This window comes from Dromaius novaehollandiae, chromosome 2 (assembly GCF_036370855.1).
Source record: "Dromaius novaehollandiae isolate bDroNov1 chromosome 2, bDroNov1.hap1, whole genome shotgun sequence".
Classification (NCBI taxonomy): domain Eukaryota; kingdom Metazoa; phylum Chordata; class Aves; order Casuariiformes; family Dromaiidae; genus Dromaius; species Dromaius novaehollandiae.
The window spans coordinates 150,250,507-150,311,454 of NC_088099.1; the positions used below are offsets into that span (position 1 = coordinate 150,250,507).

At 40.2% G+C, this 60,948-nt stretch overlaps 2 protein-coding genes across 2 annotated transcripts; one reads left to right on the forward strand and one right to left on the reverse strand.

The window, feature by feature from the left end:
* Positions 1–2,714: 2,714 nt before the first annotated feature.
* Positions 2,715–16,030, reverse strand: LOC112982941 (carbonic anhydrase 3-like). The gene is made up of 7 exons (XM_026099695.2): positions 15,956–16,030; positions 15,592–15,789; positions 10,599–10,717; positions 8,547–8,639; positions 6,543–6,608; positions 5,863–6,018; positions 2,715–4,877 (listed from the first exon to the last, which is right to left on the reverse strand). Exons 1-7 carry the CDS (start codon positions 15,990–15,992, stop codon positions 4,758–4,760), a joined length of 789 nt encoding a protein of 262 aa, XP_025955480.1. The 5' UTR covers positions 15,993–16,030; the 3' UTR covers positions 2,715–4,757.
* A 24,207-nt stretch (positions 16,031–40,237) lies between these two features.
* On the forward strand, positions 40,238–60,711 carry LOC112982963 (carbonic anhydrase 1-like). The gene is given in 8 exon segments (XM_026099731.1): positions 40,238–40,274; positions 40,501–40,672; positions 40,674–40,700; positions 41,874–41,991; positions 43,931–44,026; positions 44,923–44,985; positions 45,987–46,142; positions 60,631–60,711. Coding segments are annotated over 8 exon segments (750 nt in total).
* Positions 60,712–60,948: the final 237 nt, after the last annotated feature.

Sequence of the window (60,948 nt, forward strand, 5' to 3'; positions counted from 1 at the left end):
CATTCTCATATATACATTCCTATCATTCCTTCATCATTTACACCAATGTCTCCACCATCATCCTTATTGAAAGTGATGTGTTCATTTAGGCTGTGGACCACGCTTAAACTATCTCTAATCTTTGTCTCATTGCATAGAAGCTGCATTCCTCTTTTTCTATCTTTCTTTTTATGGTTGATTTTCCATCTGTTACGCACTTTCTGTTCAAAAGTAAAAATCAGTTTGATCTCTGACAAAGTTCACCTTACTTACATGATCTCTGACTTCAAAGATACACTTTTGCTTGCTAATAATTTGTCTTTTTATTCCTTGCCATCACTTATACCCAACAGCCTTTTAGGTCACAGTTCACCAGTAAGTGGAATGTTCCTTTTCTCTGGTTCCAAAGATTTTAGAATTTTATTTGTCTTTAAAGAATAGCAAGTCTTTTCCTCATTTAAGTCTGTGTACTCTTCAGTTTACTTAACTTGTGTAAATACTGAAAAACTTTTTTTGAAATTAAAAGCTTTAAAGATGCATTTTATTTGTTCTTTTTAATTTAAATGGAAGCAACACAGGATAATATATGCAAGGTTAATTTCTATGGCAAGCACACTATCCACTGAAATCAAAATGATAACTGCGTAGTACCTCATCTCCTGTTGGATGCAATACCAGCTGATAAAGAAATCAGGCATTTATTACATACAGGATTAGGTGAATTCTATACATTCTTACAATATTTTGCTGTCCAGTCTAGAAAGTTACAATTTTAGAAAGTTAAAATTTTCTATAATAACACCATTCCTCTTTGTGTTTATTTTTCCAGTAATATCACAAGGTCTCCCTCTGTATTCAAATCTGTTCCTGAGTTTCAGTGAACACAAAACTTTAAAGTCTTTCCGTCTCTCCCTGCCATGCCACACTAGCATACCTGACCTGGTTCATTCCTTTCTATGACACACATTTTTTGCAAATCATCATGGATAGCAGACCTAAACTAAAACAAAGGTACTTTTTAAAATATGTTCTTAAAAAAAAGGCGAGTGAGATTTGATCTATAATTAAACATTAGCTGTACAACCCTTTTTTGATGGGGCAAATGTTAAAATTCCTTCTATCAAATCTTTTTGGAAATAATTCCTGGATGCATGCTTTTTACCGTAATATTTATAAAGACAAATGCCAGAATTCATTTAGAAGAAAGACAGATAGATTAGGTGGAACACACACTATTTTTGTTTGCTGAGGCATGGGACAAAATGCCTCAGCAAGAGACAAAATGTTTTATTTTGCTAAAGTCATTGACAATATGAACATTTTTTAACTGATTACTCAGCGAATGAACATGAGCAAGCAGATCCAGGAAAGTACCTCTTTAAATGTGAGATAGAGTAAAAATCATACATAGAGTCATCTTTTCATTTTGCAGTAGAAATACATAACTATAGCCATTTGCTACACCTAGGGTCATACCAAAAATTCACAATTCAGTTACAAAATTACATCTGACTCAAAGATGACTACAGCAGGAAGGAAACTGTTTCAAATAATGCAGAAAAGCTTTAGAAAAGCTGTAGGAGTCAACTTTTAATTCTACAGTCCTTGCTATTGTTAGTTGTTGGCAGCACATGCAGGAGCAAGGGTTCCAATGTTTGTCAAAACCTAACAGCTGGTAATTCATTTGAATCATTTGCTGCCCTGCTGAGAATTAACATGTGCATTATATGCATTAAGGTAGTCAAGCATTTAGTATACCACACTGTCCAAATAATTAGGGTAATTTTTAGATTCTTGTTTTAATTGACCAGTGCTCAGAGGCTTTTTTCTCTAGAGTGCACCTAATATATTCTTACTTTGTTAGCAAGGTCATCAATACTAAACTACACTGGAATATCATTACAGAGGAACACACTCAAAGGGAAAAAGGGAAGGGGACAAAACTGTCTGCTTTGTACTCCAAGAGAAAAGTGAAAGTCTAAAGCATATTAGCAATGAGGTTAGTATTTTTGAGCAGTAATAGTAAATGCAGAGACAATGGAATGAGAGCAAATGTATGGTGGAATATAAATTTCAGGCAATACTTTCCTTTGCGTCAACATATAAACCATGTGTTTAGGGCTGGGACCACAACTGCTATGTCAGTAGTTAATTCACTTTTGCCTACTTTGCAAGGCAGAAGCAATAAAGGAAAGATGCAAAGAAAGCAAACTGCATTCAGAGTCTGATTTTGTGGGCAACAACAGCACAGTATCAGGGAAATTAAGGTATTACTTCACTTTAACAAGGTTGATTTGTGTGCTTAAGAAAGTATAAATGAATCAGGAAATTTCAGAATGATGTAACATTTCAACTAATTGTTCCATATGCTTCTTGCAAAATAACAGAATTCATATCCAGGTTAGTGATATTCAAGGAGATCATTTATGAATATATGAATTTTGGGAAGATGCAAGAGAATATGTGTGTCCAGACAAGAAATATATATTTCTTTTGTATCTGAAAACAGGTGCAACATGGCAAATGTATTTTAGGTGATGTCTCATGTTTTGGAGGAGCTGTTTTATTAGATACACAGAAACCATGATGGGATATCAAAATAAACTGCAACAGCTAAATGTGCCATTACTAGTGTGTCCATCTATCCATACATTACAAGGACATATAGCAAGTTTTTCTAGCAAGTTCTTGTTACTTTTTATCATCACTCAACACTAGAAAAAAAGCCAAAAAAATCAATTTTTTACATAAGTTAATTTATTGGTTCTCTGAAGACACAAAACCTGTTACTTCAATTGCAGGCAAACAATCCTGTTTTATTGTCCCAATAACAAGAAATTAAAACATCACAGTCAATGGCTTTTAGATAGAAAGATTCAAATTCTGGTCTCACATACTTGTGTAGAAATTTCCTTGACACCAAGATCAACTGCACATAGATATGAAAAGAAATTTGAAAAGTAAGACATAGCATAGTTAAAAAAATGTTGCTTATGAGCTTTCTGTAGAAACATTTTTATGTGTTGAGAAGATGTGGAGATTCGAGAGATTAAAGATCTAAGAGACTCTTAGTATTTTTGCAAGTGCTGCACTAGTAAAAATCAAAAGTTGATCTGATATGAATAAGCCAATGCTAAAACATTTTAAACTAGATTCAAACAGTACTTTATGCTAACAGGAACTTGTTTTTTAAAATGAAACTGCTCAATACCATTTCACTACTTCATTAGCGGAACACTTTTTTTTTTCTAGTAAAGGTGAAAAGTGAAATAGTGAAGGATAATTAGGAAATGCCTGCAATAGCCATTTGTAACCTTGCTTTTTTCATCCTTTGACACATTCCTTATGAATGCTGCTGTAAACATATCTGTGGCAAGGTCTCCAGAAGGAACTCTCTCTGCCACCCATTGAAGAGTTAGAGGAAGACAAAGAATCCAAGAAGCTTCATCTGCAGGAGCTTTAGCCACCATGACACCTTTGACCACCCAATCTCCTGTATTTAGGAGAGTAATTACCCTGATGGTGAATAAAAGGTAGCAGATCTTTACTCATACTCTGAATGGGGGGTCGATCTCAATGGTACTTGTGTTATACTGTTTAGGGAACTTGCTGAAGTGCTAAAGTTGACATGGTGAGGGACAGGGAAAGATGATTTAGATGTTCCTGTCTGCCAGTAATTCTTTGGTTGCATCCTGTATGTCAGCTGAACTGTCTCCCCAGAAAGTAACAGAGCTAAACAGACTTAAACAGATCTTAAAAGTCTCCAGCTACTCAAGAGTCACAGTAAACAAACACTCAGGTGACTTAATGTGGATTTGTTAGTAGCGGAGAAGACAAATGACAAATATGAGTCACCAGCAAAGCCCCTCTCCCTGTGCAACAGAATTCCTAACAGGCAAAATCACTATTATGTAGACTAAAGTGTGGAAAACCAAAATCCACACACACACGCACACATCACAGCATCAAAGCTGAAATGTGTCATCCTGAGAGGTAACACAGTCAAAGCAGCAAAAAAAAGGCGTGCTCCATAGCAATCCTACAGCTGTTATCCTGAATGCAAGGCAACATGACACGAGCAGCGCTCTATGGCTGGATGGGTGAAGCAACAGCAGCACTGAAACAAGACCAATGGGCAACAGGAAAAAATGGCAAAGACAGCAAATACAGAAATGACAACAAGGTATCTCTTTTCTTCTTCACACACAGAAGCTGAATATGCCTGACCATATCTCCAGAATACAAATCTTAGATAACAAGCTATGAGCAAGAGCAAGAAGGAGAAAGGTGGTTTGTTAAAAGGGAATTTATTCTTCAGATGTTCATGATGGGGTATCTGAGGAAGGTCACTAGTAAAGATGCTGTAGGGACAGGCGCTTAACCTTGTGCTCATGTACTGTTGATCCGCTGTTAATCTACTTTCCTAAACTACTGGTTCATTTTTCTGCCTTTACTACATTTCCTTTGAAATTTATTTGAAATATTGAAACTGAGCCCATTTTTCTTCTGAGATCATATGGCAGAGAAATAACATTATCACAAATGCTAGCGCATTTGTGATGAAGAATCACATATATCCCACATTTCCATGTTAAGGTTAGTACCGGTATACAATATTTTTTCTGCCTTAAAAATCAAATTCAGTTATATGCCAAGTTTCACCACTCAGATTTCAGGCTTGGAAACACAGATGTGGATCCAGAGGAAAAGCAGTAGAAGGCAAAAGCTAACTATGCTTCGGGACGCAGGGACTTTCTCACTCAGGTTCAGCAGGAGCTTTACTTGAATGAGGCTCTCACCATCCTGCCCTTCACAGGCTGAGGTGGGCGCCAGTTATCAACCAGTGGCATCACAGGTTCATTCTCAGGGTTCTTGGAAAGGCTACGGAGCTTTGCCATCTGCAAGGAAGCAAAATCAAAGTGTCAGCATGAATTAATCTGGAAGCAATGTGGACCCTGATGCCTAGGACAAACTAGAGAAGAAGAATTTTTTTACACAGTGACAAGCATGACTGGTAGAGGTCACTGCAGCCCAGTGTCTAGCCCAGTTTCTGTGGATCTTTACAGCCTTCATCCACAGAGCAGCAGATCATCTGACCCTTGCCTGGGCTTCTCAGGATTTTCTGCTGAGCCACACTCACAGTGTGAAACAAGGGTAGGTGCCTCTTTTGTGATCCAGCTGAACTTCAGTCAGATCAGTTGTGGAAAAATGGTCATCCATGAAGGGGGATGCAAGTCTAAGTGTGCACAAGTCAGTCTTATAGGAACAGCTGGTCTGTAGAAGTCCATCAACTGGAAACAAGGGTAGGTGCCTCTTTTGTGATCCAGCTGAACTTCAGTCAGATCAGTTGTGGAAAAATGGTCATCCATGAAGGGGGATGCAAGTCTAAGTGTGCACAAGTCAGTCTTATAGGAACAGCTGGTCTGTAGAAGTCCATCAACTGGATTAATATTCTAAAATTTCAGGTTCACTGCATATTGCATTCAGAACATAGTAGAGTATAGAGCATGTTACCTGTGTGGGAGGCAGTGAGAATATTTTAGAGGTTTTGTTACTTATACTTTCAATAAAGACTCTCACAGTAACTTCTAGGGTAATTGAGTCTTCCTACAACAGTATAGTGCCATACCAACTCCTGAGGCCAGTATGCCACCACATGGTTGCAAACAGGCTACAAACTGCAAAAAGGATGGGCACTCAGAACAACTTCTATCAGCAAGCCTGGAGCATTAGCAGGATTCTAAAATTATAAATCATCATAGGACCACCATCATCCTACGCACCTCTTCTGTATGGTAACATACAGCTGGCAAATCCTCACACCAACATGGTGAGAGACCACTGAGAACAGGAAAAGGAGCAGCAGAACTACCTGGAATTTACCTGGTCTGGGCTGACTTCAATGGGCTCCCTCAAGAGAATCCAAGTGATGCACTCTTCGCAAGGGGGTGTAGTGAATGAGCCATGGTAGGTCCAGTAGTCCCGAGATTTGGGAAAAAGAATTGATGGATCAAAGTGCTGAAAAGGAGCCTCTTTCCCCTTCAATAAAGATAAAATAAATATCTGCAGTAACTCTAGAGATAGCCATCTTAAAAGACATCAGTATCTATGTTATTACAGAGGAAGTAATTAAATATCAAGACCAAAAGATCAGCCCCTTTTCTTCCTGTCAGGCATCTGCCCTGTAGTAACTGACATTTTGATTCCATCAACATATAAAAAGAAAATATAAAACAAATTGTGCAGGACCAAGCAAATTCATTGTTACATTCTCCTATTCCCCATGCCTTCAAAAATTCATCTGGGATTATCAACATTTTGTTTCATTTTAGGGTCACCTGGGATAAAAGTTAAAGGCTGGTGCACTGCAGCTACAGGATACTTACAGAAGTGAGAAACTATATGCTTACTTAAACAAAAGAAACAATCCTGCTCCACAATTCAAAGTATCCTTTGGTGCTACTCTTCAGCACCAGAATGATATCAAGATGAGTGGTTTTGAACTTCTGTTTTCTGCTCCTGTTGCTTTCAACTATATTATATCATAAAAAGCATTCTGATACCTTGGTCTTAATTTTATCAATTTCTTCAAGAATTCTCTTCATCTCTGGTTTGGGAGTTGTTCCAACCTGCAACACAGAGCACAAGTACTGCGTTTTTTCACCATGTTCCACAATATGAAAAATGAATTCAGTACATCCCACCTGTCAAGGCAGGCAGCAGTATTCTCAGAACATCTTGTACAGACTGGCACAAAATGATGTCTGTTAAAAGGCCATGCTGAATAACAGACTTGAGTAACTGGTTTTGTAATTCAGAAATGTACTGAAAGGCTCTACAAGGTGTCTCCAACTGTCTGAGCAACAAACTGCACACCCAGACAATGTCATTTAGATCCCACAGGGCTTAGCCCTTGGCTCCTGGTTTGAAAGCAGGCCACAACCGCTGTGTGATGATGTATAGTTACTCAGCACAAGTGCTGTTAGTCTGAAGAGCTGGAGTCCCTGCAGATACTTAGAACATTCTGCAGCACATATGCAGTCAGACCAGACTCAGTATAAAACATATGATGAGATTCCTGTCATGGCCCCCTCAAGGTATGAGGTAACTTTATACTTGTGTTCACAACATTCAATGTCACCAAAAGCTTTGACATGGCTCTGCATCCAGGAAGAGTAAACAGAGTATGCATAAGACATGCTTTTGTTGCCGTGTCTTGTTCCAAAACAGATTAAATTCTTCAGTAGGGAATTCAAACTCTGTCCTAGCAATACAAAATCAGTCATGGAACACAACAAAACCAGAGCAAAATAACTGCTCCAACTCCAAAGAGCAAGAAGGAAATGCTAAAAGAAGGCCAGAGAAGATGTAGTGATGCCTCTTACTTTTGTAGACATTTTAGCTGGCCTTAGCATGGTTAATAGGAACATAATTTTATACTTTATAAGTTTTACAAGGTAAGGCTTTAGCCTGAAATAGACCAAAAGAGACAACAAAAGAAGAATAATCAAAGGACATAGTCATAGGTGAGAATCTGTGCAGGTGCTAAACTTTCGACTTCTATCATTTTAAAGTAACCACATGAAAAAAGGACAGGCTGGTTCAGTTAAGCACAGTATAACAGAATTAAAATAGCATTGGCTCTAATGTGTCCAGGGACAGTGTGGCAAAATTAATTACATCCACTTGCTATATGTGTACAAATGCAACTTACTATTAAACAATTATTAAACAAAAGGAGGGCTATTCCCTGACACTGATTCAAACATTGTGTTCAAGCTGAAGTTACCACCTGCAGGTACAATGAAACCTTTACTTCTCCACAGCTGCATAGCTGAAGTCTGGCTAATTTATCCCTATTAGGCTGTCTGTCTGTTAATGTTTTCTAGTGTCCTTGACAATTTTCAGATTTGATATTAGGATTGCTTTCTTTCTGTTGTATTAAAAAAATCAGTTATAAAATATCTGTATTTTATTATTTTTAATTAACCTGCTGTATTTCAAGGTTTTATTTTTTTCAGTGAACTCCTTTTACAACCAGTTGTTTGAGGCACTCGGTTTCTTTGGAGCAGTTCCTTGAACTTCTTTTCCTTCGCAGCTCATTTGGGGATCAGCAAGAAACCAAGCAAGTGAATCAGTCAAGGTAACCTTGCTGACAAGTAAATACAACAGCTGTTAGCAGACAAAAGGCAGGAAGAAACACTCTTCCTATGCAGACTCTCTGCTCCCACCCACCACGTGCAGTACCCGTCACAGCACAGAGCTGGTAAACGATGAGGGACAAAGTAAGCAGCCACCTCAGGCTTAACATTGTGCATCTCTGTTCAATACCACCCATGAAATGTGCCCCTGCTGTCATAAACGGCGTCAGAAGTCAGTTCTGAATGGGTTTGTGCATGGAATCGGGAGGGCCCAAAGGACATGTGTGACTTCTGTCTGTGCACCACTCTGCATGTTTTCCTGTCAAACGATACAGTGCTGGGAAGAACAATGGGAACATTTCCCGCAAAGCTGGAAAAAGATGAAAAGTATAGAAAATATACAAAGACCAAATATTTGCCACTTACTTTCAGAAAAATGCCCACAACAGCCACACCATCAGGTTGTTTCAAAGCTCCTGCAAAATTACCATGTTTTGGATTCCAGTGGACCATATGTAACTAAAAAGCAATAAAAACTCAGTTGTAAATGTAAGAAATTGCTAACAGCCCAATCTTACAAACTGTTACATTATACTGAGAAAAGTTTTCAGTACACAGTAAGTAAAGGAATGGATATGAACAAGGAAACTATACATAAATGTTTCTTATTCCTGTTCCCATGCTTCCATGTCCTCACATTTTCTATGAGCATCACTTTGTATTTAATTGAAGCATAAAAGACAGAAAATGGAATTTACCAAACAATTTTAAAAATTAATCAGACAATTCAACTGTAAACAGTGTAACTCATGCATGTGACATGCACACATGCAATACAGGAATACCTACTGACATGCACTTCATTGCAAGTACATTCTTAGATCATCAGGTTATGCAGATAAAAGCTCAAGGATTTACACTGGGTTGTATGTAGTGCATATGGTATTGTTTTGCATCTCTTACTACTTTTTGCACATTGCATTGGAAGGGAGTAGAGGTAGTAACCTGGCATTTCTTTCTCATTTCTACTTTCAACAATGATGTATTTTCAGGAAGTATTTCAAGTTTTTACATCTCCTTCCAGAAAATCTCTGGCTCCTGTATATAGCTGCAACCAGCCATGTGGACTCTCAGCATAAATAGTGTCTGGAATAAAATGCTGTATCATACGAGTCTAATGCATATTTTGAATGCAAATTTTTACCAGTTTTTTTTTTTTAAACACCATCACAATTATTTAAAATAACAACAAAATAATTTCCCCTGAATGTTAAGTAATATGTTGCTCTGTTTCTTGTCTCCTGCAAATAAAGGTATCATTTTCAAGGATGAAGTTGGGTAGCCATACATCTTTGGTTGTGTTCTAACAAAGTCTCATACATTCCAGGCATTCTTCTCTTGTCTATAAACACCGGAGTACTGCAAATAAAAGCAAAGTAAGTATTCTCTGCTTGAAGTAACTAAGGAATAGCTTGAGGAAGCAGAATTTGTCCATTCAGTCAGCAAAGAGAAGGCAGTATATTAATGCAGTTTGGCTGTGGCTAAGGCACAGAGGGAAAAAAAAAGCATCACCCACCACAGTCATCTCTGCAACATTTGTGCCCACTGACCCTGCAAAATATCTGCCAACATTTTTCCCTGTGATAGGTGGGCAGAGTCCCTGTAAGCTCTGCACCTTGACAGTATAGGTTATTTTATAATAGGAAAACACTGCTGCAGACTTTTCATGGATGGAAGTATGTATTTTGAGCCTATTTTCAGATAATATGGAGGAAGGAGGAAACATCTGTTAGTAATTCACTTTCATCACTAGTGAATTCACTCATATTTATTACCTAAAGAAGTCTTCAGGGCCCAAATCAGCCATTAATTTTAGTAACTTTGGACAACAGTCCAGTAGTTTGCATCAAAAAGCATAAAACATCTGTTTACCACAGTTCTTGAAAATAAATACAGAGATTTAAAAGCACAGATGTGCTAGCTTTAGAAGCTAGAAGATACTCCTTACCACTCTGAATTTTAAGGTAGATGAACATCAGCTTAGTGAAATGTGCTTTTCGCAAGTTTTTCTCTTTATCAGTAACGCTTCCAGAAACTAAGTTAGTAATTCAAGCTATACCAGAAACTGCTAGTAGCCAAAAAAAGTCAGCGAAAAACAGAGCTGCCTATTTGGAAATAACAAATCATCTATATTCACAAATATTTTTAAATATTTTAAATATTTTTTAAACATTCCAAAAAACAGCAAAAAATCTTGCTCAAAGAGGCAAATTCCATGTTAGTATATATTTGCAAAGACATGTTTGTTGGCAGATACAATTTATCCTACTGCACGTTGATGAATATTCACAAGTTTTATGACAGATTTTAGAGAAAAATGAATAAATACTTGCAAAGGGAGAATGGTTAATCTGTTCAGATGCACAATCAGTCAAATTCCAGTTAGTACCACATAGTACTATCAAAAATAAGTCCTACCTCTGCTGCATATTTCACCCCATCTATAACATGTTCTGAGCCATGGTCATCAGAGGAACCCCAATGCAAGTGAAGCTGACGCAGCCTGTAGGCTCCTGAGAGTGGCCCACCTCTCAGCACTGCAATTGATAATCTGCATCAACACTAGCCTACAAAACGGTGACACACACATTTACTGAACAGGGATCCATGGTTTAAAAGTGTGGAGCACCTCATGTACATCCAGCTGACTGCAGTGGGAGTCACGACACTCACCAGTTTAGCAGACTGGGCCTGAATTCCATTATTGCTCAGGACAGTACTATTTGATTTCAGAACTGCAAAACCTGCTGTGACTCAGGCACTGAATCAAACCCCAACTGCCAAACAAGCCCCTTCCCTCTAGCAAGACACATTATAGCTCCTGATAGGGGAGAGAAGGAAAGTATTAGCAGCTTTTGCTTTCAAGAAAACATTCTGTTGGGATTAGGGCTGTGAAATTAACCCCAGAGGGTCATGTAGTGCCTTGAAATGTGCCTATATCCCATGAGTAGCGTACCTTTTAAAGTTCAGACATGTTTACAGCCTAGTCTGCTCATTCTAAAAATAAAGATCTATTTCCTGAAGTGAGGGAAGAGAAGAAAGTTTAAAACAAATGAGTTAGAAAAATGTAGGCAAAAGCTATAGGCCACACTGAACACTGCCACCAACGAGATATAAATTAAGAGGCTATTACGTGATGTTCTCAGCCAAGTAGTGCTGAGCACACATAGGTCTGATGGTTTACCTCTACTGTGACTTTCAAAATATCACATCTGCTCTTTCAGTTTTGGGATTATTCTGAGCAAAGTCTGGACACAGGAAAGCTCTCAAATACATTTTTTCATTTATTACCTAAGACAGGAATGAGATGAGTTTCTTTATGCAGAAAGCTGATAACCCAGTTCACAACTGCAGCCCCAGGAGACCTTGTTAAGACAAAATTTGAATTTCAGCTTCTAACCATAGCTTGGAATTTCAAAGTTAACAATAAAACCGTACTTAAATGTTTTGTGCCCAGTGGTCTCAAATTAATTCTTGGTATTGTATGTGTTGGAATACCTACAGATAAATGATATGCTAAGCATGGAGCAAAAGGTTTAACTTTGCAGTTTCTCTTTTTAGTTTGTATGTGTTGTAGCCATTGGGGTCTGAAACAGAGTGATGAGTTTTGGGCAAGCAGTTTCTCTATTTTTTGAGTTTGTTAATGCATAAATAAACTAACACAACTAACTCGATATTATGGAAAGCCTTCTGTGGAAGATATGATGCATGTTACATCATTATTATCCTTCCTGCTTCACTTTGGAAGGAAGGAAAAATAAGGCATAGATGCTAAGGCCCAAATTTTCAGAAGTATTTGCTTGTCATTTCATACCGGAATCAATGGGAAGCAAGAACCTTCTTTCAAGAGCTGAATTTATATGATACACCTACATTTACAAGATAAATCAGTATCAGAGTCGGAAATTCTTTTAGCAATGATTTCTCATTGACGGCCCTTTCCAAAGCTCCAATACACAGTAGGCCTTAGAAAGAGCACTTCCAAATGATCTGCAGATCTCTCTAGCATAGAAAATAATTCAGTTTTTAACACTCAGAATTTTCCATGTGGTTAGATCAAAATAAAAGGCTATGTTTAAACTAGATTTCTTTTTCCAACTAAACTCTGACTAGTACTTAGCCTCAGCAGCTGCCATCACAGAAGCCAGTGAAGGGAGATGATAAAATGTTTGTGAAATGCTGTCTCATGGAGTTCTTCAGAAATGTTAAGCATTGTATTCAGGAGCTAATTCCAAAAGAGACACATTTCTATGTCTCAACTCTAAATTTCTGTCCAGCAGCCTGCTAGCAATAGGAGCAGATGGGGTGTCCAGAGGAACAACAGAGATGATTGGGATTGGAGGGAATGGAGGGAAGATGATTTACAGAAAGGGCAGCACCAAGCTTGGCAAAATCAGGGTATTTCTCCAACAGTATTCCCTGGGCAGGCATCTTCTTGAGCAGCCTTTGTCTAAAAGTTTCAGCCTTTAGGAAGCTGTAATGAAGACAGAGCAGAACTTCCATATGAGAAGGTTCATAAACAATTTCCTTCATCACATGTTTCTGAGGTTTGTATTGACCTGAAACGCATTTATCTCTTTCCTACCCTTACACACATTTAGGAATTTATATAAATAGACAGAGCTGTGAGATGGTTGTATAGGCTTGAAACACCAGCAGAATGGAAAAAAAAGCTACCGTTTGTGGCTTTGATTTCTCTGTAATGCAAATTTAGTACTATCTTGTGGGAAAAAAATCTTCGCTCATAACTGTTACTTGAAAATTATATATTATGATATATGTGGTATCCTTTTCTGAATATATGTTAAGGTATACCTTTTCTGAATATATGTTAAGGTCAATGCCTAGGATCAATCAGGAAAATTTAAACACTAAAAATAACAGATGTCTCTCATTGTTGATGTTACACAACAGTAACCACATCCAAACTTGTGCAAACATAGAAGTGTCAAGAGACAAACCATTTGCATTGATCTGAGAGCATCCAGGCTTTTTCAGGTATATGCTTTTTCTGACCAGAATTAAACACCTCGTGAGTGGCTAATCTGAAAGAATATTTTTTCTATACTTTCGAACAAAGTATATGGCATTGATTTCATGCAGTGCTTGTAGTGGAGCATTCCATGTTATAAAAAAAGTGTAATGTATTATTTGTCTGAGGCCACTGTGTAGACACTGCAGTCATGGATATCGAAGCACCATACAAATACGTAACAATGAGATGGTCCCACATAGTTTACATTCTATCTTCACAGTGTGGAACAAAGACAGGTAGCTGAAATGGTAAATGGAGGAGTCCAAGGAAACAATGAGCTCATCAAGATAAACAATAGTGATAGTGATCTTTGAATACACTGCGGATATGTCACTAATTATATAGCTTACTAAAAATAGAATTCCAATACAAGTGCCAGCAAAGCTGATGCAGAAAAATACAATGGAAAGTAACTCTGTTTTTCATGAATTAGATTGCTTTCCTTCCTGCTAAAGAACTGATCAGTAGTGTATGCTCTTGAGATGTGTTCACATTATATCGTATTGTGAATTTATTTTTCATTTTGGTGGCTGTTGCCCATCCGCACCCAGAATTATGCACTGATATACCTCTGGAATCAAGTTTTGAACAATTTGACTTGGACATGCAAGCCTGATCCTAAATAGTAAAACCATTTCATAGCTTTTCATAAGTGAGTTCTACAAAGTACAGGGGAAAGAATCATTACAGAATGTCAGAGTTTAAGTCAAAAGAATCTAAATTCTTCTAGCACTTGTTGAACAGTATTGGAATTGCCCTTTAAAATAGATGATTGCTACAATCATTAAGTTACGTAGTCTGCATGCAGCACACTGAACATAGATGCAATGCTTTTGTAGTATTTTGTAGGTGAGCAAATAAGACTGATGATTAACACTAAGGATTTTCATGTAATTGTTTTCAATTACTTCCTTTTGTACCTACAGGTCTAGGTCTGTGGTTTATACTCAGCTAAAAATTCCGCCTGTCTATGGCATTTTGCTTGGGCTCTGTGTAGCTGCTTTGGTTTATCACAACAGGTATGGATATATGTTTTCACATGATATTGTTCTAGCTCACAGAGTACACATATACTATGAAAACACTGTATTATGTAGTACATAGAAATATATAATTTTAGGCTTTACTGGATGTTGGGCACAGTTACTGCATTCAAAATAGCTGCAAGTATACTCAGTTTCCTTACGGACTGAAATAGTTGAAATTGAAGAATAGGCCTATAAAGGACCCTTACAGAGGGGTCAAGATTTTTGATTTAGCATTGTTTTAGGAAGACATAGCTTGTATGTATGAAAGAAGAGGGGGAACGTATTTGGTGAAAAATAGTGACAGTTTGAAAACAGAGAAAAGCCTAACTCTCTTTGAACAAGCATGGTAACTATTACCATCAGGAAAAGCCAAAAAAAGGCCCCTATGTAGTAAGAGGAGCTGCAAACAATTCTTCTTAGTTGGTTGCTTCCTTCTGTATTCACAGAAATAGGTCTTTGCAGGTTCTTAAGATTAATTATAACTGCACTGGTGATTTGACTACCTCATTAATTCCTCCTACCTGGAACAATCAGTAAAACCTCAGGTTTGTGTAATTGCTTAGTTCAAAAGGATTTAGAAGAACTTTGTCAGGAGTAAGTTCCAGGTTCAAAGACCGATTTTTGTGATTTAATGTTCCTATGATAAAATAAGTGGTAGAGAGGCTTGCAGAACTAGAAAAAACACCCAGAAGGAGCTAAACATCAAGACAAGCATGTAGAAGTTTTCCTGTAATACCTAAAACACAACTTGCATGTGGATGTGATATCTCCACTGAAGAAAGTTACTGTGGTGTTCAAGGACTCAAATACACTGAAATGTCCAGTTGCAAATCTCCAAATCTCTGAAATAGCCATATGGCCAAACAAAGCAACCATCAACCTGATTGTCGAGAATAGAAGAAACCATGAGCAAAGTCACTGGAAACATGAGGGCAAGTTTTGTGCTTACACAGTGTCTAAGAGAGCACACTAAACCCTTCCAGATGAAATCCTCTCATCTTACCAAAGGATTCGGTGTCCATGCTGAAGGAGGTTACTTGGGGAAGAGAAATCCACCTTCCAACCCAGAGCTAAGGAGTGGCTGCTTGGCCACTGGTAAGAGCCTCCCTTCCCAGCTAAATCTGCACCTGACAGCAGTCCCTGCAGCTGCAGCCTCCCTGCCCACATACAGGCAATCTAAAAACGGCATGATCCTCCCAGAGAAGCTCCTGGGCCACCTCTTCTCCATACCCAAATGATCCTTCTCTGCTAGCTTGTGCAGGCCAGTAACTACAGGATGTGTTTCAGTTTCAAGCACTTTGCAAACCTTAATTCCTAAAAACTCCCAACAGCCCAAACAAAAACTGACCTGATCTATCAAAACTGTCATCAAAGACCACTCTGCAAGTCCGCCCGTTGTTCAGGATGGTTTTGGCTGCACCGGGATCGTAACTCGTGTGCCAGGGGGCCAGAGAGGAGTCGTGCCGCACGTCCTTGCTGTTGATTTCAATGGGCGACTGCTTGTCCCCTTTGGCAAGAGGGTAGTTTTCATGCCAGCGCGCAGGTCCTGGGGGGAAGCGCAAGGGATCGTCACGGACACCCTGCGCGGCCCCAACGGCCGCCGCGACACCGCCCCAACGGCCGCCGCGCGCGGGCTGCGCGGGCCGGCGGCGGGGAGGGGAAGGGAGGGGAAGGGAGGGGAGGGGAGGGCGGCAGCCCGCGGCCCCGCTCACCGTTGTCGCTGTCGTAGCCCCACAGGGACTGGGCCATGGCCTCGGCACCTCTCTCGGCGGCTCTCGCAGCACGGTGGCCTCGCCTCTCCTCCCCCGCGGCTTTTTATAGACTCCCGCGGCTTCACGTCCTGCCCTGGGGCGGGCGGGCAGTGCGGGCGGCCGTGAGGAGGTGGGCAGCCGCCGGGGGCGGGCAGAGCCGCGCTGCCGCGGGGGGAGCCGGGGTCCCCGGGGCCGGGCCCGCCCTTCCTTCCCCGGGAGCACGTTTCATCCCACCCAAGGGGATAAGCATCGATTTAAACCCGATTTTCGTCCCCCTTTGCGAGGCAGAGAGATGCTAATGGCACTCAACGGTCCTCTTCTCCTTGTGCTGTAAAACGTCTCAGTCTGCCCTGCCCCGGCGAGTCCGGCTGATGCAGGAGCGGCAGTGGCCGGCTGCCTGCGGCCGTCCGGGGGGTGAGGGGGTGCCTGCCTGCCCCACGGCCCCATGGTTAGAGACAGGGACGTGGGCGGTGGCCGACCCCGGCGGGGTGCACAGGAGCAGGGGGCCGTGGCTCGGGGGGCTGCCGGGCTGCGGTGTCGCCGACACTGGGCTGTGATGGCTCCCCGCCTCTGCCGTGGGGCGAACGGGGGGCTCCGAAGCCCCACGGCCAAGGCGCGCGGTGGCCTGGGTGCGGCTGCCCCTCTGCGCAGGCCGGGGTGGCGCGCAAGGAGCTCGCTCGTGCTTAGGGTGTGACTGCCACTCTGGGTCTGTCACACTTGGCAGCCCCTCACCGGCCTTTCAAGGCTCGAGTGGCAGGAGAGGCATGCGGGGCTGGAATTGCCTCCTGGGGAGTTAACCTGCCCGCAAACAACAGGAGCGAGCCAGATGGGAATGCAACACCCCAGCAAGAGAGAGCCTGCAATATTTTCCCCTCTTTATGTTCAGCATGGCTGTTTTGAAGCTGAGTTTGGATGAGCTCCCAGCACAAACAAGCTACAGAGCTCTGTCTCACTGGTTTCATAGATAACCTGAATTCCCATATTAACAACTCCTAAAGGCACAATGTTGGTCTAGAAGGATATCTCTTCATCTCCAAAACCATGCCATTATGTAAAGCTAGCCTCTAACAGTTCCAGAGAAGACCATACCTTGTTATTACATCAAATTCAGATCTGATTTTGTTGAGCTGAATCTCATTTATTCAGGGAGCTTTACATCAAGTTGAGCGCACAACTGCACACATCTGCTAGCTTGCTGTTCGTCCCACAGGTGATTCACACACGTGGGCATACAGAGCCTGAACCCACACTGTGAGGCCAAACGCCGATGTACTGTTCTTTACAACTGTTTAGTCTGCTGGCACCCAGTGGAAAGGAGCATGGATGAGGCATAACTGGTGGAAATTCAGACTGGATCTGTCATAGGATATGTCTATGTGTGGAGAGAAATCAGAACAGAGGGTGGATATTTCATCTCCGAGCAAAAGCAAGCATTTGTCATATTAGGCAGCTTACAAATCAATACTTCAGTCAGGAAAACAGCCGTTTTTCAGGTGATGGAGAAGCAGGAATCACTGTGGCTCCGATAGCTGGCTTTCTCTCTCTATCTCTACGTAGTCAAAGCTTCTTTCAAACAGTAGCTTCACCACAATCTCCCATGCCTTTATCACTCCATTTTATGGCTACTACAATCAAATCTACCTCGAGCTAAATGCTACCTCAAACTACATACCTCAAGCTGGGTAATAACTCGAGCTGAATGTTTGGGAGACTGCCAAGAGGCATTGTGAGCCATGAAGATTTCCAACAGAGTTGCAGCAGAGTTGCTCAAATGCTCCATGCTCCCCCGTCAGCACTGGAAAGTAGCATGGAAACAGATCCACAGCTCCAAGACTCCAAAAGTTGTACCCCATCTATTGGTGGGGTACAGGGAAAAGGTTCAGAAGCTGCAGTGTACAGATCATAGGATCACTCTGGCCATGCTTTATATCCCACAACCAGCTGGAGAACAAGGGTTCCACTTCTAGCTTACTTCTATTGCTATGCTAATAAATAACTAAATTTGGACTTTGTTTAGGGTAGCTACAATGGCTTCTTGGAAGCTACTTGTTTAGTAAACCGTCTCATCTATATACACCCTCTCTTCTTCCTGCTTTGAAGTAAATCATCAGTAGAAGACATTTTCCTCAAATGATGCTTATCACATGAAAGGTGTGTGAGACTTTGTGGACAAATGGCCTGATGCCCATCCGAGGATGACCAGGCAGAACAAGACACAGAGCAGACCCCCAAAAAGCCCCTAGAAGAACCCCTAGAAATATCAGATCATAGGTATGTGCTGATTTTTATATTTAGCAGTAGCATAGATATTAAATCCTATTCACAACTAGACTGGCACACAAATCATTTGCCAAAACAAAGCAGCACATGAATTGAAGTGTTCTTGTAAACATACAAAACCTGTAAAAATAAGCCCTGCTACTCCAGCTGTGACTCCGTCCCTTATGTCTGCAGGTATTTTCCACCTCACTTGCTGACTGCGAACATGAGTGAAAGTCCGTTAAGGAACTTTTCACCAAACTAAACTTATAAAGGTTTTACATTGTGTCTTTATATATAAAAATGTGTATCTTATCAGATTGAAACTCATGCAACCACAGAGGTACCTTTTGTCACCTTTAAAGATACAAAGATATGGTCATTGTAAAAGTGTCCTTTATAAAATTTAGTTCCTCATATCTTATCTAGACAGAATTAAATTAAGAAAATAATATGAAATGGTTTAGAAATGATGAAAAATTACACCTTTTTCTTTTAAAATAGAACTCTTTTAAACAAAAGAAAATACGATCTTTTACTCTGTCATCAATCAAATGAATAATGTCACATTTGTTTGTACAGACAGGCATATAAAATTGACACCTGTTGCAATTTTGATTCAGAAAGCTTACATATTAATCCTTGGGAAATGGTTTCTACCTCATCTTGTTAGACAGAAACATTTATGAGCTCATGAAATTCTAATTGGAGCAGCTTATTTTCTGTCTGTATTAACAGGCAGTTTTAGTAGGCTTGTTTATTGAAGGCTCAGAGGGACATTTAATCAACTTCATATATACAAAGAATACTTACTGTAGCCATTTATGGAGGTAATGACATGATTTGTATTACACAGAAAAAGATGCAAGCCAGTTCTTTCACTGATATTTCAATTCTTTGTTCTGAATGAGAATTTGCACAGTCTTCTCTACTAAGAAGTCCCACAACTACAGCAAAAGTCTTCATAATTTGGTTTTCCAGTGAGCTTTACCTGATTCTGTTGGACACGCAGAGGAAGCTCTTTGTCAGCTTCTGCACATTGCAACTTCTAGGCACTGATTTACATACAAGTGACAAATGCTAGGATCAGCACTGTAATTACTTGGAGTCAGCCCCAGACACTGAGTCATATCACAGTATTTCCCTGGCTTTTTGTTGTTATTCTTTTGCTTTTGCTTTCATCATCAAAGGTAGAGCAAAGGTAGAAAATGTAGTACCTGCACTGAAAGATAATCACAATAAAATGATTTTTGCATCCCTTAGCTTCTTCATATTTAACTTTTTTTCCTGATACTGGCTCAAAAATTCATTATCATCTAACTTTCATAACATCTCTTTCTCTAGGAAGTAAATACTTCTGTCATGAAAAAGCCATTATACTTAAGAAATGCCCAGAATTTTAAACATTTGAGAAGAACACAGTTATCGAGTACATTCGCAGCTGCATTGAAATGCTTTGTTTATTTTTCTAAACCTCTGACATACTTAGAAAGTCAACATGCATCTGAAATAGCAAAGGCGAGAGCATAACAAGATCAGTTTAGGTCATTTGTGGAAAACATAAAGTTTTCTGCCTACCCAGCTGCAAAACTACTCACTCACAATACTGCAGTTTCCTACTAATAAAATGTCTTCCAGTATCCTCTGAAAAGAATATTATACCCATTGTTCAGGTGGAGAATTGAGGTACAGAATTTGTAGGCTGGCACTCATAAAAGTAGTCCTACCTCTCTTACATGCTTTTTAAAATCCTGTCTGAAGTTGTTTATCTGTGAGTACGTAAGAGTGCAAAACAGCAGGGAATCCAGGGTGAGTCCTCCTTAATCTGTGCCTTAATCAGGAGGTTACTGTCCCTTGAGAACGTAATGCCGTAATACTCGGTCCAAGAACTGTAGGAGCTCATGGAGCTCATAACAAACTGACATCTGTTTCATCAGAAAGATAAAGATTTGAGAATTCAGAGAAACAAAAGTAAGAGGAAAAAAGTGAATGCAATCAGACTGACCGAAGAGAGTGGCAGATTTCAGCAGCATCGCTAATGGCTGGGTCTAAAAAGCATTAGTAAAGTCTGTGATTTTACTTGCGGAAGGAAAACTGTGCATTTGTTCCAATTGTTCTGATTTTGTTCTTAAAGGTAGAAGTGATCTGAGTGTCAACTGGAGATTGCTAGGTGAAGCACAGGCTGAATAAATACTAAACCTGGCTTCTCTTAAACTGTGTTTATAGAAAGGTTCTGTAATACAGCACAAGCAGTGAGATTACAGGTAAATCTCAGTTACTTTACTGCACTCTATTTTTTAGTCGGGACTTAACTCAGTAGAAAGCAAGTGGCATAAAATGGAAAGGGATTTAATTAAAGAATGCTGCTGATGTATTAGCTTTGAAAGATGGCTGACAGCTTCCTATCACTGCTGTATCTGTAAATACATATGAAATAGTAGTAGAATCCAATCACAGCAGAAGTAAAACAGCAGTCTTCATGATAAACTGCTTCTCTTTTACACTAATAAAATCACCTATGCAAAACATCACACATGCGTGTTACCAAAGACAAATATGGTGGGATAAACGTGGACAAAACACTAGTTGCAGACACACTCTTGTCTGAAGCTGGTACCCAATCACAGGATCACAGTTTTTTTCCAGAGCTTTTCAGAAGTCAAACGTGGTCCTGTCAGATACATAACTAGTAAGGTACTATTCATCCAAAAGAGATTTTGCAAATTTGTCACCTAAAGGAAATATTGAAACAAAGAGGCAAGTGCTAATTAATGTGCTAGATGTGGGACACTTTCTGTTGGATGTGCAATTCAGACGCAGTGTTTGTCTCTGCCAAGTAAACAACAGGCACAATCTTGCTCATCCCACTCATGAAAATAACTTAACTGAAATCAAAGACACTATCTTTGAGTAAGGAAAGGAGGCATAAGCAGAGCCTGGAAAATGGCTGAGAACCGTGGCTTTACCTGGGGCACACAAAGTACATATGGAAAAATGATGCATGGAAAAATGGCTTACAGCAGCTTTGGACTCCTCCAGTCATGGCTAGCTTGGCCAATACCTTGACATATCTAGAGCAACCAAAGTGCTGCTCCACCTCAGTAGGCCAATTTCCAGCAGTCTCCAGAGGCCGACATGACAGCTAAGAATGGCTGCCTGCAAGGGGACACAGAAGTAAATATACCAGCAGAATGTAATTCAAGAATTCCCCTGCTCAGAGTTAAGCTTCCCAGGTTCCACCGTGCTTAGGGCTATTTCACATGGGTGATTTCATACACGGGGCTTTACCAGAGCACACAACGTGCCCAGAATGAGCACACTGTTAAATGAGCAAGAGTATTTACTCAGTCCTTATGGCCAATCTAAATATAAAATATATTCCACTATATTTAATAGCTTGTGGAAGAAAACAATACAGCAGAAAGGAATCTGATAATACAAAATATGGAAGGGGCAGCAATATTTTTTGACATATTGCACATTGCATTCCAGGCAGTGCAAGAAAGGCATGTCACACTGCTTTTGATTGAGGGATGCCATGGTGGCATGCCACAGCCAAAAAGCCAAATTGTCATATGTCTTCCAGTCCACTGAGATGCATGCCACGCTATGGAAAACATTGTAGGCATGAATGGAAACCCCCATTAACAGCCAAATCTTTGTTGGAAGATCTGCCAAAGGAGAAAGAGAAGCATATTGGGTCAGTTTTGTTGTTTTTATACAACATGAGTTATTTAGCTACATTTACTTAATTTAATGAAGAGCAGAATCTAGCACATCTAGACAAACATTAGGCAGACTTTTAAGGGACATTCCTATTTCAGAAAGCATATAGTTCAGCAATATATCTTCAGTTCTGTCTCTAGCAGCTCACTTGCAAAATCCCGTCCTGCTCCTGCTATAGTGCAGAACCTACATTGCCATTTGCAAAGCTTATATTTAGTTCATGAGAGACGGTAAGCATGAAAACAGTAAAAGAGAGTTCAGATTTAGCATAGTAAACTGAAAGATAAACAAGCTTTCTTTTTGGCAGTCTATTAAAATGAACATTGACTTAAAAGAGTATCAGTAGCAAAAAAATCTAGTAAATTTATTAAGTATCACATATAGATCTGGCAGAACAAAAATATACTGCCTGTGTAAGACACATTGTCCAGATCTGACAAACTGCATAAACTCTGCAGGAAGATGACTCTCCTAGTTTTCCCACAGGAATTTGCTTGTATGGCATTCACACTGAAATCCAAATCTGAGCTGGGCTGTCTACTTTTATACACACTGGCACAGTCTTACTTGAAATAATCCAAGTATGAGAATCTGACCTATACTGTTTGCTTTTATAAGCTCTGGACGTGTCCATTTGAAAATTTCAGCAGATTGGCAACTCTTCTATATCAAGGTAGAACTTTATGTATGACCTTCATCTTGAATGGCAGTAACATCCACCTGAGAGCAGTCCTAACCAAACCACAGAAATGTTAAGATGAAGCTAGGAGAGTTAATAAGATCTGGACTCAGAGCTTTGCATAAGACACCTCAATGATATATGTAGAATACGTAATGATGCAGAAAATCAGAATTACTTCATATGTTCTTTTTCAGTAAGACTCATCTTCCTAAAAGAGCATTTTGTAAGAAAATCACTAGATGTGTTTCCAGCCCTTGAAATATGCCCTCTGCAGGCAGAAGAGATTTTGGCCCTTAATCATCTTCCAAAAATCCCTGGAGAGATGCATGTCTCCCAAAGCCCTGAGAAAATCATTCCTTTTGAATCCATCTCATTTGTGCACTTCTAAAGATCGGAGCCCAGCGTCCCATTTCTATTAACACTTGTGGTTCTATTCCCTTTAATGAAGTCAAGATTTTACTCTGAGACTGCAAAACAACTTTGAAACTTTGAAAGTATCATCTCTAGGTCAGAAGAGGATAACTTGATGTATAGAAGTATAAACATTATATAAGGCAAGTGTAAGGAGTGTATAGTTGTAAAGGAGTCAGTATAAGAAGCCTCATCTGTGTCAAATACAGAAATTTCAGCAACACATAAAGAACATCAGGTATTACCAGAAGAGAGGAAACAGAGAATGAAAAGTCTTCAGAGACTGAGAACAGTTTAGGAAATAGTAGTGCATAAAAAGATCATTTTGACAAACCTCACAGAAATGGACTAAAAGAATGATGTGCAAGTGATCCTAGGACATAGCTTGTAAAAATCTAATAGAAGATTCAGTAATAGAGCAGTACATAATTTTGCAGTTGGAAATATGTTACAGGTTTATGAGCAAAATTGCCAGATTCCATTCTCTATATTTTAAGTCTCCATTTCTGTTAATTTATACTGATGCATATGCATGGTCTCCTGTACTGTATTCAGCTTTTTTTAGTATGACCCCTTACAAGCTTGGGCTATGGATTCTGCAACACATCCACACTTTAAAGTTGCTGTTGTAACGAACTGAAATGCTGTTGATCTGACAGTTCAGCATGTACAGCAGTCTGTCTAGCACAAAAGACTTTGCTAGTTTCTCTCCTCCATTCCTACCCTTCTATGTCTTTCTGTTCCTCAGCCTCTTTCTTCAGTTTGCATTAACTTTCTCCATGGTGTTACTCTCCATTCTCTACAAATGTGTCACTTGCCCAATCCAGCTCTACATTATAGATTTTGAAAAAATCTTTTCTCCTGAGTTGATTCCAAGACTTCATGACTAGTTTTGATGATAGATGGCAGTATATTTTATGTGATTGAACCACAGGCTGCTATTCAAACCTCATGGTCATTTTAGTGCACTACCCACATACCAACATTAGTGCAGAAGTACAGAAATACGTCTGAAATACAGAGCCAAAGCACTCAGAACCTTTCAGAACTAAGTTCTTAACTCCTGACCTGAAAGATGTTTCAGTGCTACCTGTAAAAGCAGTAAAAATATCAGTATACCTTTTGGATACTTTAGTGGAAAAGTTTTTATTTGTAAAACTTGTATGTCATTGTGGAACTGTTCTAGGCAAGGACAGAATATGTTCTGGCACAAACACCACACATCTTCCTAACCTGTCTGCAGAGAATACTGCAAAGGACCTTGCTGCGATAAGTTAGGAATAAGGAAATCTATGCTTCATGCTCACAGGGATGATAGTGACTACTGTTACTTTTTTGGAAACAGTAACAGCATCATTCCAAGGAGTGATGCTGAGCCGTGCCCTCTGGTATTAACTTCTGCTTCTGCAACTAAGATGATGGTCATGGTTTATAATCTACACATAAACAGCTCAGTAATAGTGACAACTTGTAGAGTTATAATCCACAAGTAGCATGCTAGGTGGAAGGAGCAGCAGACTGTACATTGTCAGCAACTTGAAATTTATGCTTATATTTTTCTCAGCTTGCTTCCCTGAGGAAGGAGCTAGCTATCTGTCTAGCTAGTTTCACTGTTCATTCTTCTTCTGTGTGCCTCTGACTGGGCACTTTCCCAATCTTAGCTACGTGCTTTTTCAAAGGTACTCTGCAGAAATTATAGCAAAATATTCTAAGGCATTAGACATGGAAAATATTTTTCTAACCTTGCATCACTATACCTTTCCTGACAGAGACAATGAACCCCGTGTTTCAATTATAGATCTTACACACACAACTGGGCAACAAGCCAACAATTTTCATCTGTGTGTTCCAGACCAGTAGCATTTGTTTAGCAATAAATTCAGAGATGCTGTAGGTTATGATGCAGTTGTGACTGGGAAAATGCATGCCATGATTAAGATCTTTCTCAAAATAGTTTAATTCAATTAATCACTTTCCAGTTAAACTCGAGAGACTAAAAACTAACAAAATGTGATAAAATTAGGAATTTCTGGTGAGAGATCAAGAAGGGAGCATATGCTATTCTTTGTCTTCCAGTTCGGCAGCAATGTTGACATAAAGTTGTAGCACAGCATAAAATGAGAGGTGGACGTTATGGAAGAGAACATTATGGTCATGTAATGTATGTCTTTCCCCTCTCACCTGGAATGTTTAGCACTAATTTGGGAAAAGCAACAGAAAAGTGCAAGACAAATCATGACTTTCTGAAGAGATTAGGCCTAGATGACTTATCCACCTCCAACTTGTGTCATTTTATCATTTGAAAGTATTAGACTGCAAAGGTGGAGCCAATCTACATGTGGACATCTTCATTTTCTGGTAACAAATTTACACGCATAAAAACACATACACTTGCATAACCAAAATATGTGTGTGAATATGTAGAAGGTACTTCTTAATACTAAATCCTGAGTAATGAAAAATATAAAATCTGGAGTAAATGTTAGTAGTATTAGCCAAATTCTCTGAATTAATAATGTCACAAGCCAGTTGCTAAACAGAAAATTAAAGAAAAAAAAGGTTAAGAAAAGAGGTGTTTGCGTTAACATGATTTTTAAATTCAATGTTATCAATGGCATCATTTTCACTATTTAGTTTCTTTAAAATTTTTTAAATAAATTCAGTTTGAATATATGTTGTTATTTGAAAATGAAAATGAATGTGTCAGAACAAAATGTTTTACTTTCTAGTATTTTTTCCATTTATTTTAGTGGTACCTATCACCAGATTCAGTTCAAACACACTGATCAGCAACTGCAGAAATTATTTGCATGAAAAATTTTGCTCAGCCCCATTCTCAAGTTTAGGACTACAAACCGTAGGGAACTGTATGAGATTCCAGATAGATCTGTCATTCTGTGTACACCAAATGCAAGGTCAGCGAACTCCAAGTATCTGCAGCTGAAGGTTACATCTGTATTGCAAGATGTCTAAGATCAGGCTCAATTTTTACCCAAATCATCCCATCACCCCTAGAGTCTCTGTAATAATTTCCAATGGGTATGTTCATGTTCTGCATATGGGATAACCTCAGCTAAATAGACAGTCTACCGTGGTAATAGAGTTCCAGAGTTCAAATCTCAAACCTCTTCCAGTGAAAGACAGATGACACCTATAGCTCTCCTGAGCTGCCCAGGGCTGCTGGCAGAGACTGCCAGCTAATTGCTGCTGACTCAGATCAAAGACGTTCTCAGCGCGCAGCTAGCTACCAGGAGAAAGTATGCATCTCAATAAAGACCTGAAAGGGATCCTGCAAATTCTGCTGTTTTGGCTACCGAAGTAAGAACGTTCACCACTAAGGTTACTCAGCTAAGCACTTGCAGGGCTACGTCAAGCTATCAGTTACATGGAAAGGCAAAGTATGAAACCCAGAGATCAGGTCACTCCTCCAAGGAGCTGAGCAGTACCGCAGCTCACCAGTCACAGGCTCCTCCTCTGACAGCCCCGTTCTTCCACGAGGAGGTTTCTCCAGAAAGCAAGAAGGAAAGCACGTCTCAAGGAGGGCTCCTTGCACGTGACACTGAACCTGCGGGAAACCTTAGGCAATCAGCTCAGGACACCCTAGGGAATACGCGTGTGAAGTCATGGGTGAGCTCACACGGGTGGACGGGTACTAGCGGGAGCTTCCCCCAGAGAGCACTACCTGCTGTGTGCGCTGTCATTCAAAGTGTGTGTGGTGGTGGTGGCGGCGAACTGACACGATTTCTTGATGGGTGGCAAAATAATTTGCAGTGAAGAGTTTCCTCAGCTCCTCAAGGTCTGATTAAATTTGTTTATGGTGGAATGACAGCTAAGGTTGCTCTTCGCCCTTCTCTATTCTAATTTTAATATGGTCACCAAGCATGGAAAAATGTAAGATAAGAAAATTTCTAGGAGTCTCGTAATATTTCTTTATCAGTTCTACACACAATTGCACTGCCATTTGTTCCTCAGATGCATTTCTTTTAATAACTTGTCATCCACTTTCACCACATAAAAGTATTTTATTCTTAAATTACAGTTTGTAAAAACAGCAAAATAAATAAAAGGAATGGAGCTTCTCTTGAGAACTGTGTGTCCTCCTGACTGGACAAATTCTGTCGGTGATCTATCAGTATGGAAAGTGCCAGGAATCTGTTCTGTTTTTGCAAGCTCCTTTCCAAAGAAACCTCCCTTGAGGTAGACAGAAGATATTCTTTTTTTAGGTCAGAGATCCTATTGCATGATTAGTGTTTCTGCAGAGTCAAATCATTGCATTGGGAAGAGTGGGGGTGGCAATATTTTATCTTTATAAATAAGTTTATTTTTACTTAATGATTTTAGTAGAACTCCAGACTTCCTTGTGCTCAAACATGAAAAAGATTTAAGTAATCACTTGCCACCATCTGAGCATCCAGTGCATTGTTCTCAAGTTTTTATTTCTAATTTTATGAGTTTAAAAAAGGTCCATGTTTAACCACTTTTTGTCTTCAAGTATAAAAAAACCCCTGTAATTACGACAAAACATTATATTCAAATACAGCAAAATAACAATCTACCCAAACCACACAAATAAATACAAAGAATTCCATTTAAATTGCTGGATACATTATCCATGAAATCAGCTAACCCTTATCCAACACAATTTCCAAAATTAATCAGGGTTTAAGCCATTTCCATGTGGACTAGTAGTGCCTTAAAAAAAATACAGTATCTTAAGTATCTTTTTAACATCAATATATTTCACAACATTTCACTGTGTACAGGACATCATCTTTATTGAGCCCTGCCAAATCTACCAGCTTTGACAGTAGTCTACTGCTTTTGATAATAATATATAGCCTTCATGCTTTGTGTGGTGAACTGCTAAGCTGATGTCTAATAACATTCACTATTAAGCACCCTAAAATTCAAGACAGTGGAAATTCTGGAAATTCGATATACACACAATGTACTACCATTCTGCAAACATTTACTTGTCTATTATACTTGACATTTGGACGTGCATGTAGAGATCAGCAGTGCCGTATGTGTGCAGCAGTTTGACTTGTGGCATATGCAATGTGCAGAGGAGCTTTAGACTAGCAGCAGACCCACTGGAGTTTTGTTTTATCTTTGGTGGTTTTTTGTTTTGGTTTGGTTTTAGGAGTGACAACTTATTAAAATCCTCATACATGGAATGGCATGTGGAACTATTAATTGTCTTTGTCTCCTTATCCTGCTTTTGAAGGGTTTTCTAATTGCACAGTCAGCTAAGGAGTCTGTTGGTGTTGTCAGTCCTCTCAATATGAAAGTAGCTCAAGTTGTGGTTCAGGATGCCCAAAGACACATACCAAGTGTTTCTCCATCAGAAGTTCATATTTTAAGAGTCATGCCTATATGCACAACTTGATTGCAGGAGTGTTCCTAAACATGAGTCATTTGGTATTATGAATATTTTCTTGCTTTTTCAGATAAAAGAAGCATTGACACAAATTGATGTTTCTCCTTTGCAAATTGCCATTTTAGCACTGGCGACTCAGTTGAGGCAAGTTATGTTCCCCTTCTTAGCATGCCTGAATAACCTCCAGTAGTGGGGCTGGATCATATATCAAAATCTGGAAACATTTTACAAAGATCTGGATGGAAATACTACAAACTATGAGATCCAGTGCCTTTAAAAGGAAAAAAAAAATCCATTGATGCACAGCAAGAACCAAACAGCCGGCTCTGAACACTCCCAGCGCTTGCAGCACTCACCTCTCTTTCAAGTAACATGGGAAGCCGGCTCCCCCCAGTGGAAGATGGACACTGAACAGTGGAACAGCTGTGCAATGGGACTTCAGACATTTATAATTGCACAAATATCTTCTAATAAATCATCCTACAGCATAAATCACTTCCTATTCTGTTTCTCCTATGATCAAACTTAAAATGCTTATTAAAAACAGTTGCTATCAAAGATTATTTTGAGAAAATAAAGGATGTGATTAAAAACAGAATATCTCATAATTCCAGAATAGTCTTTTTTCAGACCCAGTTACTATAGGTGCTGTAAAACAGCTACTTTAGCTGGATCACATCAAATATGCCTAACATCTGTCATCTAAACAGATCATGAAGTCTTAGCCTTGACTTAAGAAGACTAAGATTTGCTATTATTAAGATTTGCTTAGACAGTCACTTGGATATTCATCAAATCTTTTCTTCATATAGCCTAATAATTAAAGCTTTTGCTTGTTTAGTATGATGAGGAAGAAAATAGTAGTTAGATGGAGCAGTGATATACTGTCATAATGACAAATCTGTGCTGTGGAGGACAAGATGTAGGCAAGATGCTCTCAAACTGTTCCCTGTCCCCAAAACTAGCAAAAAGGACTGCTGCTAGGTAGGAAAGCCATCTAGTGCACAGACCCAGCCAAGCCTAGCATTTAGGAATATGCAGAACTCTAAGTTTATAATCAGCTCTTTTGATTGCAGTCGACTCCTCACAATACCTGTCAACAGCAGAAGCCAAGGCAGCACTTTGCTGGTCCTTTGTGAGGGCAAAAATCTCCCATATCCCTTTGCCCATCCTCTATCAGGGTCTGAACAGTTGTGTAGCTGTGTCCTTTGAAAACTTTCGGGGACAGAGAATGTGATCCTTGCAGAAGGGACAATGTCATTCTTCATCAGATTATTATGTTGTTACCATGAATATTTGTAAATAATCAGTAAAACAGTAATGAGAACACTTCTGAGAAGAGTATGTTTTCTTTTAAGAGGAAAGGGATCCTGTTTTCTTCAGCAATACAACTACTTTCTTAATAATTTACAACACAGGTTACAGATTAAAAAAGTGTCATCTCTAGACATGTAGATCAAATTAACATAAATTGATGACAATTAATTGTGATGTGATTACTATATTCCAATATAATAGGTAAACAGTCCTTCAGAAATCAGGGCATCATTAAAGGAAAAGTATCCATTGCAGTAAACTTACAAGACTGTCCTAAAATAATGGCAGATGAGACTGTGTTTGTAAGATTAGTTTCCCTGTCTGCACTTACTACATGACACTTGATCTCACTACGGTATTGCACTTTGGAATGGAAAAAACCCAACAGTTTAGATAGGCTTTTAGGAAGCATTAGCTAATTATAGCTGTTATAATCCCCTTCATTTAGAACTAGTCTCTTGTTGTAATAGTTGAAATTATCTCTGTCTTGCAACATCCACACAGTTACCTGCTGGATACCCTATTTTTCCTACAAATATGCCTCTCTGAAGTCTAAATTCTATTAGCTTATCTTAAGGAAAGTTATACATTCTGGACTGTTTGCTGTTTTACTTTATTCACAGGATTGATTCCACCACAGATACAAATTCAGAGAGCAACCATTTATCCACACAATTTGTTTATGTATATGTCTTAATCCAAATGTTATGAAATATAAAAATCATTGCACAGCAATGTTCCAAGTTCTGTAGACAATGCCTACATCTCATCCTTCTTATCCTTTAACTCTCAGTGTATTCCCTATACACCTTTTTAATTCCTATATCTGATCACAGAAGAAAAACAAAAAAATAATCAGTTTGTTGAAACTTAATATAATTCTTGCCTAACATTGCAATATTTTTTGCAGGAAAATATTTTGTAACATTTCAGACAAAACTTCAATTATGGGACCATAGAAAAATCCAGGTTGGAAGGGACCTTTCAGGTTGGAAGGGACCTCAGGGAATCATCTAGTCCAAGCTCCTGCACAAGTAGCTACCCCAAAAATATTTCAGATAAGCTTCACAACTTATATGAAAATGGCATATTATTAATTTAACTTAGCATATTGAGCTCATACTTGCAAAACCTGCTCTTGATATGGTTACTACATTCATTCTGGTTTCATTTCATTTATTCATACAAATTTTGGAAAGAAGCAGAAGAACAAGTTATATCAGTAGAAAAAAACTATGGATGGAAAAAATATAAGTCCTGTATGGTTGGCCACATAAAAAGAAATGTGCAGTGTTAATGCACAGGAACCATACAGGTAGACCATATGCCGATGTTCAATAAGATAATATTGAAACAGTAAGGGAAAACAGTATTTCTGAAGTCCAAAGTCTCATGTTATATGAGGTTAACATCCCTACAAGGACAACTGGTTTTAATACAAAGACAACAACATTATCACACTGGACAATCAAGGAAACTTTCAGAGTACCACATCTAGCAAGGAAAATAGAGAACAGAAATTTTGTGGCTGCTTTATTTGGCAAAGAGAAACACAAAGATAAGAAAAAGGAGGGCCCACCCTCAGTTAACATTAGCATCTCCATAAGCTGTAATAGTATCAAAGATAGAGTAATAGAGTTTATTGTTGCTAAAACATAAATTGCTGACATCAAGCTGTGCTAAGATATCCTAGTTATTTGAATCTGCATTAGAGATACTCAAGGCAAACGAGGGAGCTGCAGGCCAAAATACTTACCCCACCAAGTTCCACACATACATTTGCCTCCCATCTTGCGGCATGTCTTCAGTTCCAGTCTGGCCCCATTTTATTTTGCACCTCTCAGATCTTTTTCTGCATCTCTAATACTTCTTCCATGCCTTAATTTTCCTATTGGCATCCAGGCATCCCCCTGAGGCTCTTCACAGTTTTCGGGTCAGAATCTAAATCACAGAACCCAAAATATCTCTATTTACAACTGTTTCCTTGGCACCTCAGAACACTGTCAAAGAGTATTAGCCATGCTTATTGAGAGCATTTAAGTGACTTCAATCTTTCACAAAAGAAACACGAGGGAACAGTCAATTTGAATAAGAACAAACATTTTAAGACACTGCTCCTGGGAAATGTGAAATTAGGGAAAACTGTAAAGAAATGCACAGAATTTGGATTCTTCACAGAACTAATAATTCATGTTTATGACGAGTTATCCCACCAGGTACAGAGGTTGTTCAGAGCTGAAGTGAAATAGCTGGGACACTCTTTTGTGGCAAATTGCTGCTTGTTAGCTACAACTGGCAGTGAATGTCCTTACTGAGAAAGCGGAGCTGAAAAAAGGAAATAAATTCCTTGGGGTAGTGGAGTTAAATGGAGGAATGGAGCTTCAAGGTGTCCCTCCATAGCATCCTCTTAGACTCTGAGAGGGAGGAGGTGGCCGCCCACATCCCTGCTCTGTCAGCAGGCAACAGAAGGGGAAATGGTAAGGGACAGGAAGATTCTCTTCAGGGTTGCTTCTTACTTATCTTTTCCAAGAAAGGTAAGAGTGTGAAGGTATGGGTCTGCAAGCATGCATTTCTCTCCCTTCAGGAACACTCAGGTATTGCGTCTGCTGTTAAGCTGAGCTCAGCTCGCTGGCTCCTTTCCTCCATCTCAGTCTGTTTACATCGTTTCAGGTTTTGAGGGCCGTCTCTACACAGAAAAGGGCTGGAAAACTTTTCTGTTTTTAAACTGAGAGGAGACCCACAGTCTGCTCTGTTGACCTGAGATTTGCACAATTCTCTCTGATGGTTTGCCAGTACATCAGAGGTGGTTTGGTTTCTTTTTCATCTGTGAGAGGAGTAGCGTAGCTTGATAGTACTGAGTGTGATTTCATGATGACAGGGAGCAGGCAATATGTGGTTTATCTAAATTGCAACAGATATTAAAATACTGGGGGAAGCAGGGCAAGCAGGACTTATTTTTGACATTTTCAGGCACATCAAGCTTCCATCAGAAATGTGGGAAAGCTGCTGTTCATTTAAGGATAGAATAGATATCTGTTAACTATAACACTTTAACTATTAAAAACAGCAAATGCTTCTGAGCCCTGTTTAGCGTGATGGGCTCTGTTACATCCCAGGGGGAGTCCCAGCAGTGAAGATGGCTTGTACTCAGTATGTGCAGCTGCTGCAAATACAATACCTTGCTTAGTTTCTATACAATTTGCATTAAATCCTGATCATTCAGCACATTCCTGTATTTCTGGTTTACACAATAGGATTCTCAGTTAGGGTGCTTGCTATTTCCACCTCTGTAAGAACTCTAAGCAGGGATAAGGTTTGGGTTTTTTTTAATGCGGATACACAAGTGGGGTGTCTGTAAGTGGCAGCGCTGGTCTAGTAGTTATTGTGGTGTACTCATGAATCCTATGGCATTCCTGAAGATATTTCTGTTTTTAACAAATGTGATTTTTAAGATTACAATTGCTAAGTCGCAGGAGTTTTTGAACAAGCCCCGGTGGAAAGGCAAAAGTACTGACAAGTCACACTTTGCACCATCCATGCTGCAGACATGCCACCAAAGAGGTGGACACATCTACAGTTTGTACTAAGTTGGTGAGATTTAATGTAGAGTGTTCGAATAGAGTACGTGGCTAGAACCGTACTATTTTTAGAATGGAAGTTAATGAGACTACATCTGTGATACATAAATACGTTTATTTGCATATGTACATGTCTGCCTTACACTCTTGCAATAGAACCTACATATGTTACTTGTATTTCAGTACTCCCAAAAGAGAAATACTTTCATAAAACAAAGATTTGCGGCACTGAAATTATATTCCCTTCATGTGATTATTAATAACTCTTTCTGGAAATTTAAGAAATTCCAATAGAATCATTGCAGCCCTAACAGGCTCACCGAAACTATTCTTTGTGCATGCCACCAATGAGAACAGTAAAATTAAAAGGTAGGTGAATTAAAGACAGAATAGTCATCCAGAAAACATTTCCAAGCCAAATATAGCCTTGAATCAAGGTTTAAGCAGGATTTGATGAAAAAGGTCCAACAATCATAAAATGAAGCTTTCAAAAGCTGTATATCATTTGTTTTTCCGCTGGGTGGAAGAAACAGTTAGCTTTTTTTTTTTTTTTTACCCACTCTTTCTGAAGAAATAATGAATTTTCATGCTTTGTCACTGATGAAAGAAAAAACTTCTCAAAATTGCTACCTCTCCTGTTTTTCACTACATGGAGTATGGCTCAGTCTCTCAGGAGACTAAAAACAAAAAATATTCACAACCAAGCAGTAGAGCTTACCATAAAATTTAAACTTTCTGTAACAATTTGACAAAAATCCTAACAGCAAAAATTGCTTTCAGGGAAAAACTTTACTCTGTAGCTATGTGAGAAATGTCACAGCAGTGTCCCATTTCGCCCGTGTTTCAGGTCGAGAGTGCACGTGCTAAATTCCTTGCTGCTCTTTCTTCCCTCTGTTCAAGCCAGCAGCAGAGGGCACAGTTCACTGCTGAAAACGTTCAAAGCAGGAGGCTCTGTGACTATGCCTCATCCTGGCTAAAACTAAGTTTTCCATCTATCACAAGTGAAGCATTGATTAAAATATCCACAGTTGGTAATACAGCAGTACCTCTGAGAGAAGGGACTTGTCTTTCCTTATTTCTCCCACAGCCAATGGGGAGAAATACGCAAAACCATGGGATTTAGTTATGCCTAATTTAACTTCCAGAATACAAGTGTTACCACAGGTCACTGAAGTAATTATTTACGTTCTCTGTATACCGAATTCCCAAAATTGAATATATTTGAAATAAAAACTACTGGTCACTTTGGACAAATGTCTCCATACACAGAGCTCAATTTGTTCACTAGCAGTAACACAAGGCAAAGCTACATTACAGCTGATCAGCAGCTCCTACCAAAGGGCCCAAATCCTGAACATTTATCATGCAGATAACCACCTTCAGCAGTCTCATGGCACAGAAATGTGATTTTCAACTTCTGGCCCCAAATCTTGGGGTCTATAAATTCTTTTCAAAAAGAAAGGCAACTAAATGTGAGCCTGCTTTCAGTAGGTTTAGATTTTCTGTTTCTTTGCTGGTAAATATTTAAAGGTCTGGAAAACAAAGGCTTGAAAACCCTTAATACAGGGCAAGTAAAATTTGTCATTTGTTACAGATACAAGCCAGATTCATTGTGTTGCAGCTGCATGTACTTCTTTCATACTAAGGAATAGAATTAAAAAGGGAGAAAACACAGAATTACTCCATTATTTCTAATACAGATTGTTTAATGCTGCACCAGTAGAAGTGCAAAGGGATAAAACGTGTATTTATTACCATGCCATGTCTACCATGTAAGGTTGGGTTTTGTTTGTTTGGTTTTTTTTTTCCCTTCAGGTCTGTTTTAGTATTGAAATATATTAGGTGAAATTCAATAAATCCCGTGAATATGAGGTGCATAATGACACTTAAAATGTTTTGTTGCCATTTGCTAGAAAGTACGGACTAGATAGGCTCACCGAACACATAGAAACAAAAAAAGACTGGATACCTCGTTATTCGGGGATATCATTTTTTCTTGGCTTCAGACTTTGGCTGTTCTCACAACTAGGACAGGCAATTATAGGACTGACAGTATTATGTTTTATAGGTCTGTCTGCAAATAAAAATAAAGAGATATATTGTCTTTCATCGCTTGTAAGTAAATGCTCTGTTAGTCAAGAACCTCAGGCTGTAGCTCATACCAAGTAAAATTCCCCTGTTAAGGCGACACTTTCCCACACGTGAAGGGAGGCCGAGTTTGATCCTGAATGCACTAACCAGTCATGAATAAACAAATCGGACTGCATCTCTCCCCTTAACCAGCCCCGGGGCAGGAAGCACATACAAGGTAATACGACACAATAGCTCTTCCACAGCCCTACGCAACCTGCTGTTTCCCTCCCTCCCTCTCTCCTCTCCCTGAGGAGATGTCTACATCTTCATCCCTATGCCCGAGCCCTTATTCTGATATGTATTCAGGAGCTTGAGCTATCACTGAATTTAAGCCTGAAGTGTCAGCGAAAGTTGAGAATACCCAATGTTGTGCACAGGGCCTGATCTTTCTCAGATCCAGCAATGCCTCGTGGCTTGGGAACCTCCTCCAGCAGTGCCTCGTGGCTTGGGGACCTCCTCCTCCTCCTCCTCACAGGGAGCTCCAAAGCTTTCCCCACCTTGCAACGTTCCTACTTTAATGATGCTTTAAATCATACCACACCACTAGTGTATCTACAACATCGATAGGGCAAGATTATCTAATACCTCCTATTTAATTTAATCTAATAACAATGATATCTTGATACTCTGTAAACATGAACTAAAAATGAGCACTACAGAAGCTAGTGAAGAACTTTTGAAACTTTTATTATTCCATTGGAATTTTTACCAAAAAAGTCACTATCAAGACATATAACGTTTGACACTTCAAAAATGCAAAGTTTCCTTTGCTCGTTCTTTCAGTTTCATATTTTTCAGATTTGTTTTCTGCTTTTCTGGACAGTGTCCTTAAAATAAGACTGTTTTTCATTCATTCCTACAGTAACAATCATGTTTAATTTCATAGGCCCAAATAAGGTCAATTGGTGTCCTACTATGCATAAAGTTAAACACACCTGTAGCGTTTTGCAGAATTAGAGCTTTAGACATAAAAACTTTGTCCACACTGGTCTGGAAAGCCAGGGATCCACTTCTATTTATACCATGGAAGTTTTGCCAAGGATATCACATTTCTTTAATCCAAGTTTCCTGGAAAGGTGCTAACGCTTTCCCTGCAGAGTGTGGATAGCCTAAAATGTGGAGGCAATAATCAATGGCTGATGGAATACAGACTTGTTTTTTAAGTAGCTTATTATCACCCATGATCCTCAAACTTTTTACGCCCTGTGCTTCTGGGACCTTTTTTGTGGTTGCTGTCTAAGCAATTTGTTTTCCTGGTTCCAATGCATTAATATAATGTGACAAAGTCTGGACCACAAGTAGAGTAATGCACAAGAGCCACAGAAGTAATTTTAAAATGCTTTAAATAATATTATTTTAATTTATATTTATAGATCTTTTACTGCAATCACTATTGAATTTTGCAAAAGGTTTTTATTTCAGAATAACATTCAGTGGTCTTTGAATTCAGAATTCTTTCCTCCTACCCTTAAGTTTTTGTAACAAGCCTTTAATGGTTTTTGTCAGGTAGAAGAGAGAACTAACGGAAGTTGCCCAAAGTGCAAGTGCTGTGCAGCAAGTAGCAACGAGGTGCCGGCCACCCTTCCTAAGCTGTATCAACTTAGTTCCTGTGACTTTGTTTAAAGTCAAACACAATTTCTTCCTCACCTGGATAAGGGTTGATCCACACTGTAACTTCAGGAATTAACAACTCCTAAGAGTCTATTCACAGAAATATTTCCTTTGCATTGTGGTTCAAGAGCTCTTAAAAAGTGCTCCTTCATAACATTAATCTTTTTATCTACATTCATGCAGCAAAAAATGTATTTTTCTTGACAGTTCTTAATTTGAAATTGTAAGAACCAGCAGCTTAAACTTGAATTAAGCGATACCAGTGATGAATTAATTTAGCAACATTGATAGAGTCATAGTTAAAAACTGAAGCGCCCTAAGTGCGCTTAGGGGCGTATAAAAAGGTGCAAAGGAATCATAAGCCAGTTGTGTTGGGTTTCAAGAAGTAAACCAGTTGTCCTGTCAGTCACACATGGTCTGCAGCATTTGAATTGGAGATCTAGAATTACTTTAGAGACTGTCTGATGAGACACTAAAAAGGTCATAACTGTGAAATCTGGCTCCTGTTCCAAGCGATCGTTTTAGTGAATCTGTGCCATGCTCACCTCGCACAGCAAGAATATTTTTCATAGTCAGAAAATTGTCTTTGATTATCTGATCAAGCAAAAGGTACTGTGGCAGTTTTTCCACATTAAATTCCCATTGGATCTGTCTAATAGGACAAGATTTATATTTCCCTTGGCTATTGTTCCTAATACTTCATTTCTTTCTTTGTTAAAAAATTCAGAATGATCTCACCCCAGTCTTTCTTTGTCACTGCATTTCTTAATATTATATTGCCTCCATATCATGCTGGAATGCATCATCTGTTTAACTCAAACCATAAACACAATTAAAGAACTCTTTGGATGAGTCCTATCTAATAGGTCACTCATGTTTTCCCATGGTCTAGCAAGCAGTTCTTAACTTTTGACAGAAGGTCTTTGACATTATCTACGTAACTAACTCTCACTGACCACCACTACCTACCGATTATTTGGACAAGGAATTGAGGGGTCTCTGGCTCTTCTTACTAACTGCAGTAAGGATGTTTCCTGCATTTGGTGCTAGGACTTCAGCAGAAATGAATCCTACATTATTCTCAAGGAACAGTAATGGTTGATATGAGAGCTGGTCAAAAGTTGGGATTTCTGTTCTGCAAGAAATACAGTCTGTTTCAAAACAATTCTTTAAAGAATTTACAAATTTTACTGATTGCTGCTCAATTTCCCCCCCCACCCCAAATTTGCTAAAGAGTTCTGATTCTCAAAACAAAAAGCTATGAGCCTTGAACACCTGTGCCCCAGCTTACCGGGCTCAGCCATCCCTGACTGCCTTGCAGGTGCAGGAGGCAGGCAGGGAGCTGGGACACTTTCGTGCCACTAATAAGATAACTTTGGCACTCAGAACCCAAACTGCCTCCTTCACCAGGAGAAAGACTGCAAGCCCTGAATCTCTTCTGACACCGAAGAGGACGTGAGCGGCAGTAATTTTTCAGGGCCATCCTAGACCGTAGCAGCCAAGATTGCAGCAGTTCCCCACCCCTCATTGGAAACGCTGGGGTGCCGAAGGCCTTGACGTGATTCAGCTACTGAGCTCTTCACACTGCCTGCTAGGGAACTGGAAGCTAAATCCTGGCCAGAACCAGGATACCTAAAGTTTTCAGGTGCTCTGCCAATTTTGGTAGTGTTGTTTCTCACATAGTTCATAGAGCAAGGTCAGGGGCAGTAAATCATGCACCCTTCACACTAAGCAGAAATTTCATGGTATAGCAAAACATTGATAATCATCTTAGTATTTTGGCTACAAAACTGGCCAGGGACTAAGCAGGTGAAGCTGTATGTTTTTCAGTTTGGGGTGGAAATTTTCCTCTGAATGTTTACATTCTGCTAAGTCCTAATTTCTGAATAAAAAAATTAACAGAAAATTGCCATCCACTGACAACTGAGAAGCACCTAAAAGCTATTATATTTCTAGGTATCAGTGCCACAAGTTCTACAGGTTATAACATTGCTTGCACAATAGTATCTGAAATTCCTGTCGTCAGCTGCGGACGTCTGCAAAACCAGATATCAGTAATTTCCTATTACCGAGAACAGTCTGTAAGAAAAACAGGAAAATGTCAACAGGTTCCATTTTTGCAACTCAGGATGACAAGGCAATGCTCACATAGTCTGTGATAAACCTTATTTTATATAGAAATAATTACTCAATATGATCAATTCAAATGGTTACAAATAGAGATAATAGTAGAAATATTTAACCGTGCAGCAGGACTTGTAAAGCATATGGTCCTAAAAATACAATCCTGCCTTTAAGTACTTATGAGACAGAGTTTAAGCCAAGCAAAATCCCAAATGTAGTAGTAGAATTTAGCTTTACAATGAAGAGGGTCAAGATGTGATATCTTATTACTGAAGAGAGAGGTGAGTGTGTGTAAATCTTCTCAAAGTTCATGACGGGCCCTACTTCCAAAGAGAACTTCGAGTGCTGTACCTCAGCTGTGCACTTCAGTAGGTATCAGTCCTAAAGAAGATGACCTTAAAAGTTCCTATCACTACAAAAATGGCTTGACATAATTCCCAAAACAGCTGAAGCTGGTAGGACTTAGTACGTTCTGGACCTCCTCTTTTATTGAGAGCATTTCTAGTAATATTAAAGTGATATTTAGTAATATTATCAATCATTTTATCAGACATTGACATTATTATTTGCTTTCCACCACTAAAAACCACTGAGATTGATTTTTTTTTTTAGTCAGTGCCTAAAGTTTAGGGCCCTTAATCCACACATGGATTAGTCATTGACATGAATTTTCAAAAAGGCTGAGCATCCACTGATTTACACATAGGTTGCACTCTTATACCAGAATTATCCTTTGGCTTGGGAAGGTTGAGTGTAGAAGTCGTTCGTCAACTTCTGAACAGTTACAATGATGTATCTTTTAATTTGCCATCTAACTCATTTCATACCTATCTTAATATATGTACTGAACCAAAAAGTACACAAACTGCAAGCCACTGTTCCCTTATTACAGTCCTTTCTCTTATCACAATTTCTTATGCCATTCTGAAATCATATGAAATCAATAAAGGTTGGTTAGAAAGTGTTACTGTCTTTACTGTTGAGTATCTTGCAAGCAGAAATATCTTGCAAGCAGAAAAAAAATGGCAAATTTGAACTGGAGTTATCAAGGCAACAATGGTAAAAACTTTCTTTAATAGCAGATCAAATTTATTTAAAATATATGGAATATTCTTTCCTTTTCCTTACAAAAACTCTTTAGAATGACATTGGGTATTAACTTATCAAATACATCTGTTATGAATACAATTAGTTTCAAGGGAAAGTGTCACAAATTCAGCATTGATATAGAATTTAAAGTAGAAAGCTTCAAATTTTTATTTATTTATTTATTTATTTTGCCTAGCACCTGACCACTGGCACAAGTTATACTCTATTGCCAATGGAGACCATCAATCTCCTATAGATATTAAAACCAAGGAAGTCAAAAAAGATGCTTCTCTGGGGCATCTCAGGATCACCTGGAAGCCTTCCACATGCAAAGAGATTGTCAATGTTGGACATTCTCTCTATGTGGATAGAAGATGAGGATAATCAATCAGGTTAGTAAAAAGGCAATCTGGAGAGGGGAACTGGAAACATTTTTTCAATCTCTTCTTCTTGAATTTGTATTGAAAACAAGACTAGTGGCTTTTCAGGAGTATTTATATGGCTCAGGGTATGTGTTCTGATTTTGGAAGTTATACCAGCTGCCAGTACCCTTTCAGTGTCATAGAAGATCCAAATTATGTCCTTTAAATGTATGATTTCTTGACAAGTCTTTCTGTGCTAACGTCAAAAGGATTGGTGATTTCCCAGTAGGAAACCTCCAGGATAATCACTGATTTTAGGGGGTGGACAGTAGGAGGAGAATTTCTGAACCCAATAGGGCTTATGTGTGCATTTGTTTGTTTAACCAACATGGGCTGGGAGATTTATACATATACCAACATTACTAACATGTATAACTCCATATGGAATCACTCTGGACTACGTCATTTTCTTCAAAGAGCCTTATTACCTTGATAGCAAAGGAGGGGATTTATATGTTATATTTATATGTTGTGCAAATACTACTGCAAATACTGTCCTACAAGAGCACCAGGCATGTATTTCTAAGAATCATGCACAAACAAATACAGGTCCCTATCAGCACAGTGGGAATGAATACAGCTTTATGTGCTTTTAATCAGAGGAGCAGTGATAATGACCTAAAAACAACACCATCAATAACATCCAGGTACACCTGTAACATTTCATAAGTTAAATTCAGAAAACATCAAGTACCCATAACTATTACCTCTGTGTAGAAAGGGACTATTAAATACTGTCACAAATGAGACAAATTTTAATGGGAGGTGAACTCCATGAGGTAGGACTCTCTAATTACTCTTACTCTGGAAAACTGCTGTTTTTCTACTTTAGTTTTCATTCTACAGTAGCTGGTCTAGTCACATGTATTTGATCTGAATTTTGGAACTGTATCGTGGAGACGTGCGGATTTACTATACCAAAGCACTCTTATACACCTATTCAGAATTGAGGCCTTCAATAACTTTGGCTTAACTGCACAGACTTTTTTCTTCTTCTACCAATGGCAAAAAATAGTCTACTAGATAAATATGTTAACCTCTAGCTTTGAGAAAAGTGTTTGCATGTTATGAAATCTTTGAAATCTATGAACCCTGGCTGTCAGGAAGACTTTATTGATTGTTTTTAGCTTGTTCTGTGCGTTTGCAGTGCTGGCTGTGGTCCTCTCACTGGAAACTACAGATTGTGCCAGTTTCACTTCCATGGGGGCCAAACCGATGACCAAGGCTCTGGGCACACCATGGATGGGGGGAAAGAGGCCTCAGAGGTAGAGTCAATGAAAGAGACATCAAAGGCACTTTTTCAAACTCCAGTCACGTATCTCATCCCCAGAAGAAACAAAATTACATGTGTAAACTGCTCTGATAATTATTTTATTTTGCAAAACAGCACCATCTCTGCACGTGCAAAGCTGACTTGACAAAAGCAGGTTAGGATCTATGGTCAGTACTCAATAAGATAATTTTAGATAATCTAAATCCCTGTTAAATAATGAACTAGTGCTTAAAAGTGCATGTACACAAGTGAATAGCACCTGCTAACTTCCCAGGGGTAAAAAGGTCACATATACAGGCACATTGAGCTTTAGACTCAAGTAGCTGCTTTTCAAAGAGTCTGATCACTCAGTTCCCTGCTGTCATTGTAGCTGGAGATACACAGCTCCTCACAGGTACAAGCGTACTGATTACTGTAAGGTGCTGTTCTTTGGCATTTTAAGAAGAACAGCAAATAAGAAGGAAAACCAGAAGAAAATAATGAAGAGAAAGAGGTAGGAAAAAGTACTTAACAAGTGTCCCAGCTGCTGTCAAGTACATTAACTATCCTCAGATAATGAAGCAAGGTCCATTTTATAGGAAATAAACCCCTATAAACTCAATTCTTTTCATTTGTTTCCCAGTGACTTAGTATCATGCCATTAGTTAACAAGATGCCAAAAAACAATCCATGTTCAATCCATGTAATGTTATCTTTGGCAGATCTTTAGATTTTAAGAACATTACTACATGCAAATCTAATGAGACAGATTAGAGTATTCATTTTTAATTTAGGCATTAGGAACACACAGCCAAAAGTGTGTTCGTAATAGGAAATTTTCCACTGTTGAGAGTGCTAGAGCTATCTCATTTCATACAGCCAAGATATGAGAGGGGTGTTCCTTTGGAATTGCTTCCTGCCATAAAGAGATAGTGCACTTAGGCTGTGTTTGAGCAGCACACGATTAAAAGTGTTTATTAATTTTCTTTGAATCAGTGGTTTAAAATGCTTCATAACAATAAAGATGTTACATTGAAAAGACAGCAATTCAGCTTTAAAATGTACCTGAGGATTCACAAAGGTGAAACCACAGTTTTAAAATTGTTTGCATTATATGATGATTTCCATGCTCTGTCTCTAATTTTAGAACCTCTCCCTTGTGTTTTAAGAAGCTTTGATAATTTTTGTGACCATGTTGCTTAAACATTATAGAAATAATCCCGCACTAGACTAATGCCATAGAGTTACACAGATGCTAAGGAATTGCTAAGTATGCTTCAGCATTCATGGATGAGAAGGCTTTTCAAGAAATTATTACGATTTCCAACTTCTGTAAGTTTTGGAAATTTTTATTTCACACTTGAAAAATAAGATATAATAAGCAACATACTAGGCTGAACGAAAGTTTCTTGAAACTCTTTTAAAGGAAATACTGCCAAAACTGCAAAGTTGCTGAAAGATCTGTACTGAATATATGTCAGTCATCCACAGCTATGATGTTCATGGCTATACCAGCAGTCTGTTGCAGTAAATGGAACTATTGTGAATAAATGGTGCACCCTGTGTGACACAGGGCTGAAATGCTATTTAATCTATTGCATTTTTAAAGACATGGAAATAAAAGCATGCACAGGAGACTGTTAGAGGTAGAGTTAGAAAAATCTATGCCTCTTGTAAGTTGTGATTTTCTACACCTCTGTGTACTTACCCCTAAATTGCTTTCAAGGATATATGCAGTTCTGCCTACTGTGAGATAAAGCCTGGGTATCGGCACTGACACTGCGAGAGCAATTCAGCAGAACGCCAGAAACCAAGAGGTGTTCACGAGCACGCTCGCGCTGTCAGGGTTAGACTCGCAGAGCGCCGAATGCAGTTTCTAACGTGTTTTACTTTAATTGCAGCATTTCCTTGCTCTAGAACCAGCAGAATTTATCCTGTCAATTGCTTTTTAGCTTCATCTCGTTCACTGGAACTCAGACAAGTATTCAGGCAGAGCAGAGGCTTTCGACAAGCCAGATGGTTTGGCAGTTGTCACTGTTTTCCTGAAGGTCAGTTAATGACGTCCTGAAAACACACGTATCTGTCTTCCCTATCTTTCTCAAAGTTGCACTCAGGACTGAAAATTAGAAAAAATACATCTTTGTATTAAATCGGTGGAGATGACTATCTCTTATCCTGGTTTAGACCATATTGCCAACTTTGCCCATGCTTCTACATAGGTGTTTTGCCCAACCCCCCATTTCACCCATACAACCTTCAAGATCTGTGCTTAAACAGTGTGGTTGCTAGTGAGCTTGTGCTGTTTCATCCGCCTTCGTGACAGTCAGTGCTCACACCTTTCGTGTGTGTGTTTGCTTTTCACTCCATTTACAATTATATGAACTTTCACAGAAAGACAGTTGCAGTCACCTGTGCAATTACTACCAGAAAAGAAATTTTTAAATCATAATTCCAAGAAGCCTTGAAGCCACGTATGTGACATATTTGAACTTTCAAAACCAACCGAGGCAGCATAAATAATTCCTTATGACTATATAAGGAAATGCCATATAGCAATATTATATTATAACATAGTGCTAAAATATAATTGTTCATAATTCACGTTGTAAAAAAGATACCAGCAAACCATCTCTCTGAATGCTTCCAAAGAAAAGTGCATTTCAAGCATAAACACCACCGCTGCAGAGCAAAGCAATCATATACCTCTTAACTACAGAGTAATATTCCCACTACTGGTGGCATTAGTTTGCCAAACAGAAAACATTGCTTGCAGCAAGACATCTTGTTATTTCCCCAAAGTTCTAAATATTATCTCCTTCATATGGGGTCTGCCCAACTAACCAGCATTTGCAAAGCATATTCATATTCTTGGGAGGAAGATGTTCTTTTAGAATAAAACTGTTGTTACATATTTAGGATTTTAAAAGTATTTTTACATTTACAGTTTGGTTCAGGCAATGAAAACCTGAAGGATGTTTTGAAGGCCTTGGATTCAGTAAAGACTAAGGCAAACATCCTTACAGCCTGGTCATGATAATATGCAGAATAGTTAAATTAAAACCTACTCAGTCTCTCATCTGCCTGTGTGAAGGCTTCAGAGTAATTCAGAGAGTCAGCTGCAGGAGGCTGTTGAGACATGGGGCTGAAAGCGTCTTCCTGAACATGAGCTTATAGGAGCCCATGAGATATTATTTATTCTTGAGGCTCTACCCTGTAGATGGCTGTGGGCTCTTGGTGAAAGATTAAGAGTTCTTATTTCCTGATTCCTAGCTAATCCTATGCTTCCATCCATCTGTCTGTCTATTTAAAATTATCCCTGGTGTCTATCATCGGCACAGCCTAGCAATAACTGAACTGAAGTTTTGCTTGGTGGAGGAGGGAGAGGAAATGAGTAACATCAGAACTGCACCTTTCTTAAGCTCTTGTGTAGACTAAACCTCTGGCGGTTCCCACTAAGCCTCACACATAATAAGCTGAGATAGGATCTGCATTTTAGTGGGCATGTTAAAAATACAGTACTGCATCTCCCATAGGAGGAATGTGGGCTTTGACCCAGAACATGCAAACACTATAAATATATGTGATATACGTTTATATTTTTATATAAAATTAGCCTTGTCAGACAAATTTAAATTAATTATCTACTGAAGTGTTCCACTTGCTCAGGAGCATAGAGTTCAGTATCTTGCAAAAAGGAACTCCTTAGTCAGTGCTGACAGAAACTTTCTGGTATCCAATAGCTGTTTCAGGGTTTTTTGTTTGCTTGGTTGGCTGGGCTTTTGTTAAGATATGCTGCCCATTTTTGTTGGTGTCAGCCTAGATCTATCTCAGTGTCAAACTTGCCAACAGGGCCAGCAAATCACCTCTGATGCTACGAGAAAATGCTAGTGTTTTGAAGTCACCTCCTCTGTATTTTGATTTAGGAACACACTCCCTTATAGTCTCAATTTTATATAAATCATATCTTCCTCATGGATAAGCCTCATTAACTCTATGTATCTTCCAAAGGGTAAGCAAGCACCACTTTCTAACTTTGATCCTGCAAGCCTACTGCCTACATCCTTGGATTACTGGACCTACAACAGCTCTCTGACTCATCCTTCCCTCCATGAGAGTGTTATCCGGATTATCCTCAAAGACTCCATTACTATCAGCTTGGAGCAGGTACGTATTGCAAACAAAAACCTCTCTTGTCTTTTAGCTTCAGTGACAGTATCATTTTACAGTGTATTATCATTTTCTATTAGGTTTATTTATCTCATTTTTACTATAAAACCAATATTACCTTTACACCACATTATTATTCATAATAAATACCTATGATTCTGCCTCAGCCCACTTAGGCTACTAACATCTTACACAGTCTTGTGGGAATTGAGGTAAGAAGACTTCAGATTTGTGGACTTGCTTCCACTGCTCAGGTAAAGGCTGTTCACTTATTTAATTTCCTTGCAGTGCTGTTGCTCCCAGAGCAGAAGCCAGGCGGAAAGCTGATTTCTTCCCATCTTCCTTCCTGCATGACTCCCCCAAAGAAATGCATATTCCCATCAGATCTCAGCCAAACACCTGCCTGAGCAGGGGGGGTTGTGGCATGCCACAAAGGTCAAATGCATGGAGCACGGTTCTCCTTTCAGTGCTGTTATAAGTGGTTAGAAACTCTACAGATTGCTCACCATTTCCTAATAATGTCTGTAGGTCTAGCTAAAAACATCTTACTTCTGTTTCACCTGCATCATCTAATAAAGAACGAGGTACGTGCACTAACATATGTCCATGCAAAAGTAAAGTACCTGGATCTGGTTGTACATTAAAGTCACACAGTTCCAGTTCCAGATTTCACTTTTTTTCTTCCCCCCCGCCACCAAGCAGAGCAGTACTTAGCTTTGTAAATGGCTCCAGCAGTGACAACTGAATTATTCAATAACCAACAGTGGCAAAGGTCTGAGGAAGGTAAGGTCAGATTTTACAAGGAACACCATCAAGCATTAGAACAGAAACTAGGTTTTTAGGTGACCTCATTATGTAACTTTAATAGTATTTAACTAAAGTGATGAAGTACCTTCATTAAATTACACTGGTAATTATTGTCTGTTGGGAAACCCTAGCATATGTTGCTACACAGTTTCTTTTTAATGTTTGCATGCCTATGACTATACAGCAAAAGTGGTGCTGTAAACGTTTACAGTTCCTCACATTTTTTATAAGCTACAGAAAATTTTCAAATGCTTCTTCCTGACATATTCAAAAGTAAAATTGCTTTAAATGCAAAATACCATCTGCACTGCATGTCAGATACATTCAGTAGGACACATGCCTTGATCTGCTCTACTCTTCAGTCAGCCAGTGTGTGAATCCCACGACTGGAGCCATAAGGACTTGGTCTGTGACTGTGATTTCTTGAGAATTGCACCATATTCTAGTGGCAATGGCATCAGAACAGAAGAAACTAATTACTCACCCTGATTAAATTATCCTGTACCTGTTTTGCTTCCATGTCATTGCTGCATTTCTGCATGGTGCCATTGGCCTCTTAATCATTACATTTAAAGTATAATGATAGAGGCAAGACTCCAACTTAATTCAGTGCAATGCATGTACAAAATAAACATAATAAAATACATAAATACATAATAAGATACATAATAAAATCATTCCTACACCTTTCTTTATTCCATTTCTAAACAGATGTCACATTTATGGATGACTTCACATGAAACAGGTCTGAGAGAACCACATGCAAATTTACATCTAAAAGCAGAGAGATCATTTAGTCTTACCCTCCTTCTCCTATCTTAGAACTAATGAAAAATGGTAATGAGTTTTTTAAAAACACAGAAAAGTGAACACGAACTACAGATACTCACATGGTTGCTAAAATTTATTTCTTGAGCTTAGTCTTGAGACCTCTGCCTTTATAAACAAGAACTGCCCTTCCTTAGAAAAGCTTCTTTTCCTAAGAGCAATCCCCAGTGCAGAATCATATGTAAAATGGGAACTCACCACTCAAAGGTATTCTCTACTTCTGTGGAGATTAGAAAGAATCAAAATTAATTCAGAAGAATACAATTAATTAAAAGGAATGCAAACCAACAGTCAGTCAGACATTCCTGCCATCCGCATCAGCAATATCTATTCCTATTACCTTATTTAGCAGAGCCAGTAAAGCGCCGTTAGCTCTTTCTGTCCACAGACTTATGCAGAGAATTACAAAGAGGCCGCTAATTCCCTCAGGTAATTGATACCTTCTTAATGAGCAATGCTGCAACCACCCCACTTGTCCCTGCCTTAGTGCAACAACTGTTTCTTTCCTTTAACTGCCATGAATAGGGAAATAATCATTTTCATTCCTCTCAGTTCTCTGAAAATAAATCTAATCGTGCTTTTGGGGAAAATGAGAACAGAAGCACAGCTATTTCCAGTGCATGGGCTTCAGAGGATATGTTTTCTTTGTGGAGACAAATAATTTAAGTAAACTTCACAGAGAGTTCACAGTAGGCACACATTTGAGAAACGGGAACAAATCTGTTAGGCAAAACAACAGGTTCATTAAAAAAAGGTGTTTCATTCAGAGTCTCTTTGCAGAGCTAACTAGTTTCCTGAGCTATAGCGTGCAATTTCTCAGACTGAGCGTGGGCCTGAGCTATGGAGTCCATCAGCCGGAAAGCTCTGCATGTGGGCACGAGGGTGGCAGCAAGCTGGCAGCTACAGCTACCCGCTCACCTCAAGTCCATCTTCAGCATAAGTGACTTTACCCCATTTCTTCTCCTGCAAGTCCTCTGATAAATTACTTTAACAAAATGCCAATGAAAGCATTAAGTAGGAACAATGGCAAAAATCAAATGGATCGGATTATGACCAGTGGGAAAATGAACAAGCAATTCCAAGTTGAGGAAACTGTAAGGCAAAGGAAATGTCCTTGATATGTGATCAAGGAAAGGCAAGCTTGTAGTATCTCAAAACTTTGACTACCAGTTAAGCAAAGATCTCTTATCTTTATGGCACAGAAAGAGAACAAAATACAAACAGGATTTTATTTTGAGACATAAAGCTATCCCTGTATTGACATATACTGATACTTCCTGGCAATATAAAAAAAGAGAAGGAAAGGAAAATTACCTAATGCAGTAGTTTAAAGAAGCGATTTCTCAATGTGAAACACTTGAGAAAATTCAACAGACAAACATAAGTATTTTAAGCTTTATTTTGAGAATATCTTTTTCTGCCTTAATCAGAATGAATCATTTTCTCATCTGCTGCTCAATATCTTATCCATACCTAGAAATATTTCGGTGTCTGTGTGCCATGCCAATTGCCAAACCCAACAGTAAATCATCTATAGTCCCAAATAACAATAACACAGGCAAATGCAAGCTACCACTTACGCAACTCATGCTGCAGAACTTCTCCTAAGCTTTTCTTTATCCTGAAAAGGATTAAACTGCTTCATTCTGCTAAAGTAAAGTTCCCTCAGGTAGCCCCACAGCTGTGGAAAAAACAATTACACTTAACATTTAGCATCTGATCAACAGGCTTCTGGTCAGGTTCCAGCAATACCTCCCATCTCTGGATGGGACAGCTCTAACAGGCGCATTAACTAGGACTCCTTCATTAGGAAATAAAATTGTGTTAGTTAATGTTCCACACTCGTTTTTGCTTTAGCAAATCCTTCCTGGTTTAATTTTTCCTTCATGCTGAAGGAAGGAGTGCACTGTTATAAACATGTAGGTGGTAAAGGAACGATGCAGAGCTGGTTGCCTAGAGCAGGTTAGAAAAGCTACCTGCTTTCAGTGTATTCTGCTGGGTTCTGTTTCTGCTTGCATGGCAGCTGCTGCGTGTGGGGTATGTTCCACAGCTTTACAGGAAAATATCAAAACATTTCTTTTTTAGAAGCTGGAATTCTTGACCTACTGTTGCTGGTCCTGCTTTTCCGTCTTCCTTTTCCAGCCTTTTATCATCTAGTTCTCTCCCTCGGTGCTGGCTAAATTATTACGGGATAATAAAATTCCTGAAAATCCCATTGGAGAAATTTTCTTGTGTAATACAGATGTTGGTTTAATAACAACATTCATTTCCAGAAATAAAACGTACCATTATGGAGACCTCTGAGTGGACAAGTAAAACATAATGTTTTACTACACTTGCTAATTCACATTGGCTGCCAAACCTCTGAAAGCAGTGTAAGTTGCATTCAAGTAGGGGGAAGCACCTGCTAAAAAACTGAAATGAATGTAACAGGGGTGTCTTCATGCATTATGGAGTAAGCTTAGAGTCTTAACATTTCGGTAGAGTACTTAGTTCAGTCCCAAAAGCCCTGAAACTACCTTTTTTAGAAATGTTTCTCAGAAGGGGGATTATACTCCTACTCATAGAAAGGATGTAAGCATTCAGTAGAAGACTGGAGCCGGCGTCTCCTCTTTCCGTGATGAATTCCAAGGCCGCTAGACTACAGAGCCCGGCTCATAAACGCTTGTTGAATCATGGGACTGTTCTTTATTCCCAGGCACAAATTTGCTATGCCAGCTATAGAGGCTGCAGCACAAGCCTCCCGGTGGGATACTAAGCTTCTAGTCCTGTGATGGGTCTCAGCCATGCGTCAGAGCAGTGCCCGACCCGCGCTGTTTCCCCACCAGCTCTGCTGTCAATAGAAAAAAACCCAGAGGCTGGTTGGACTTCTATTTGCAAGATGGGTGATGCAGATTAAAATCCAGTTTACCACAATCCTACAGAGATCCTTGTATAAAAGGAGTGCATCCTTGCTCCCATCTCTCTTTTGTCTGGGGCTGATGCGCTCCGAGCAGACCTGCTACATAAGCCCTTACAGATGAGACAGCCTGAGGAAGGCCTAGGTAACGGCTCCTGGTAGAGTTTAGGGACTTTGCCATAGGGTCTATAGATCTTTTGGAAATGGAAAGACCTTGTACAGGAAGTCTCCCTTGTTTCACAGCACTTACTGGCAATCCTCTGCATCACTGATCCTCTCTGCAACAGGTGAAGCAACGCTGGGAGCACAGTGCTCAGAAAGCCCAGCAGCATGGTACAGGAAACTCAAGGAGCAGAAGCAGCTAACAACAATGCTGGCTGGTGCAAGCAACCACTTAAAACTGAAGTCAATCACAGTAGGTCATTTAGAAAATGTCAGAATGTGATACTACATCTTGAAGCTTTTAAAATTATTTTCCAAGACAAACCACTTGTTAAAATCACTACATTCCCTAGCTATTTTGAAGTTCTTAATTGCATTGCTTAGCAAAAAAAGACGAAAGAAAAGATTTGCTGAAAAAGTCCTACCAGGATTAATGGTACACTGCTGCCTATGTTAAGGTAAGGCATTACAGCCTCACTGCACACCCTATTCAAGTTTTTCTGCGTTAGCACGGAGGTCAAGTAAAATGCTTTCATTTTTTGACTGCTTAATCCTTAGCCATTTAGTCTTTTGCAATTCTCTGAAGTAAGCAAAAGATAACATCATAAACACTGTAAAATCAACAAACTGAATTGTACCACAAAGTCCACCATAATATAGCTAGAGTCAAGTCAGCTAAAGCGGTAGTTCTGTAGGACACGTACACCACTGCGGTTTTGTTCCTGTCAGTTCAATGTAGTGTGACTAATTTCTTTGAGAGCTATCGGTTACTCGGTTACGGCGCGAAGGCTGCCAAAGGTGTAAGGTTCCTCGCAGAAGGGTGCTAAAGAACGAGCCAGGGGACACCGAAGTGCCGGCCGCCCCGCGGCACCACGCACCCTTCGCCCCCCCCCGGGCCTCGGCAGCTCACAGCGCGGGACCGGGAGCAAACGCTGGAGCTGCCAGAGGGCTCTCGGGTCCTGGGGGTGTCTTGGCAGCCCAGTGCCTGGGAGGACTCAGCATGCCTTTGCCATTTTGAGATCAGCAACAGCAGCGGCGCTTTCTGCTCCTGTGCTCCGAAACGAGCACTTCCCTCATGGCTAAAGTATTGCCACCTGATCCCCTCTTTTTATGTCTATTACATTCACTTCCTATTTTGTCTGTGGAGCACCGCCGCTTGCTTTTGGATAAATCCAGGAAATCAAGAGGCTGGACTCTTATCTCTAGTATTCACTGCACCATGCAGCGGTAGCAGCTACTTTGTTTTCTCATAAACACAAATCTGAGTGGAAATTTAAGAGAAAACTTGGGAAAAAGCCCAAATTTCTCTCTATCCTCCCCCCCAAGGTGGAATCAGATTCATTCATCACATACCCTTTGAATAGTAGTCACCCCTCCTCAGCAAACCCATGAACTTACATCGATCCTGCCCAAGCAGGAGAAACTTGAGCATGACCAAAGGGGTGACTGAAGGTGGTGCGAGCACCGTGGCTCCTAGCGTGTGTTGCTCTGCAGGGGCGATGGCTGCTCGCGCGATGCCCCCGTAACGGGATATGGCAGTGAGGTTAGCGTGGTTCCTCCGAAACAACGCCGCAGAATATGGCCTGACAGATGGGCCTGTGGCTCAGCTATGCGCGCCCCGTGCCAAGGTTGGGCCCGCGGCGTCGTGGCCGCCATTGCGTAACTGAATTTAGCCCCGGCAGAGCCCCTGGGCCACAGTACTCACAATGCAATGAAACCCCAGCTCCATCTGCGACATTCAGTTACAACAGTAACATAATAATATGAACCAGTATAAAAGACCAAATCATTCATTGCCAATATCGCAATATATAGAGGATACACGTCCTCCTGCCCTGCTGTCAGCTCGCTCCTTCAGCCGCAGCTGTGTTAATCAGGAGGCGATAGCAGAGGAGCTGGGAAATCTGTTCATCTGGGCTGCTCATTAAAGCCAAACTGCTTCCTCGTGATAAGGAGACACCAACCCTTGGCACACAGACGGTGCGCAGTCAGGAAACATTTAGATTTACCTTTGAAAAATGCAGTAGGACAAATTTGGTAGCAGTGGCACAGAGAGCCATCAGTGACTGACACAACAAGACCATGCTGTCCTATCAAGCGGTTCCCCATGAGGACAAGCAAGGAGCAAGATACCCACTGCTGCTTCTGCACTTCCACCCAGGAGAGGTGTGCTCCACAAGCAATGGGGCTTCCTTGCAATCCTCTGGTGGAGGCCAAGTCAGCATGTTCCCACCTTCCCTCACCAGGCTGTACACTCTTCCACTGATTCCCACTGCCATGAGTTGTAGTCTAATACCATATTTCAAAATTATATTTCTAAATTGTCTTCATGGCACCATCTAGGCCATTTCTGCAGAGGCACCATACTTTTGAGGCATGATCTAATGGAACCATTGTGTTGTCTACCTATGAAAATACACATATGCAAGAAGAATGCCTGAAATGGTCACACTCCTTCCACTATTCAGAGTGCTTTCAGCCCTTGAACAAGCCCTTTACATTAACTTTAAGTAGGATCCTTATGAGGCTGCCAGCTATCAGCATTACCTTTTGTCTCTTTCCATTACACCTCCCACAGCAAAGTCTGCAACTTGGGATTCTTTTGTGATTTGGTCAAGAGAAAGAAAGCCTCCAGGGAAAGCCTCCAGACAGCTTTGGATAATTATTGCAAAGGAAAGCTTTGCCAAGTCCTACAGAATTGTTTCCTATTTATTTCACTCATCGTACCCTGCTTCTGGCCTCCTAGGTTTTCCTGGTATGAACATTGCTGACCTATCTCTGATCCCCTAGTCCTCCTTCCAAGTATTTGTTGTATGCACATTTCTTTCTTCAAGTGACATTTTAACTCATTTGAGCATATTTGATTGATGAGAGAGGGGCGGAGAACAGATGTTTGGCTCAAGCAGTTGCAAGACCAGACGCTTATGTGCAGGAGCTCAAGCTCTAGACCTGTCTCTGAAATCTTATTTCTGTGATACTAGAGCAAGTTAGGCCAATTGTGGAAGGAGCAGAGACTGAATTCAAATAAATGATTTAAAATAACTGCACTGTACGTATCAAGAAGTACCTATTAAAACCTAATAATGGTGAAGAGTGTGATATATACACCATTCATATTCATGTTCTGTAGCTCTCCAAGCATAAAGGGATATAGTTATTCCAGTAGGATGGTTAGACTAATACTAAGATTCAGCATGTACTCCTGAACCCCCATGCCTAAAGGTTATGCTTTGAAATCTTTAAGCATTGCAACAGAAGTGAACCAAATTGCTGCAGGCAGCAGCTGCTGTTGAGATCTCTTTGGTCGTCAGTACTTCATGAAAATTAAAAGCTTCTTTTAAAATGGTTAAATTAAGCTCCTAATTTCAGGAAACCACCTTGAAAATATTTACATTATGTGACTAGTGCAAAGCCACCCAAAAAAAAAAAAACCACTCCCAGAGTTGCAAAGTTGGGAAGAGAGCACAGCATTTCTGCCTTGATCTCCCACACTAGAGGTGGTTCAGCCCCAACCATTAAAACACAGCTTTCCAAAGCCAACTTCCATTGCTCTCCCTAAGACAGATACGTGACCCACCCCGGCCTGAAAGTCAGCTCCTTCCACCCCACCCAGTCTTCCAGGCTGTGAACCAGGAGGCCCCTCTCTCCCCATAAAGAAAGCAGTTGAGACAGGATCCAGAAGATTTATTTTGGCACCTAAAATGAAACTTAAGCTAAACGTAGGTGGCTAAATTCAGTAAAGAATTCCAGAAAGCGTATGCCAACCCGTCTCTCTCATTTATGAGCCATCTAAGTATCACTGTTGCGCAGGAATGCAGTGTGCGGTGGTGCCCACACATCAGCCAGCTTACAGAGACTTAAGTGTCCAGATCTAGTGGGGACAAGGCGCGGAGGCTCCAGTGGGACTCAGAAGGGGGAGAGGCCCTCGTGAAGCCCAGTGTCATACCACCAGGCCCAGCACTCAGCACACACGAGACAGGATCAGGGCTTGGGCTCTGGCCATGGTCCTTTCTGCTGGGAAACTGTTAGGAAGCTCCTCAGCGTGGTTTTGGCAGGTGTCAGTGAGCGCTGCCTGGGACAGTGCCAGGCATGGTGGCGGTGGAGCATGGGCCAGCGACCGTCGTCCATAGGCCTTGTGGAGAAAGGGATCCACAGACCATGTGTTCAGCGGTACACATGCAGGGCATGCTACAACCCTTGCTCTCGGGACCGGGAAGCAGGCCCTGGCCTGTCTCGTTTACCACGATAGCCAGACTTACCAAGTTCACTGCAAAGCACAGCAGACGCACTCACTTTTCTATCTCAAAAAGCCTGGGGTGTTAGTAGTTAAAACATTCCTCTGAAAAGCAGGTGGCTTTTCCCCCCTGAGGCAGAGGAAACCCTGTCGCTTCTGCAAGTGCCCTAACCAGCAGGCTTTAAAAAAGGCCATCACAGGGCACCTACTCCCTCTCCGGTGCAAGCAGCAGCCTGTGCAAGCAGGGATGCTCCTGGAGGCTAGCGGAGGAGCCGGCTCTGCAGCCCTGCAGTCGGGCAAGGGCTCTGGTTTTCAGAGTATTTATTTACACCGCACAGTCGGGAAGCAAAAACTGGAGTCCGCCACTGGAGTCAGTCCTGGGAGCAGGGACCGAAAACTCATCTCCTCTCTCGTCGCCCACTCCTCTTTCCCTCTGCCCTTTCGTTCACCTATGCCTGCCAGCAAAACGTGGTCCCGGCTTGCTCAGTTTCCCAAAAGAGCTTCACTCTTACCTAAGTTGGCACTGCTGTGAACACTGTCCTCTTCCATACGTTACATGATGCCACTAGTTCTTAATGCGAACTCTCCGCTGTCATAACTGGATAGCACTTACACAGCGGATGTGATATTGCACCTCTCTGTAAACTCAGAAAATATAATAAAAGTTCTAGCAGTGAGAACACGCAACAAAATCATTTCTTTCTATCTGTCTAACCACTTACTCTGCTAGTGGTTTTGTGCTTTGGCTGGGTAGCTTTTCTCTTGCCAAATGGGACGGGTATCTCTCACAGCCAGTAACAAGCATTAGCTAATGTTTGTACTGTGCCTACCAATGGTGCTAAAGATTAGAAGTGAAGCACATCTTAGGACTCAAAAAAATGCATGTTAAATAGCTGACTCAGTGCCCAAACTGGGACAAGCCCTGAGTCTGCAGAGGCTCAATATAGCCTTAAAATCATAATAGAAAAAAGCCCAGTACAGATATGTAAGTAACAGCATGGAAAGCACAGCTAAGCAGCAATATACGTTTCGGAAAAGGAAAAGGGGCTTTCTCTGCTTCAATACAAAGAATTTCAGTCCATCACATTTTCCTCCTGCATGAATTACTGTAGGTAAAGCACAAAAAAAAATTATTAAATTTAATCCTTTTTAATCTTAACCGTTTTTAGCATAAGCGTAGCGCAGGTGTCTTGGCAACGTTCAGGCAGTTTTGTCACAAGCTACAAACACCCCTGAACATATTGCCTGGTGCAACACCCCCTTGCCCGTCACGAGGGAGTAGTGAAGCACCACCATCAGGCTTCGGTATTATTTAGGCAATATCGCACACGGGCAGGGCGTGTCCCCGAGCACTGTTCAGCCCTGATATCCCGGATGTTCCCACTCCGCTGTTGGATGGCCACGTTGCAGGACCAGATTATTTCCTGACTGCTGTAACGCAGCAGGGGTTAGGTACACCCTCCACACACCAGCACGGGGGGATCCCAGCGCAATGGAAACATTGCCATGGAAGCCAACAGTGCCTGAATTTCACTCCAGTTCCTGCTGTCTAGCTTAAGGCATCTAATATAACATACCTGAATCCGGCCCCTGGAACACTTCTGCAACTGTGCAGGAAAGCTCTGTCATTTGATACTCTAGCGAGCACAGGCTGGTAATATAGGTTTTTAAGTTAAATGTCTAAGAATAAATGGTGTCAATGGTCTTTAAGAATCTGATAGTCAAATTTCACTTTTTACTGTTCAGCAAAACAGTATTTTGTTTCACTAGATGCTCAAGGTGCAGTCCGTCTTGGTTTATTACTGATCCTGCTTGAAAACTCAAATGAATTAGTTGCACGATGAGTTCAATGCTCGGAAAACATTTTAGACTTAAATTTCTGAGTTTTTTGACTTACCCAATAAATTATATTTAAAAAAAGCAGGACGGAAAGGAAGATTTTGGTAGTCTGTTGTCCTGTTCACAATTACATTTTCCATCTTTCCATAATGACACAGATCCATTTCCAGTTAATACATGTTTGCAGTTTGACTGCATGAACCAAGAAGCCTGCCTTGGGGCCTGACCGGAGGGTAGGGAGAATTTAGTCTCCAAATTCAACAAAGTCATCAAGAAAGCCCACAATACTTTGCTTTCCTAACTGTAGAGCCACCTAAATTCAGTTAACACCTGTAATCTAGGCTGCTTAAAATGAAGCTCAAATCTCAGATGTGATAGAAACCTGTCCAGTACAGTTCTTGGGTTCAGTCCTCAGTCGGAGTAAATTGCTTCTTGGTTGACTTTGACAGTTCAGCAACCAAAGATCTAATTTGTCATGCAGCTTCATGAGATTATCAAAGACCCAATACAGCCTTTAAGCTACACTTCAGAGACCTCCACCTGGCAACCCGCAGGAACCGAGCACTCTTTGCCAGTCAGAGATTTAACTAGAAGGCAGGCACACTTGTGACTGGGATCTCAGCAGCACGCTGGTCTCAGCATGCTTCACTATGTCTACTGCAAATATTTGACATAGAAAAAAGGGGTGAAATCCTGTGCATGTGTTTAATTACAGGGGATGATATATCTTGAGCCTGATTTTTTTTTTTTTTTTTTTAAGGAAAAGGACTTCAAAGCTCATTTAAGTGATTTAAAATGTCAGTATTTAGTGACTGGTTACCTGGATTCTGATTTGTTTTAAATTTCTTTTTTTTAATCCTTTCTTTTACAGTTGATGTCAATAGTCAATTGTTAGTGTTCCAAGATTTCTTTTAGTTCCTGAAAGATCTTCATTTTACCAAGGAAAAATTCCTTCTCTATTACAAAGCAAAGATTAGAAGCACCTTTTGCATTGTGAAGGACATAGCATTTCACTATTTATTTCCTGCCTTAAACTCTACAAGGCGACTGACTCAGTAGCTGGGCCTGGAGAAGGCTCATCTCCCTCCTCCTGGGTTGGTTTTTACCCGTTATGGTGGACAGCCGCCCTGTGAAAGTGGGAAGCCGTCCTGAGGCAGGGGATCGGACTGCAGCCTGGGCTACCTCCCCCGGGGCCTGACGCCAGGGCTGTGTGCACCAGGACAATACCTCCACTAAAGCAAAATTATAAAAAATTTGAAAGTGAACTCACTGTTTTTAATATTTTTAAAAGTTATTTAATTTCTGATGTAAAGGCAACGTTTTGATGCATTAAACAGAATGAATCTAATTAATCTGCACTTGCCTGAATTGTTGTAGTGCTTTGTAAAAAATATGTTTTCGTCACCTTCTGATCCTCTCCCCTGGGTGTGCTGGGATTCCTGCCCTGGCGACACCTTTACGATACCATCTTTTCCTCTGGGTGAACCACCATCAGGCACAAGAAGTGCAGTCCAACCACAGGCTCATCCTCCATCCGAGTATGTGTATAAAGCATTCAAGTCATAACTAAAACCCAGGCACTGATGCACTTCACACATCCACCACTCCGCGTTTTCTCGGGAGAAGCCGATGCTGGGGTACATTTCATTTAGCTTGACGAAACCGCATTAAAGACAATGATCTCTGAGCTAGTCACCCCAGGAATCAGCATCCGACCAGATGAAACCCAGCCTAAATGCTGTGTTCCTACAGAGAACGTATTTCATTTGAACTGAAATATCAGATATACATTTCAGAATTTACTTGAGGACAAAGTTTTCAGGAAGGGGCAATAGTTTTTACTAGACCAGTTGATACATTTGGAGAAACCTGAAAGCTCCTGCAGATTTGAATTTATCATTTTAATTTGCTGTTCTGTGACAAATGGCACATTTTGACTTTTTTTCTTCTTTTTTGAAACAAAAAAAAGGGTCAAATTAATGAAATTGTCTATGGACAGGACTTTTAACTTTTTAGTGCTTTTAATTAATTAATTTTCAATGACACTGATAGGACCAATACACTTAACTCAGACTTCCACAGAGCTGCCTAAAGGTTACCCATTCCTGCAGAGTTGTTAACGCTAAAATAGCCTTGATGATGCAAAATCTCCCAGAAATGTACATTAAGTTAAATTCCGTTCCCTTGAATCCCAAGCAAATCTTGTGTAAGAGGTTTATACAGATAAAAGAGTAGCATTGGCACATGGAATTTCAAGAACAATGGGAGAATACTACTCAAATAATGAAAAATTTGTTTTGAGTCCAGTACTAGAATATCAGCCTGCCTCCAAGGATTTCCCTTGAGCTACTCCTGTTTACCCCAATGGAGTTGAGAAAAAAGCAAATCCAAAAGAGCAAGTTTACCACCGGTAGTTATGCTGTAGTTATGCACAACAAGTCCCATTACAGACAAAAATAGTTCTGTTAGTGTAAAAACTTTCTGGAAAAAAAAAAGTGATCCAGAATCTAAAAATGTTCATGCCCCTCACTTAGCAGTCCCAAAGGCCAGGATTTCGCTGAAGCGGGGAGGGCTGGTGCACTTGGACTTTGCAGGTTGTTGCTGTGGCCCACGAAGCATGAAACGCGGTGCTCAGGACCACAGGGACAAGGCAGCCAGTGCACCCAACAGGAAACTGCAGGTCCAGGGGACTCCTGTGCAACATAGGGCAGGGCAAGCTGGAAGGGTAATATAGGGCAAGCAGGAGGGCAATATAGGGCAAGCTGGAAGAGATGACAATACATTTTGACCAGGGCTGAAGAATGTTTCTGAATAAAGCTTTTTCTCAACCCTGAGGTTTAAGGAAATGAGCAGGTTTTAATTTGCTCAATGTATCAGTCAAGAAATAATCTATCAAATTACATCTTCAGTGAAGAAATAATAAGCTAAGAGAGACATCTTATATATCGAGCAACATTTCTCTTGGATTCTACCTCCACTACCCCAGAAAGTAAGCTTTCCACCAGCCCAGAATGATGTTTCTGCCTTTGTTCCATATAGCAGAGAAACAAATCCACAATTTACTCATATTTCTCTGCCCCATCTTGAGGAATCAGGATGGTCCCTTTGTCCTCCCCCAAGGCAGTGATAGGTGGTAGTTTCCTTAACAGGAAATCCTCATTCACTGCTTCTTTTACCCCTTCTGCAATCATATACATCAGCCTGGGCACAGCTGCTGACTTCCTGCATCCGCCTGCAAGACCAAGCAAGGCGCAGCACAGCAGCTAGCAGAGCTGATCAGGGCATATGAAACGGCAGAAGGGGGTGACAGAGGTGCCATTGCTGAACTGAGCACCACATGCCCCTGATTCGATCAGCACACTGAAGCAGAAACTAGTCTTAAATAGCCACATTTTCCATATAAACCTTCTCTGTTCCCTTTGCAAAAAAAAGGGGGGGGGGGGGGAAAGCGCTCAAGGATGATCACCTTTGCTTGCCTGCATTTCCTGAGGTGTGAATTTGTGCTTGCGCAGAGCTCACCCACAGAGCTACGTGTGCCTGTGTGCTCTGACCAGCCGCTTCCTTCTCATACGCTCGGTAAAATCCAGCTAATGCAACACACGCTGGATTTCCAGTGCCTGCTCGGTAGCGTTGACCTGACCATGCACAGCCCAGGACTGCCGGTACCCGAATGACCCCAATCCCCTTTTTCTTTAATGCCTTTGGAAAATTTCCAGCTGGAAGAAAACACAGAAAGACTTGATCATATAGTGGCCATTGCCACCAAAAAGCTGCTAGGCATGTGTAAACCCATGTGATGGTTATTGCTTATGCAAAACAGGTGAGTATTTAAACGTAGAGATTTGCCTAAATGTGACAGTTTAAATCTGCACATGGGTTTTGTTATGTATCTGAAACTCTTCCTTTTTTGTATAATCCTTCCTTCACTTTTAAGAAAGGAGACAAGTCCTAACCAGTGGCACATCCTGAGTGCCTGAGCTACGTTACCTGCCCTCCACGGCAGGCTGGCGGCGGGGTATTACGCCGGTGCCACC

Excerpts from the sequence above, each read along its gene's own strand:
- LOC112982941 (XM_026099695.2), bottom strand. The coding sequence starts at position 15,992 with ATGGCCCAGTCCCTGTGGGGCTACGACAGCGACAACG. Across the intron at positions 15,790-15,955 it reads GGGCTACGACAGCGACAACG|GACCTGCGCGCTGGCATGAA; the intron begins GTGAGCGGGGCC and ends GCTTCCCCCCAG. Across the intron at positions 10,718-15,591 it reads TGACAGTTTTGATAGATCAG|TGCTGAGAGGTGGGCCACTC; the intron begins GTCAGTTTTTGT and ends TATCAATTGCAG.